The sequence below is a fragment of the Cyprinodon tularosa genome, unplaced genomic scaffold, assembly GCF_016077235.1.
Source record: "Cyprinodon tularosa strain WSP-4 unplaced genomic scaffold, ASM1607723v1 ctg701, whole genome shotgun sequence".
NCBI classification, from domain to species: Eukaryota; Metazoa; Chordata; class Actinopteri; order Cyprinodontiformes; family Cyprinodontidae; genus Cyprinodon; species Cyprinodon tularosa.
This window is the reverse complement of record NW_024039454.1, coordinates 6868-67815: the sequence shown is the minus strand read 5'-3', so window position 1 is coordinate 67815 and position 60948 is coordinate 6868. Positions and strand designations below refer to the sequence as shown.

The 60948-nt window shown below is 42.2% G+C and overlaps 5 protein-coding genes, 1 long non-coding RNA gene and 1 pseudogene across 8 annotated transcripts; 4 read left to right on the top strand and 3 right to left on the bottom strand.

Moving 5' to 3' along the window:
- Positions 1-1959: 1959 nt before the first annotated feature.
- LOC119772211 lies at positions 1960-2628 on the bottom strand (annotated as a pseudogene).
- A 1129-nt stretch (positions 2629-3757) lies between these two features.
- On the top strand, positions 3758-14766 carry cdk1 (cyclin-dependent kinase 1). Its single transcript, XM_038268531.1, has 8 exons — positions 3758-3870; positions 4192-4234; positions 6914-7070; positions 9839-9962; positions 12210-12380; positions 12449-12612; positions 12695-12836; positions 14532-14766. The coding sequence occupies exons 2-8, from the start codon at positions 4198-4200 to the stop codon at positions 14640-14642; spliced, it is 906 nt and encodes a 301-aa protein (XP_038124459.1). The 5' UTR covers positions 3758-3870; positions 4192-4197; the 3' UTR covers positions 14643-14766.
- Positions 14767-15795: 1029 nt separating this feature from the next.
- On the bottom strand, positions 15796-28008 carry ctu2 (cytosolic thiouridylase subunit 2 homolog (S. pombe)). Its single transcript, XM_038268551.1, has 16 exons — positions 27799-28008; positions 25826-25900; positions 25625-25703; positions 23900-23959; positions 23526-23586; positions 23321-23430; positions 22978-23225; positions 22772-22907; positions 22573-22704; positions 22404-22495; positions 21270-21367; positions 19260-19331; positions 19090-19186; positions 16969-17035; positions 16831-16889; positions 15796-16755 (listed from the first exon to the last, which is right to left on the bottom strand). The coding sequence occupies exons 1-16, from the start codon at positions 27852-27854 to the stop codon at positions 16695-16697; spliced, it is 1503 nt and encodes a 500-aa protein (XP_038124479.1). The 5' UTR covers positions 27855-28008; the 3' UTR covers positions 15796-16694.
- A 629-nt stretch (positions 28009-28637) lies between these two features.
- LOC119772205 lies at positions 28638-29692 on the bottom strand. Its single transcript, XR_005279230.1, has 2 exons — positions 29604-29692; positions 28638-29437 (listed from the first exon to the last, which is right to left on the bottom strand). It is a non-coding gene; the product is annotated as an uncharacterized LOC119772205 (long non-coding RNA).
- Positions 28954-37391, top strand: LOC119772204 (E3 ubiquitin-protein ligase RNF166). Its single transcript, XM_038268545.1, has 6 exons — positions 28954-29449; positions 32590-32746; positions 32834-32946; positions 33039-33153; positions 33238-33345; positions 35276-37391. The coding sequence occupies exons 1-6, from the start codon at positions 29268-29270 to the stop codon at positions 35339-35341; spliced, it is 741 nt and encodes a 246-aa protein (XP_038124473.1). The 5' UTR covers positions 28954-29267; the 3' UTR covers positions 35342-37391.
- A 1887-nt stretch (positions 37392-39278) lies between these two features.
- On the top strand, positions 39279-53538 carry cep68 (centrosomal protein 68). Of its 3 annotated transcripts, none has more exons than XM_038268550.1 (8): positions 39279-39388; positions 45429-45653; positions 50064-50963; positions 51914-52100; positions 52173-52297; positions 52364-52486; positions 52838-52934; positions 53011-53538. In XM_038268550.1, exons 2-8 carry the CDS (start codon positions 45447-45449, stop codon positions 53172-53174), a joined length of 1803 nt encoding a protein of 600 aa, XP_038124478.1. In that variant the 5' UTR covers positions 39279-39388; positions 45429-45446; the 3' UTR covers positions 53175-53538. The 3 variants fall into 3 exon arrangements, with proteins under 3 accessions (XP_038124478.1, XP_038124477.1, XP_038124476.1); XM_038268549.1 differs by having other exon boundaries at positions 50058-50963; positions 52176-52297; XM_038268548.1 differs by having other exon boundaries at positions 50058-50963.
- A 2871-nt stretch (positions 53539-56409) lies between these two features.
- On the top strand, positions 56410-60138 carry LOC119772199 (heme-binding protein 2-like). The gene is made up of 4 exons (XM_038268539.1): positions 56410-56568; positions 56644-56770; positions 59419-59578; positions 59698-60138. The coding sequence occupies exons 1-4, from the start codon at positions 56452-56454 to the stop codon at positions 59867-59869; spliced, it is 576 nt and encodes a 191-aa protein (XP_038124467.1). The 5' UTR covers positions 56410-56451; the 3' UTR covers positions 59870-60138.
- The last annotated feature ends 810 nt before the right edge of the window (positions 60139-60948 follow it).

Below are 60948 nucleotides of genomic sequence, written 5' to 3'. Positions count from 1 at the left end.
TATCTCTGTTTTTCCAGGAAAACCCGTGCCTCCCCTGTGAAAGCTCAGGAAGAGCTAACCAGCCGAGCCGACCCTCAGAGCCAAACCCTGAGGATTCTCTGAGAACCTCCAAGCAGCTCTGGACTAGAGCTGGGAAACCTAAGCCAAGGTCTGTTCAAGCTAGACGTGAGACGCTGAAGCAGCAAACGGACTCTGCTGTTAAACTCTTCTCCAGAACCAACAGTGACTCTCCCAAAGAAAACCTCAACGACCCACGAGACTCCGGTGAAACCAGAATCCAGGCCCGAACCAGAATCTATACATTCTGTGTGTTTGTGCTAAGTAAACTGTCAAACTTTCCATCCCTGTGTCCGTCAGAGGTGTTCTGCATAATTGGGTTACCTCCGAGTTCCAATCATGACAGGTTGCTGTTTGCATCGCTCATACAAACTTACTTTCCAAAAGAAGATTTCCAATTTTTCCACTATGTCAGACTCTCCACATAAGCAAAAATGGGAAAGAGCACATAGGACAGCTTAGGTTAACATATCACCAGAATGACTTACAATTAGGAGGACCACTTATTTTGATGATCCACTCAGAAAAAGAAAATCTTCCACTAAACATTTAAGTGCTTTTGAAAGTAAACTAATGATGGGAGAACTATTTTTGTGCAATTATTTTTATTGTTGAAATTTAAATTACTTAACATTTAAAATGCTAAAAACACAAGCAAAAAAAAAGAAAATAAAAGTTCCTCCCTTCTTTATAGAAACAACAGTTGTTGTATGGCGATTAGAATCTAAGTACCAGGGTCCTGGCTGTGGCGTTGAGAAATCTGATGGCAGAGGGTAGGGTGGCCAACTCCTTGAAAAATAAATAAGAGACACCTCTTGGCCCGGCATTGTCCTCCACTCAAGTTTGGGGGAGTTTTTGTTTTTGACCTTTATGCAGGACAGTTCCTTTTCTCAAGGGACATTCATTTGGCCAAAATATCCCAGGTTAGCATCTTTGGGCGCATACCAAAGCTGCAACTTTGACTGTGATCAGGCCGACACTGAGCCGTCAAAGCTCTACTGATTATATCATACATGACATACCTGACATCCTGTTGTTTCTCTGCATGGGACAAAAAAAAAAAAAAAAAACATCTCATCAAATTGCTTAAACATTGTTTTCAACCAGAATGAAGTGTACACTGCAAAAGATAGAAATCTAAATAAGTCATTATTTTTATTTTCTTATTTCTTGAGTTGAGGATGTAAGTGAGACACTTTGCCAATGAAGCAAGGCAATTTACATTTCAAATGAGAAAAAAACAATTGTATTGTTTTATTTCAAGTGCATATTAAATCATCATCTCATTTTAAGAGTATAAATACTCAATCCATTGGCAAATCATCTTACCTACTCTACCTACCTACTTCACCTACCGGTACTCAAATTAAGAGTAAATACACTTAATTCAAGAAATTTTTACTTATTTCTAGATCATTTTTGCAGTCCAATACCCCCAGAATTATGTTTCTGAAGATTTTTGAAACCAAAACAAAGAAAAAAAAACGTATTTATAAGGTCAGTACATCTCTACAAGTGTATAAACCAAAGTCAACTACTGTGCAGTCTTCCCTCAGCTCTCTACTGTGCAGATATTTTATATCTAAGGGAAACATATTCCAGGACATTACAACTTTTTTAAAATACATTTTTGGTACTATATACACCCTTTTTATATTGTCTGTTATATTTCTATCCTTTATGGCTCTTGCTTTAACTCTCTGTACTCTATATAAGCTACTGGAAGCAGAATTTCCCTGAAGGAGTAAATCCAAGGGATAAAGTTGAGTCTAAGTCTAAACTAGTACAATAATATCACATATTAGTCTTAAAACAGGTACTAATTGATTCATCATATTAAACTTTTTCTGAAATGTGGTAGTAAGGATACAGTCGCATTGATATGTCTCCTTGTGCTTATTTTCAAAATGCCCATTTATGACCAAATGGTGACTCTGCTTTGGGATGCCCTGACATCATCCTGTAGGCGAGGTGCACCGCTTCAGTTAGATTGGCCTTAAAGGTGTAGATATGCGTCTTCCCAAAGGAGGAGCTAATGTTGTAGAAGCTCAGCCGGTGGGTTTTAAAGCTAAGCTTGACCTCAAGTCTGCGAGACACTGTGGTTTTCTTCAGCGGCACAGGGTGACCCTGCTCAAAAGCAGTCAGCAGGTTGTCGAATCACATCAGGCACCAGGAGCTTCGGCTGCTTTCCAGAGCGGACGGCACCCCGACGCGTGCCAGCTTTGCACTGTTGCACATACCGACGATCCACGGTGAACCTTCCAGCTCCACCTCCCAGCTGTGTTCCCCTTCTGAGAAGCTTTGAGTGCTGAGCACCTGGTAGAAGCTGGTAAACCTCTGCGGTGAGGACGGGTAGGACTTCATCACAGTGCTGAAAGTCACTGTCTTCAGGTCCTCTGAGAGGATGAGATTAGGATGAGCCGTCTCAGGGTCAAAGGTCAGCTCTGATGGGTTGAGGGTGTTCCGAAGGGAGCGCTGAATCTCTCCAAGTTGTTCCCTCAGCTCAGAGCTCATGTTCTCCAGCTGGGGACAGGCTCGGGCAGTGGTGGCCTTGGTTTCCACAATCTTGGTCTATATACAGTATATATATATATATATATATATATATATATATATGTATATATATATATATATATATATATATATATATATATATATATATAGATATAAATAAGCGAAAGCGGAAACGGCAACAAAAAAAAAACTTTTTAGAGAGAGAGAGAAAAAAAAAGAGTTTCATTCGGCCATTGCGCATCAATTTTAACCGGTCTTGCGCGCACCTCTCCTCTGATGTCACGCTCGCTACTTTGGTCCAGCTTTTGTCCAGTTAGGCGCTTCATAGGCACGTTTTCGGTGACAGCTACTTGCTGTTAATCTTAATACAACCAAGCATGTAGCAGGGGTCCCTATATCCTCCAGCAGTCTAAGCCTATAGCAGCATAACTATAGAGATAGCTCAGGATAACTTGAACCACTCTAACTATCAGCTTTGTATATATTTAACCATTATACTTTATTTTATTCTGTACTTTAGGTTTGGATTGACTTTTGAGAATATTTCCACTGGATTTAATTCTAAACCACAAACTCTACATAAATGCTTAAAAATAAAAAAGTTTAAAATCTTACTCATAACATAATTTGAACTTTTAAATCTTATATCCATAAACGTATATAGGGCAGCTCTGTTTATGTTTTAAAAAAAATAAAACTTTTATTTAACCTAATTTGATAATTTAAGCAGTTTTTCTTTTAGGAGTAATGCTTGTTTTCTTCTTCTTCTTGTAAGGTTTTATGACTAGTTAAAGTGCATTACTGCCGACAACTGATAAGGAGTTAAACACGGAATCAGGAAACAAGACTCACTCCCATAAAAAGAAAAAAAAAAAATAATAATGATAAACTAAATAAAAAAAAATTATATTTTCCCGAACTGTTTAATTTAATCCAACATAATAAACACCTAGTCAAATTCGTGCTCATAATTTCAAACCTTAATCTTTAAGTTAAATCTTGGTTTAATTGGTTAATTCGGGGAGTTTTTTGTTGTGTTTTTTTTTGCTGCTTGTCACTTTTCTTTTTGTCAATAAAGTTCTTTAGAAAAACGTTGTTACGTCGGCGGGTTGTTTCCCGCTCAAGCAGAAGGGAAGTGTCCGCCTCTGTGATTGGCTGTTTTCAAATGTATGGCGGCAGCTGATTGGAGCGTTTTGAACCTCTGCTGTGTTGCGGTTTGTTCAAAATCAGCCTCTCTCCTCCAGAAGCGACAGAAAGTCGGTTAATGAAGATAACTTTGCTCTAGATCATCAAAACAAGGTATTTCTCTTTGTTTTCCACCTCTTTGAGTGGCTGAGGGCACCGTTAGTCAGTCTGAGGTTTGACCTGAAGCTGTTGAGGCAGTTAAAAGTCCCTGATATTAAAGTAGGATTTGACTCTGCTTGTCCCGGCTTAGCATTGGCTAAGCTAACGGCTGAGTCCAGGTCAGTGTCCAGATGTTCTGATCAGATCAGTCTGCTGCTCCGGCTCATATCTGGGACGCCTCATGTCCGGAGGATTTGAAATATCTGTGCTGATGGAGTTAAAGTTTTAAAACTGTCTGGTCTTTTGTTAAGTGAGTCGTTTCATCTTTTCTTTCAGGCCGTGATGGAAGATTATGTCAAAATAGAGAAGATCGGAGAAGGTTTGTCTTATTTTCCTTTCAATCAAAAGTTAAAATTTGGCAGAGTTGAACTGCTGTGGATTAAAGCAGCATCAGCTGACAGACTGACTGACTGGAGGAACCGCAGGAGATCCAGGTCCTGTAGGACCAGAGGACCTTCCTGACAGGGACTGTCTTTATTCCCACCAGGTTTCCTTCCTCCAAAAAATCTATTATCTAATCCCATAGTTCAGATTAATTGTTCAGCTGATTGTATCTGACAGAAATGCTTCCTTCTGACTGGCTTCTTCAGCAAAGCACCAAAAATCTGATCAGATAAAAGACGAGCTTTTAATCTGACTTTTGCTCAAGAACTAATGCATTAAAAACACATTTATACACCGCACCATCTCCATGTGGAGTATGATGCCACAGAATATGAGAATTATAAAAAAAATCACGTCTCTTTTTAATTAAATCGTACACTGGGGGAAAAAATCAAAATGTAGATAAGTCCTTTTCCTCTTAAAATAGGTGCATTTGTTCTTGGATTGAGAATGTAAAAAAGACATTTGCCAATGGAATGAGACAATTTACACTTGAAATAAGAAAAAACAATTTCATTGTTTTGTTTCAAGTGCATATTATCTAATTTTAAGAGTAGAAATCCTCATTCCATTAGCAAACTGTCTCATTTACCTTCATAAATTAAGGGTAAATACACTTAATCCAAGACATTTTTTACTTATTTGTAGATTATTTTTCATGTGTAAGAAATCTCTAATAAGGAATTTCTGTTGTGTGATTTAATAATGTTGTTATGTTGTTTCTACTGTACTGATTGAGGTTTTTTAGTTGAAAACGGAGCCTAATGGGGGCCCTTAAGTAAATAAATGAATACATCTGTGATCAGATCTTATGCTGCTATTAGCAGCAATAGGTAGTGATTGGTCCATTAACACCGATGCTTGGGTGCAGGCGTGGAGCCCAACACTGTATTTGTGCGCGTGTTGATTCAAGAAAGTCATGTGACCGATACATGAGCTGTTTCTAACTGACTCACTAAACTGGGTTTAAAAGCATATCTGTCAACATGATGCATCTGCTAAAAAAAAAAATGTCTTGTCTCATTAAAAATATGACAAATGTTGGAGCAGCCTAAAAGGAACAAGAACGTTTCAGCCGTTCTCATTGCGTCATCCTTTTCCTCTCAGTTATCACTCAACTTATCTGAATTAAAGTTAATTTCAAACTGACACTTAGTTTATTTACTGTTTTTACTGTACTTATTGTTTTAAAATTATGATTTAAAATCCACAATCATCCTCGTTCACATTTCCCCCTAAATTTTAACGTCATGATATATGTTAACATTGTCTGTTGGCTGCACATAAAAATATCACTTTTATTTAATTATAAATATGAAATATTACAATATAACCTAAATTATATCATTGTACTAGGTCATCAGATCAATTCAGTTCAGTTTGTCCAATCAGCTCACTGTAGTGTCTAAAATTTTCTAAATTTCCATGTTATGATAAATGTTTACATTATTTATTGGCTGTATCTAGAAATATCAAATTTATTTTAAATTTAAGTATAGATGTGAAATAATAAAATATAACCTACAATAACTTAAATTATATCATTATTCTAGGTCATCAAATTAATTCGGTAGTGTCTTTAAACGTCCAGCAGATGTCAGTATTCTGTGAGACGGTATCAACGCAGCATTAATACAGTTTAGCTTCAAGATGCCTGATTGATCATCACTAGCAATTGGCTAACTGTCCTTAAAGGTATTGTGGATGATTTTTTTTTTTTTTTAAGATCCGCCCTCTCCGCTTAAAAAAAACAAAACAAAAACGTGTGAGAGCGTGCAAGAGTGAGCATGAGGAGAAATGGGCTCAGTTTAAAAGTTCTGTTCTCATAGCTCATACCAGCTTACTGTGTCCAAACGTCCGCCCTAACCTTTAAATTCCTCAAAAACTACATAGAGCGGGGACTATATAGTGAACTTTATAGTGAACTCAGTTTACTGACCGTTCAGACAGGTGATCACTACTTTTTGCTCCGTTGGTCATGTAAATCCTCCTCCACCGAGTGGTGCCTGCGGCATCTTTATTAGTCACCGCTGTCAGGTAGCAACAGCCTCTTTCGACAGCGAGCTGCTGTGACAGCAAATCCCATAATGCTTTGCGAGGAAAGCCCTCTGCACAAAGCATTCTGGGATATATCCGCCTCTTCTGAGGCCTTTCTTTTCATCTCTTCGTACACACTTTTTGTCTTACGACCCTCGGCCATTTTCAAAGAATCGCGGTGAGAAAGGTGAGCTTCAATGACTGTCTGAAACCGTAGCTCACCACAGATATACGCCTGAAAGAGCGCATGCGCAGAAAAAGATAGCTAACGGGACGAGCACGTTATACCAGAATGATTGACAGTTAGGAGGACCACTTATTTAGATGATCCAACCAGAAATAACAGATCACTCTCTATACCTTTAAGAAACAAGAATCGTTTTATAAAACCCAGGATAGTATTTTTCTTGTTTTGCAGTTTTAAACAGAGTGGTGTGATGGGAATGTTAAGCATCAGTTGCTGCAGATGAACCAACCCTTTTACTCCCATGAGGTCTGAGAGCCTGTGGGTCTCTGCTGCTCCCCGGGGCTCGGTTTGCTGTGAGTGTGACGTCATCCTCTGGCCTTGTTTTTCCAGGTACCTATGGGGTGGTGTATAAGGGCAGACACAAGGCTACGGGGCAGGTGGTGGCCATGAAGAAGATCCGCCTGGAGAGCGAGGAGGAGGGGGTTCCAAGCACCGCCGTCAGAGAGGTGTCTCTGCTCCAGGAGCTCAAACATCCCAACGTAGTACGGTACGCTGCTTTTTGGGCTCGGTAATCAGCCTGGACAGGCGCTCTGCTGGTGGACTGGTTTTCATGGTTTCCATGGTACCGAGCTCCAAACGGGTCCGCTGCTCAGTCACTGAGGACCCGTTGGTCTCAGGTCTGCATGGCGTCCTGCTCAAAGGGGCTTTAGTCTAAACCGCTACATCTCAGTGGGTTAAACATACAGGCATCTGGGAATCCGTGACAGGAAATAATCCGTGTATCATTCGTTCTTTCTATTTTCAATTGTCAATCAAAAAACAAAAAATAAAAAATTGACTGGTTATTTTGTTTTTTGTTCTTTATGGTTAAACCAAAAACGAAAAAAGGATTTGTTTTTCATATATCAATTCTAAGCTCAGATCAAGAATACGAAATGGAAAAACGGACAGCAACGCATAATTTGATTTTAATATTTAATCGGTACAGTTTACGTGACCCGGAAGTTTGGTGGAGCGTTAGCTAAAAAAACAATTGGCTTACCCCCACCACGTTCGATCAAGCTGCACCAGATAAGGCAGTCGGACCTATCAGCCATGGACAGTTACGTGTTATTTCGAGGATCCAAGCGTGTGACTCTTAAGGAGGAGGACATGACAACGGAGAAAATCAACAGGATTTTCCAGGTATAACTTTTTTCTTGAAACTTTTCTGTGCACTGTACTTTTAACTAGCAACAACAAACAGCTTCTCGATCAACATAGTGTATGGTTCTAGCGTCGCCATGGTAACCACTTCATTACCCCAACTGCTGCGCAAAGAGCTATTTCCGGGTCACGTAAACTGTACCGATTAAATATTAAAATCAAATTATGCGTCGCTGTCCGTTTTTTCCATTTCGTATTATTGATCTGAGCTTAGAATTGATATATGAAAAACAAATCCTTTTTTCGTTTTTGGTTTAACCATAAAAAACAAAATAACCAGTCAATTTTTTGTTTTTTGATTGGCAATTGAAAATAGAAAGAACGAATGATACACGGATTGGAAATCAATCTCTAAAGTAATTATTGATTAATCAATGGAATAATTATATTTGGCAATATGAGGGGGAAAAAAGTCATGTATTTGGCAGTCATGACTAAAAATTTATTTTTTTATTAGTTAACAAGACACAATGAGAAAAACATCTACTGAAAACTCCCTTGTCGGAAAAAAAGGATAAAAAAAAAAAATAATATAACTTCCCTCCAGTTCATGTCGCCTCACTGAATAAGAAGAGAAAAACGTTTACAGATTCGGTAGAAAAGACTAAATTAATCCCCAGATCCGTCTGATTTCTGGCTGAGGTGATGAGTAAGCTGCTCTAAGGGAAAACTAGTCGATAACAGAGCGATCAACCTGTCAGCTGCAGGAGCACATGGAGAGATCTATGGTAACAAGAACAACTTTTCCTGTAAACAAAGATTTAAAAGGAGCGTCCAACGATGACAACGAAATATTTACGAAATAATAAAAAATTAGTTTGAGTCAGCTGAGTGGACCAAGTCACAATTAAACAGGTAGAAAAAAAAGTCTAAACAGAGAAACCAGAATAAAATGATTAATCTTAAAACTCATCTACACAATGAAAGAGTCTGCAAAATAAACAATGTGATACCAGATAACTCAAGAAATTACTTTAAAGAAAAACAAACAAAGCATTACTCCAAAGGAAACCTTCTAAATGGTAGAACCCAGCAAGGATCAATGACATCATCTGGCCAATTTAGCAGAAAATACTGGGACGAACAATGGTGAGTGAAAAGGAAAAATAATACCATGACTATACTTTGAAACAAAATACACAAGTTCAACCAATAATCCTGTAGTAGTAGCTTTAACATAAACATATAAATAGATGGAAACTGAAACATAATGCAAACACAAACCGGGGGATAGTAAGGGAAGCAAAGTTGCAAACTAATGTTTAAATTTAAGCATTATGAATCAGAAATAAGAATAAGGGTCAAGTGGTGAACACAAACTAAACCAATTTGTCACAGCGTGCACAAACTCATTTCTGCTCGTGCACGCTGTTTAAAAGTTGCTGTTTGCATCGCTCAAACAAGCTTACTTTCCAAGAAATTAAAATTTTTCCACTGTCAGACTTGCCACTGGTAAGTGTATATGGGAACGAGTACATAGATGAGCGTACCCGTCAGACCAGCATACCCATAGTCAATACGCATCCGCACAACGTCAGATTTGCGTTTATCCCTTTAGCTTATCCCTTTAGTTTAGTATGGAAAATAGACTTTAAACTACCTCATGTACAAAAAAAAAAGATTTAAATACTTACTTTTTTTTGTGTTTTTTCAAGCTTATTGCAATCTGACCGTAAATCATATTTTTGTACATGACTAAAGGGATACACGCCCATTAAAGTAGTTTAGTCTATTTTTCTTCCAAAATTAAAGAGATAAAGGCAAATTTCACATTTTGCACATGCGTATTGACCATGGGTATGCTGGTCTGACAGAACACCGGGACTCTGGACCTCAAAGGTCTCCTGGTTGCTCTAATGTTTCATCACTCTGCTCCGTTTCTCACCGTATCTCATCTTAACCCGACCATCTCTTAGCAGCGGTTCAGGTACCTGAAGCGAGTTCACGGTGAGACCAATCAGTCTCCAGAAGCTCATGTCCCTTCATACGGGGTCGGCCTGGTTTTTTGATGAAGCTCTTAGGCAAAACTCATTGGATAATGTATTTAATCTATCAGCCTCTTATTGTGATGTCACTGATGATGTCACTGATGTCCCCCGTGTGTACCAGGCTCCTGGACGTCCTGATGCAGGAGTCTCGTCTCTACCTCATCTTTGAGTTCCTCTCCATGGACCTGAAGAAGTACCTGGACTCCATCCCGTCGGGCCAGTACATGGACCCCATGCTGGTCAAGGTAGCGACCCAAACATTTCCAGTCTGACCCTCCCTGATCTGTGCTGCTCATTTCTTTGTCTACTGATAAAACTGATTTTTCATAATTTTAACCTAAAAACAAATCAAAGCAAACTTAAACAGCAGCTGAGTTTCTGTCAAAGCTATGTTGATGTTCTGCAGAATTTAAAGTTTTACTGTTGTGATGTTTAAATAACTACAACTTAAAAAAGCAACAAAAAAATAAGTAAACCTTTGTTAGCATACCTCAGAACATGGCGGTGGTGGAATGTAGACACTTGAAACAGATCCATATTTCAGCCGTAGCTGTAGAGGGCGCCATCATGAGGTGTCAAAAGTATCGATATTATTACTTAACCCTTTATAGGGAAAGTTAGCGTTTTTGATCTCTTGCATACCCCTTACAAATGGAGTCCCCCAGTCCCTCAGTGAGGTCTAGAAGCACAAGATCTATATCCAGCCATTCAGCAAAGATGCTGCTACATGGCTGTAAATCATATTTTGGCATTTGACCAATTAGATGGGCCCTTGAAAAATAACTACTGGAAATTAAGTTGGAAGAAAAATTATAAGTTAAGAAAAAAAGGTAAAGAACAAACTGAAAAGTTTCTAATAGTTAAATACCCTAATTAACAATTATATTGAGGTTTATAAACTAAAAAATGCAAGTGCCAGTATCAGCGTTAATGCCTAAGGTTATGTTGGACAACTTTTACTCTGAGTGTTTTTCATGAATTTCTTATAGAAGCACTATTGTTATTTTGCTTAATATATTTGGGCAAGTTGGCGTTTCTTGTTATTACATGGACATTAATTTGTGCCATCCAAGTATCCATATATTTTGAATGTTACAAAGGCAATAAGGTCTTGTCCTGGATTCCAATAACACTACTGGCTTGAAATTTGGATTTTCAAAGGACTTCACTGAGTGCCCTAAAGGGTTTGAGGTATTGTGGAGGATTTTTGAGAATTTCTTTAAAAGACCTTCCTATGAAGACCCTCCCAGAGAGGGAACGCCTATTGAATGCGTGTGTGAGAGCGTGCATGAGCCCATTTTTTCCCCTACATGCTCTGTTTAAAAGTTGCTGTTCTCATAGATCATACCAGCCTACTATGTCTGAAGGTCCACCCTAACCCCTTAATTCCTCAATCACTACATAGAGCAGGGACTATATGGTGGATTTTATAGTGAACTCAGCTCACTGACCGTTCAGACATAATCACTTCTTTTTGCTCCGTTGGTCACGCAACTCCTCCTCCACCGGGTGGCGCCTACGCCATCTTTGTTATGGGCCGCTGTGACAGCAAATCCCATAATGCTTTGCGAGGAGAGCTCTCCGCACAAAGCATTCTGGGATATATCTGCCTCGGTCATTTTGAAAGAACCGCGGTGAGAAATGTGACCTGAAACCGTAGCTCACCACAGATATACGCCTGAAAGAGCGCATGCGCAGAAAATGATAGCTAACAGGATGAGCATGTAGGACGGCCTCACGTAAACATATCACTAGAATGATTGACAGTTATAAGGACCACCTTTTTAGATGATCCACCCAGAAATAAAAGATCATCCTCTATACTTAAGTAGAAGTATAAATCCTTCTGTTTAAAAACACTTTTGTAGAGGTAAGAGGATCAACTTTAGCTGTTTACTCCAGCAAAGTGTAAAAGTACCATTTTAAAACTACTAAAAGTAAAAGTAATGCAGGAAAAAATGTCAAAGACAGAAGCTTTACTGCATTACCCTGTTAAACATTTTTCTACAATTCTTGATGATAACTTCATAGATTTCCTTTTCTCAGTTTTATAACTAATTATAACAGTTTCAAATTTAACATTTGCATCATCTTGAAAAACGATTTATTTTGGTATGTGGGGAACAATAAGTTGGGGCAGCACCAACTCCAACCACAAATAAATGAATTATCTGGATTAAACTAATTATAATTTTTATTTTATTTTTTTAATACCAACAGGCATTCCAATGCATTCCTACTCTTCACCAATCTGAGGAGTAGAAGTAAAAAGTTTTAGTCCAATGTGATTTATTATATTTTCTCCAAATGTCTCCATTTAGTGAACTGATTTGGGTGGTTATAATTTGCACTGATGTGTAATGGAAACGCAGCTCCTGGTAAAACACAGGCGTTGTCCTGATGATGCGGGGAACACCGCCCTGGTTCGGCCGGCCCATTGGGCGCTCAGGAGAACCTGGGTCCTGATGGCTGCCTCTCTCTCCTCCTGACAGAGCTACCTCTACCAGATCTTGGAGGGGATTTACTTCTGCCACTGTCGCCGGGTCCTCCACCGGGACCTGAAGCCTCAGAACCTCCTCATAGACAACAAGGGAGTCATCAAGCTGGCGGACTTCGGCCTGGCCCGGGCGTTTGGCGTTCCGGTCAGAGTGTACACCCATGAGGTGAGCAGCAGACGTCTCCGACCGGACCTTCTCTGGTGCCGCTCTAACCCTGACCTTTGCGCTCTCAGGTTGTGACTCTGTGGTACCGGGCTCCTGAGGTCCTGCTGGGTTCCCCCAGATATTCTACCCCTGTGGACGTCTGGAGCACCGGAACCATCTTTGCCGAGCTGGCTACCAAGAAGCCTCTCTTCCACGGAGACTCTGAGATCGACCAGCTCTTCAGGATCTTCAGGTGGGGGTCCGGTTGCAGGTTCTGACCCTGCAGGCCAAACAAGAGGCAGCTGGTTCTGTTGCTGACAGAGGTTCTTTTGCAGAACGCTGGGCACTCCAAACAATGACGTGTGGCCCGACGTGGAGAACCTGCCTGACTACAAAAGCACCTTCCCTAAATGGAAGCCCGGCAACCTGCCGTCCATGGTGAAGAACCTGGATACTGACGGTCTGGACCTGTTGGCGGTAAGAAGCAGGACCGCTGCTGGTTTGGTGTCAGAATAAGAGTCTGATGATCGACCTCAGCGTGAAGCTTATCTGTCTGATACGCATTCATTAGATCTTTGACCTCAGACCCTTTAGATTACTGACAGCAGATGATCAAACCTTCAGGTTTCCCTGAGGTTTAGAACCGCCTTAGAAGCGCTCCATTGAAAGTTAAAAGTTCTCCTTCTGTTGCTGTTGTTCAATAAAAGTACGTTTTAAGATCATTTAAGGCGAGAATATTATACTTTAAAGCGTCACTATATGGTCCATTTACCGGTTTAATGCGGAATAAAAAAAAAAAAAAAGATTTCCAAAGTTGAGAGGACCTCGGCAACCAGCGGAGCTCCGAGGCTAACCGCAGTCCGTCTGCAGCGGCCCTCTCCCTGCATAGCCGTGTGTGAAGGACCGCTGGGTCTCATGACAATTTATTATTTTTTTTGGCAAAATTTTCATTTGATTTGTTTATCTGACTGTGCTCATTATTATTCCCCCACTAAATGAAAAAAGTAATAATTTATTATTATCTAGACTATTTATAACAGGAGGTGAAATGCAGCTCTAGAAGAGCCGAGCGTGTGAGGACATCACGAGTACGCTTCTGTTCCAATTGACCCATGTCTATGCTGCGTGCTGGCGTTCTTACCAAGACCGGACTTGATGAGAACGTGAGTCCGTACTCTCGTTCTCGTGAATTGAAAAACGGCCAGAATAAATCTGGGTCAGTTGGAACAGTAGCGTCCTGATGACATCACCAAATTCAAAGCTAGCCTGGAGCTTCACCTTATGTTATTAATAGACTGTAGATAATAATAAATTATGACTTCTTTCATTTATCGGGGGAATAATGATTAACTCAGTTAATAAACACAAATCAAATGAACATTTTGCCAACATGTGCCACACACGGCTATGCAGAGAGAAGGCTGCTCATTCGGGCTAACGTTAGCCCTGGCTGCCGTTACCCTCGGAGCTCAGCTGGTTGCCGTGGTCCTCTCAACATCGGAACTTTTTATAAATTAAGCATTAAATCAGTTAATGGACCATATAGTGATGCTTAAAGTATAATGTTCTCACCTAGAATGATCTTAAAACGTATTTGTATAGATCGTCCACAGAAAAGCAAACTTTTAACTTGATACTTTGAGCTCTGTGAGCGCTAACCTAGACGCTGCCGCAGTGCATGCTGGGACAGCTGTCAGTCTGGAGAACAGACAAGTCTGCTCTGATGCATGCTGGGTAAAGAGGGAGGGGCAAGAACAACATCCGGGGACTTTGTCCGTTCTCTGTCTGCTGTTATTATGAATTGGAACAGTACTAGGGCTGAGGCTGATGATGTTTCACGAGTACATGAGAACGCACAAGTACACAGATTGAGAAATGGCCTTAGACTCAGTGAACCTTCAGAAGAAATTTCTAGAAACCTCACTGTCAGTAGAGGTGGTGTTAAACCAGAGATTTGATCCTGTCAGACCAGAGGACCTTCATGCTGGCAGGTTTCTTAGCAACAGACAAGTTATGGTGAAATGCAAGGACATGGGGGCGGGGTTAAGCTCAAACACTCTATCCTGCGGTTGTTCACAAACATTTCTGGACACCACGCAGAACTTCATGAAGGCCTGAAGCGGTTACAGAGTCCTCTTCTAACTCTGCTCTGTCCGTTCCTCCTCCTCACAGAAAATGCTGACCTACAACCCGCCGAAGAGGATCTCTGCCCGTGAGGCCATGACACATCCATACTTCGATGACCTGGACAAATCCACCCTGCCGACTGCCGCCAGCATCTAGAGCCTCCGTAGAAACGGCCTCTGTAAACTATTCACCTGTAAATACTTGTTTGTTTGCGTGGAATTTATTGTTCACCTAAAGTTTCTACAATCTTTTCATTAAAGTTAATCTGTCTGATTCTGAATTTTTCTTTTTGTCTTGGGGCTAAAAATGTTCTTTAAATATGTCCTGATGTCAAAAAGGAAGAAATTGAGCTTTTTACTCCCAGTTTAACCAAAATGTCAATCTGGACAACCAAGCTGGTTATCAATTCAATAACTCCAGCTTGAACTGATCGTAAATCTGTGAATTTGTACGTATAGAGGGGCGGGTTCAAGGTCGCAGACCAATCAGAACCAGGAGTGCAGGGGAGAGTGCGGTCTCTGTCCTTTAGAGGAACGGAAATATTTCAGCAATAAAAGGCCAAACATGGTGGCGGCATGAGTTAGACATTAAATGACGTAGACAAGTATTGCTGAGTGCGTTAATGAGAGTCACGAAGCATGCATCCCAGTCGCTGCAGATTAATCTCCATCCCCTCTGGAGGGAAGATGACTTAAAGCAGAATTAAACATTTATCTGGTTAGTTGGACGTTTTCATTCCTGAATGTTTGGGCTCCAATAAAGCTGGAAGCTGATGCAACCATTGGATCATTAATACAGGAAGTGATCAGTCTGAGTCAGCTGCTTTTAAAACAATGATGCCTAAATGACCAGAAATACCTGAAAGTCTTCTCTACTGGAACCAGAAACACGGAACCACTGAATAAACCTGAAGCTACTTTAAACCCAGCAGGAAGCAGCCGGTATCTGAGCTGTTTTTAGAGATGGCTCGGAGCTAAATGTTTGGAATGCGTTGCAGAATGCGGGAAACCAAGGCTATGTTTAAATTCCACATTGTTCACTTAATAAAAAGGAAAGCTGTCCGATTTAGAATCATGTGATGCAAACAGCTTTTATGTTAGTAAAACGGAGCAGGGGGGGTCCAGGACGACCCACCAATGCTCCACTGGGATAAGCTCCGGGACACTGGCTGCTCTTTAATGGTCTGACTGGCTGTGTTTGGACTTATGAAGGAGCAAGCAGTAAGAACATAACCTGACAGCCAGATGCATGTCTCCGCTGTTGTCAGGTTAGTAAGAACAGTCACGCACAAGTGATTTTCAAAACACAGGGTTCTTTTATTTAAGCAAAAAAAAATGCAACAAGTAAACAATCCAGAAAAGAGGTCAAAGGAACAAAAACTACTCAAAATAACTAGACTATAGAAACAAAGAGGAACTTAAATAGTGGCTGATCAGTCAACAGAAACACATGGGGCAAAACGTACATAAACCTAAGACAAATTGAGAAAAACCACATTTTCTCCCACAGCACTGATGTGGTATAGTCCAAATCAGCTCAGGCCTCCTGCTGGTTCCTTAAGTTAAAAAAAAAAAAACAAACCACTGGACTTTTCCTCCCTCAGTTTTAAGGCGTTTCACTTCCCATCCAGGAAGATTTTTCAATTCAAAATGTCAGAAATATATGAAGAAAAAATTAAAAGTCTCACTGGAATCTGCATTTTTTTATTATGCACCGAATTTTAACCACTGAACTTTTATCAGCTGCAAAAAACATTGCCTGCAAAGAATTCTATCCGAAATGTGTTGACCTTTTGGTGAACTCAAGCTAAAGCAATCTACACTTAATGCAGTCAAGCAGCTTCTAGCTATTTTTGCAGAGGATTTTTTTTTTTTGCAGCTGAAATTTCACTAGATAAAAATTCAGTGTAAGGAATTCAATGTGTAAAAATTTTCATTGTTTAATTTTTTTTTAATTCGGTGTACAAAAAAAGGCAGATCCAATGGGTCTGTTTTCCATGAGCATCTTCCTCCTCCATGACTTCATCCACATCTTCACATCAGAATCAAACCTGTGAGGAAAACCATGGAGCTCTTTCTGATCCTGGCGTTTCACTGAGCTACATTCTCCGCTGAAACATTGAAGCTCCACAGAGGCTGCTTTCTGGAAACATCCACTTTATTGATCAAATTAATGAAGGATAAAACAATCATCCCATCTTCGTCATCTCTAGTCGTGTTCCTCAGCACCGTCCAGCAGGAACTGGCTGATCTGCTCCCTCATCGCAGACCTGCAGCAGATAAAAGGTCAGACCAACGGATTCAAATCTGTTAACATCTCTTCACTGGGAACCTCAGAATCTCACCGCTTCTGCCTTCTGTGAGCCTCTGACAGGATGTAAGGAGGAAGATGATGAACGGAGGACTGGAGGGGATGAAGAACACAGACCAAAAATAAGAAAATCCAACTTTACAGACAGGTCCAGGCTGCGGTTTCCACTCACCATGTCTCTGACAGTCCGCTGGCAGCTGTAGCACAGTAGGCTCCTCATCCCGGCCACCTGGGGGCCCCTGGAAGACAAAGGGCCCAGATGATGCAAGAAGAGGGTAGCATGGGGTCCGCTTTATCCCCCCTAAACTCCAGTGACCATCCTCCGACCCAGAACCCGCCGCTCCTTCTGATCCTTTTCACGTTGAAGTCATTAGTGAACAAAGGTGATGAATAGAGTTTGAACCACTCACATCAAAGCATTGTTGTTATCTGAGCGCTGCTAGCAGTATCAGCTAAAAACAACAGATCGGTGCATCTCCAGAGGAAACCTAACCCTTTATGTCTGGAGGATTTGGTTCCTCAGGAAGGATGCAGAAAAGAGGAGGCGGCGTCACTTTGTTAGAAAAGTAAAGGTCTCTGAAAAAGATCCATTCATCCATTTTCTTACGCTTTATCGGGTCGCGAACGCAGCAGTCCAAGAAGATAGGCCCGGACCTTAGGCTGATTTATAGTCTGACTTAAACCAGGTTGTCTGCATGTGTCCCAGTAAATGCAAATGTGCCCCCCCTCCTTCTGCAGACACTCCGCTGCACCTCTCAAAAATTGTAGGTGACCGCAGACAGGAGGCCTCTGATTGGTCAAATCTACATCCCCTCTACACTATGCTTATTTCCTGTTTGGTACCTTACCAGCTTGTTTTTCTTTCTATGACCGCCATTGAGGAAAAAGACCCATGCAGCTAGAAGAGCAAGGTGCACGAGAACACTGGGACCCTTTTTCCACCTGGATCCCTGCTTTTTTTTTTTTCGCCCTCATGTCCCTCCGTTGTCGCACAAACTTGTCCCCACTTCCTCACCGCCTCAGCCACATCTAGACCCACAGCTAGTTCCTGATTGGCCCTCTTGCATTGTGGCGTGGAAAAACATAGAGCAGACCACGCTTCAATATTGGACATAGATCAAAAATATCTGCGACAAGTTCACTGCGACACACTGCTGCGGGAGGATAACCAGCCCTTTCCCGGCCCACATACCTCCTCCAGCTGCTCTGGGGGGACCCGGAGGCGACACCAGGATAGCTCAGAGACATAGTCCTTCCAGTGTGTCCTGGGCCTTCCACGAGGCCTTCTCCCAATGGGACATGCCTGGAACACCTCCTGAGGGAGGCGACCAGGAGGCATCCTGAACAGATGCCTGAGCCACCTCAGCTGGCTCCTTTTGACGTGGAGGAGCAACGACTCTACTCTGAGCCCCTTCCAGGTAACTGATCTCCACATCCGATCTGAAAGGGTGCGCCCAGCCACCCTGCGACGGAAATTTATTTCGGCTACTTATATTCACGACCTCCTCCTTTCGTTCATTCCCCAGATCTCATGACCACAGGTGAGGGTGGGACAGGGTTTATACAGGAATGAGTAACTGATTTAATGCTCTTAGAAATAATTTTAATGCCATCAACAAATGTCCATGACTCACATATATAGATGCACGTGTAAAACACAGAAAAATCCTTCATCTTTACCGTCGACAGGCTGCAGCCATGTCCCAAATTCCTCGTTTTCCAGCCACTTTTGTTGAAGTTAGCATTTTTCCCCCATTCTCTAGCTTTTCCTCCGCCTTGAGTTTCTTTTCCAAACATACGGCTTTACGATCAACCAGAAGCAGTTCCGTGCAAACACAAAATTGTTTTTAGATTTTTTTTTTAATATAAAGTATTTTAAATGCCATGATAATCACATTAAATTAATTATCATGCTAATTAAGGCCTTCATTTAAAAAAATAATAATTTAATGACAATGATTTTTAATGACACGCGGAAACCCTGTGGGAATGTAATCGATCGGTAAATCGAGAGCTTTGCCCCCCGACTCAGCTCCCTCTTCACGACAGTCTGATACAGCGACCGCATCACTGCAGACGCCGCATCGATCCGTCTCTCGGCCTCACACTCCATCCGTCACTCACTCGTGAACAAGACCCTGAGATACTTGAACTCTTCCACAGACAAGGACTCTCTACCGACGATCTTTTTAAGACACAAATCGGTCGGTTTCTGAAAAAGATCTAAATACCTCAAAATGAAAAACGGTAGATATAAAACATGAATGCCAGGGGAAATAAATCGATTGCTTACGTTGGAGAAGAACAGCAGCCAGCATTACCGTCTGCCCCCCCACAGTGTCCAGAGGAGCAGCACCGTCCCACTGGAGCTGGTTCTGGTTCCACTGGGACTGTGGCGGGAAAAGACACTGTTAGAGGAACAATCAGCAGGAACCAGGAGGCCATGCTGGCGAGACACTGCACCTGAGCTCAGAGGACCTCTGGTCTGAGAGAGGCGCTCCGACAGCAGGGTGGCCTGGAGCGCCGAGGCCTCCTCTGGAAGACAGGACAGAACACGCTTCAGTCATCTGCAGCAGGAGGAAGGAGATACGCTCAGATGTCTGCTCAGACACCATCACTGGTTCTCCACACTTCATCTGGAAACCTGACAGACCAGTCTGGGTCTGACCCCCCCACCCCCTCCTTCATACACTTAGACAGGTATGGAGCATTGCACACTAACAAAAGAAGCAAACCCACCCTCATTCCAAAGGGGTGGACCAGTTAATCAGTTTCCATTTGCATATTTTCTAAACAAAAACAAGGCTTTGTTGGGCCACTCTATAAAACCTCAAACTCCAAGCTATTTCTGACATTTTGAATTGAAAAAGCTTCATGGATGGAAAGCAAAACTTCTTAAAACTTGGACACAAAGTAATTTTCCTTTTTGGAGGGAATGTGTGGTGTTATGGCGCTCTCCAGTGGATTTCTATGATACTACAGGCCATTTTCCTCATGCGTCTATGTGGAGCCGTTTTGCCTGCAGGGCTATAGATATATAGCCTGGGTGCCATTCCGAACTTAGTCCCGCCCACAAAGTTTGAGGTCGGGAAGTTCGGTCTGGCTCTGCTCCATAGTAGCGCGAGTATTATCGCCCACTCTGTGGCGATCAAATCAAATTGTCAGGGCGGGCTTTATACGATGATGGACAGATGATCAAGAGTAACGTAATCAACCACGTGACCAAAGCGCGCTTGGGTGACAACAATAATGGCTGCCGCTGGAGAGTTGAGGTGAGTAGATTCCGCTATTAGGTCTGTTCTAGAAGATATCGACAGCAAATTAATTTTAAAAGAGGAACAGAGAAACGCGATCAAGTCTCATCTTATTATTCTAGGCGTGCAACTGCACGCTTTGATTTTTGTGGACAACAACTATGCGTCGCTTAACATACGTCACGCACTCCGTTGCTCTTATTGGTTGTAGGTGTATCCAATTGAGTACAGAGGCATTTTTTTTCCTGGTTCGTTCAAAACACGCCCCATAATCACAGCTCTATGGAGCAGCATCAGACTCATATTCTGACTAGAATTGAGTCGGACTACGTCAGGCTAATAGATATACACCTATATAGTTTCTTCTGTTTCAGATAACCACACACCCACATAGATATACCCTAAGAAACCAAATATAAGCGCCTCATCGTCATCTGTACCATTACCTCCAATGTACCTGCCTCTATTCCATCAATAAACCTTCTAAGCTGCATCGATGGAGTCGACATATTCCTTCTGACCGAGGAAGATTCAATTGATGACAAATCTGAAATTAGCGCATATAAAATGTACACAGTCTTCTACAATATTTTTGTTACAATATGCTGATTTGATGGGCGAGCAGGTGAAGCAGTGGTTAGCGTGCATGATCCATGTACAGAGGCCTTTGTCCTTGACGCGGCTGACCCGGGTTCGAATCCGATCTGTGTTCCTTTCCTGCATGTCCATATCTCTCCCCCTCTCATACCCCCTTTCCTCTTAGCCTACTGTCGAAAAAATGAGCCACTAGTGCCATAAAAACTTTTTAAAAATCTATATGCCGATTTGAAAATCATTATTATTGTTCCAGTTTAGAAATTGAAATGTTTACTCAACATAAGTTATCTTTCTTAAAATAGTCTATTAGTTAATTTGTTGGTAATGAGTCGATGCAATAAGCTTGTTTTCCTTAAATAGAAAACGTTAAACCAATTTGACTGGATGATCTGGATCTATAGTGACCTGAGATGACATGATGTGAATTGGTGCTATATAAATAAAGTTAACTGAAATTGAATTAACACCACACTGCGTTTCATCCGTTTCCTCAATGGAGGCAGCTACTCAGCAGAGCCAGGCGAGAACAGAGGTCGCTGCTCTGGAACCTCTGGAACAAGCACTGGAAAACACGCTCTGGAACGGGACTCTGGGTCGCGTTGGTGAAAAACCTGTGACTCACCAGCACCAGGTTCCAGGCTGCTCAGACAGAGCAGGCACCGGTCCGAGTCCTCAGATGCAGAGGAGAACCTGCAGGCCGTCTGGAGCTTCTCCCCGGTTCTGTTTCCACACAATCATCAGTTTTAGACAGCAGTGAGACAGAACTGGAGAAACACCGCCTTCACGGGTCCAGGGAACCAGATCTTTAAAGTCGTAGGGAAATCAAATCATTCTGGCTTAAACATGTATATAAATGTACTCTTTATCAGACCATATGGTCCCAAAACTTAGGGTTTGTTTTTTTCTTAAAATCTGTGTTTTTTTTCGCTATTTTATGCAGGCCAGTTAGTTATACGTCAGCTTTAACACCTAAATTCGGCCAATCATATATCAACGGTCATCTGTCCATCAGATTTTTTCGGTCATAGCATCTTGATTCTTAGGTCGCAGCAAATATACGCAACAGTTGAAATCAGAATCCTTTCCTTTCCCATCGAGTTCCGTCCCAGTGTTCACAGGGATGGACGTCTGTGTCTTCAGCAGGCGTAGAGCTAACAGAACTGGCAGCGTTGCGAGGCAAGGGCTCAAACATGTACGGCTGGAAGCCTTCTACACCAAACCAAGCTTCTGCCGCCCTGGCGTCCTCTTCCACAACAGCTTTGTTGTTGTGGATGAATGCGACCTGGCCGTTCAGACACAGGTCGCATTCGAAAAGATCAGATTCATATCGGATTCAGGAACACATAGCCAAGCGGCCTGGGTCGCATTGGAAATAATCGGATCCGAGTTTCTCCGACTGTCATGAAAAGATCAGATCGAGGTCGCATATGGGCAAAAAAATAAAAAATAAAAAAATCGGTTTTGGGTCACTTGAGGCTGCAGTGTGAACGGAGCCTTAGTCACAAATTTAGTTCTACTTGGTCCCAATGGAATTTCCCATTGGGAACCTACTAGCACCAAGTTGCTAACTGGTTAGCAACGATGCTTCTGAGAAACTGGCCACAATCAATATTACTTGTGAACCTTCCGCCACAACAATCCCACTCCCTTGATAAACGACCAATCACATTCCCTGTATTCACTCATGTAAATTCGGGAGAAATGTTTGGAAAGGCCGTTTCCCTACGACTTTAAAGCTGAGCGGGTTCTGACTGACCGGTAGATGGTGCTGACGGTGGAGGGGAAGTCTGTCTGCAGCTTGGTGACGAAGCTCTCCGTCAGACGCTGGATGCTGGACTTATCGGACGTCTGTGGAACAGATGGACAGATAGGAGCTCAGGAAACGGGTCTGCCTTGGTTCTGATGGTAAAGTGGGATGATCGGACCTTGGTTTCCAGGTTGGGGACGGCCACGGTGGGAACCTTGAACAGGTGGTTGTAGAAAGCGATTTCTTTGGCAGAGTATTCCCTCATGGGCCGGACCGCCACCACATCTCCGTACCTGCAGTCAGAGAAACCCTGCAGAACCGACACGGTCAGAGTTCTACCGGACCGCCCTGCGACCCATCAGCGTGGCAGTACCCACCGTGTCCTGAGCCAGCTGAGCCCCCCTGCCCAGTGAGATGCTGGTCAGCAGCCTCACAGCAAGTCTGGTGCAGCTGTCTCCCAGCATCAGTTTGCTGTAGCCGTGGTTCCGCGCCGTATGGACCAGCAGGTGCTGCCTTAGAGGAGGAAACAGTCAGTCAGCTCAGCCTGGGTGGACCTCAGCAGAACAGAGGACTGCCGTCTGACCTGAGTGTGTTCAGGAGGTCCAGTTTAGCCGTCTGGGTTTGAACTGAGTCCATCAGCTGCTCCAGCAAACGGGTCCGAGACTCATGGACATCAAGCAGGGACTCCTGACCATTCTCCTGTCGAGGGCCCGCTGGGTCCGACCCGCCGCCGCTCTGCAGGAACAGGTCCACAGCCGCCTTGTAGGCAGAATCCGGTCGGTCTGAAGGCGCTGAGGGAGCCACCAGAACAGAACCAGGAAGGTCCAGAACCTGGAGCAACAGCAGGCAGAGCAGAGCGGTCAGACAGGATACCAGAACCCCAACCGAGGTTCTGTTCTGAAGGAGAACCGGGGCTGAGCACAGACCTGCTCCAGAGGGACAATGTAGAACGGGAAGCCAGTAGATCTGAACATCTGCTGGAGATCTGAGGTCTTCTTCCGTCTTATCTCTATAGACTGACCCAGAGCGCCCCCTTCTGTAGACACAGAGAGATAGAGAAGGAGGATCACTAAGGAGGAGGGAGGGAGGGAGGGAGGGAGGGAGGGAGGAGGAGGAGTAGCTGATAGATACCGTCTATGTGAACGATCCCAGGCAGGAACCTCAGCTTCTTATGGGCGTTGTGACCCACACCCTGAGGAGGACAGAGGGATGACAGAGAAGAACCATGAGGACAGAGAGACAACTGGGACGTCCTACACAGGAAGTCCACACCTCCATCCTGTGGCCTCCTCTTTCCATCACCTCCTGATCCTCTGAGGTGAGGAGAAGAAAAAGCTGCACCATGAGCAGCGGAGGAACCTCTAACTGGAACTGAATGTTATAACCCCTTCACAACCAGGTTATAAACCAGTTCATCAATGAGTTTGTGTTGATGCCAAATTGGGAGGAGGTGGGGAGTTCTACTGGAAAGAACCAACTGCTATCAGAAGGAAATGCTGCATCACCTCCTGGACCTGACGGAGCATGGAGCAGGAGGAGGGACCTCCAGATACGGCCAGCAGGACCTGCAGAAGAAGGAGACGTTCAGGGTTAGAGCGCCATCATCAGAACCGACAAAACACCTTGGTTCAATCCTAATGACACCAAACGGGTCAGAACCTGCAGATCCGTTTAAGATGGACCTCTACCTTCATTGGAAGGACCTCTACCTTCTTTAGCGATCGGACGTACCTCTACCTTCATCAGTGATCGGACGGCGCACCTCTACCTCCATCAGAACTCTACCTGATCGGACGGACCTCTACCTCCATCAGCGATCGGACGGCGGACCTCTACCTCCATCAGCGATCGGACGGCGGACCTCTACCTCCATCAGCACTCTACCTGATCGGACGGACCTCTACCTTCATCAGCGACCGGACAGACCTCTACCTTCATCAGCGATCGGACGGCGGACCTCTACCTCCATCAGAACTCTACCTGATCGGACGGACCTCTACCTCCATCAGAACTCTACCTGATCGGACGGACCTCTACCTTCATCAGCGACCGGACAGACCTCTACCTTCATCAGCGATCGGACGGCGGACCTCTACCTCCATCAGAACTCTACCTGATCGGACGGACCTCTACCTTCATCAGCGACCGGACAGACCTCTACCTTCATCAGCGATCGGACGGCGGACCTCTACCGCCATCAGAACTCTACCTGATCGGACGGACCTCTATCTACATCAGCGATCGGACGGACTTCTACCTGCATCAGAACTCTACCTGATCGGACGGACCTCTACCTTCATCAGCGATCGGACGGCGGACCTCTACCTACATCAGAACTCTACCTGATCGGACGGACCTCTACTTTCATCAGCGATCGGACGGCGGACCTCTACCTACATCAGAACTCTACCTGATCGGAAGGACCTCTACCTTCTTTAGCGATCGGACGTACCTCTACCTCCATCAGCGATCGGACGGCGGACCTCTACCTCCATCAGAACTCTACCTGATCGGAAGGACCTCTAAATTCTTTAGCGATCGGACGTAACTCTACCTCCATCAGCGATCGGACGGCGGACCTCTACCTCCATCAGAACTCTACCTGATCGGACGGACCTCTATCTACATCAGCGATCGGACGGACTTCTACCTGCATCAGAACTCTACCTGATCGGAAGGACCTCTACCTTCTTTAGCGATCGGACGTACCTCTACCTCCATCAGCGATCGGACGGCGGACCTCTACCTCCATCAGAACTCTACCTGATCGGACGGACCTCTATCTACATCAGCGATCGGACGGACTTCTACCTGCATCAGAACTCTACCTGATCGGAAGGACCTCTACCTTCTTTAGCGATCGGACGTACCTCTACCTCCATCAGCGATCGGACGGCGGACCTCTACCTCCATCAGAACTCTACCTGATCGGACGGACCTCTATCTACATCAGCGATCGGACGGACTTCTACCTGCATCAGAACTCTACCTGATCGGACGGACCTCTACCTTCATCAGCGATAGGACGGCGGACCTCTACCTTCATCAGTGATCGAAGGGACCTCTACCTGCATCAGAACTCTACCTGATCAGACGGACCTCTACCTGAAGCCTGTTTGCTGCATCTCACTAATTTTCTGTTACATTTATTCATTGGTTTAATAAAACCATGTTGGTGAAAAGCAGGAGCTTCAGGGCATAGACCAGGTTGGTAAAGATGTCCTCCTCACCTTCTCTCCTGGGAAGATGACTCTGGTCTTCCCCAGCATGGCTCTGAACTTATGAATGAAGCTCTCCCTGAAGCAGCTCCTGAGACAGAAACAGGATCAGGACCTTCTGCAGAGCTTCCAGGAGCTCTTGCTCATAGCGACCAGCTGCTGTCCTCTGGGGCTCTTCTCCACCAAGCTAGCTGGTTAGCATGGCTGCCTTACCTGCAGTAGGCATCTCCGGCTCTGACCACCACCACTGCTGGCTCCTCCTTGCATTTCATACATTTCTGAGAAAGGCTGAGAACAGAGAGAAGGAGCGTTTGATCCAACCATGAAATGAGCTGAATATCAACTGCTAATGACGCTTCAACACTGTGCAGCATATTTGCATTGTACTGAGGACTATTCATGTCAGAGCTGGGGGATAACTTTCCATAAGTTAGAAGGACTAATACTTTTTATATATTCTAATATTATTTTTTACTTTATGTTCATCAATTAAATTCCAGCTAATATAATGTTTGCTGCCTGTGGTCAGTCCTAACACAGATTTATATAGTCGCAGTTAAATAGTCTCAGTCTAACTTGACTTGCGCCGCTTCTCCTGTTAATATGGTAAAGCCCTCCAGTGCGTCTGGCTCCAGGCTACACGTGATCCAAACTAACCAATGAGCTGACTGCTGTCAGTCAGTCTGGGTTGCTGGCATGAACAGAATCAATAATCAATAAATATGGATCCAGGCTCAAAATGAGCTCCTTGATATGTGCTTTAGAATGGCTTAGTCTCCATTCAAACCCAGGTTTAAAGCCTTGCAGGGCAGCCTAAAGCCCACTGCCCTCATTAAGACAGAAAAAAGAAGAAAAAAAACGATTGTTTTTCTATACTTCAAAAAAACCACTATAGATTTTAAAATGGAAAATTTTTCTATTTTTTTCTTGTTTTTTTTATTCAAAAAGTCAATGTATAACATGGATGCATAAAAACATAATTTTATTTCAGTGTTAAAATTCTGTTTAAAGTAACAGATCATAATTGAAAATGTCTCCAGACCTTTACTGATTGTTGATTTTCTTTATTCCGACCCCGCTGATTTTTAACTGGTTACCCCTGATATCCTGAGGGTCTGAGTTTGAGCCCAACTCCCACCGACTGCCACTCTGGGTCCTTGAGCAAAGACTAGTGATGGGTCCATTAACAGCAATACATGGCTGCATGCGTGGAGCCCATTGAGCAAAACACTATCACTGCATGTGTCGTTTCCAGAAAGTCATGTGACCGATACAGGAGTCGCTTCTAACCGACTGACTCACTAAACTTTGTTTAAAAATGTATCTGTCAACATAATGCATCTGCTAAAAAATGGCTCATCTTTTGAACTTTATCATTAAAATGTTTAAGAATTTTGGAGCAGCCTAAAAGGAACAGAAACGTTTCAGCCGTGTTTTTACTTTAATTTTCTCGTTTCATCCTTTTCCTCCCAGTTATCACTCAACTTATCTGAATTAAAGTCAATTTCAAATTGACTCTTAGTTTATTTGCTGTTTTTACTGTACTTATTGTTTTAAACATATGATTTAAAATCCTAGTCCACAAGTATCCTCATTCACATTTTCCCCTAAATTTTACACTGCTGCCTGTAGTGTCTTTAAATGTCCAGCAGGTGTCAGTGTTCTGCGAGACAGAATCAACGCAGCATCAATACAGTTTAGCTTCAAGATGCCTCATTAAGCATCACTAGCATAAACTCTTACCCCAACACTGCTCCCTAAGGGGATGGGTTAAATGCAGAGGTAAATGTTTCTAATGTTAGGTCAAAAAAGTTTAATTATTAGTAGTAGTAGTAATACTAAATGATTAAAAACATTTCTGAACATGGCTTTGAGTTCTGTAAAATACATCAACCCCACATTTAACCCCACTAAAATACTGAATTCGTATTTATAAGGTTTGCAGCTCTGAAAGCTCAGCAACCATGTGTGTCACTGCCAGAACCTTCCGGCCTCCCTGGGGGGGAACTAAATGCCAGCAGCTTCGTTCCTACCTGCTAAAACCGTCCAAAACACCGAACCTTTAAACAAAAAAGTTCCGCTGCGGCACAGAGACCCAGAACCGTTCGGTAAACCCCGAGCTTTAACACCCACCCACCATTCATCCATCAGTATAGTATCGTGATTTTTCAGCGCGTGGGTTCTACCTGAGTCTGTCCACGCGCTCCAACTGCTCGTGGTACTCTTCCTCCACCTGACACATCGCAGTAGAGCAATAGCGGCCTAGCCGGACGGGCAGAACTCAGGAGGAACCGGGTGAGTCCAGGTGTGCCGTCCTGATGTTTAATAATCACCACAACTCACAGCTCCTCCGCTTCATTCTTCTTCAGCTTTCATTTCCGGTTAGCAACCGGTCCGAGGCTTACTACCGCCACCTTCTGGACACCCAGTGAAATTGTTGCCCTCTTACACCGTTATGTGCCTCTGTCTCTTAGTGCTGCTGCATCACCTCTGCTTTTCCAGCATTCCCAAAGCATGATTCTGCCAGCACCGTGCAAATTGGAAGTACAAACGTAGATTTGTTGTATGTCCATCCATTCATCCACTTTCCATCACACTTATCCTCTGCTCGGGTTGCGAGGGATGCCTATCTCCAGCAGGCGAGAGGCGGGCTACACCCTGGACAGGTCGCCAGTCCATCACAGGGCAACACAGAGATACACAAACAACCATTCACGCACACACTCACACCTAAGGACAATTTAGAGAAGCCAATCAACCTAACAGTCATGTTTTTGGACTGTGGGAGGAAGCCGGAGTACCTGGAGAGAACCCACACATGCTCAGGTAGAACATGCAAACTCAGTGCAGAAAGATCCCAGGCCGGGAATCGAACCCAGCACTGCTGCCTTGCAGCAAGAATAGGCCTATTAACAAATTTTGAGAATGCTTTATCAACTTTATCTGAACTAACAGGATATATATCCCTTCCAAGTAAATCTATCATAATCAGGACATTTTCTGGCTTAAAAAAAAAGTTAATGAATTATCATTGAATTTTTTAATCAAACAGAATGCACTGTGAAATCAACAAGTTGGGCAATATTGGTGGGTAATTATTGTATAACCTAGCATTTTTAATCAAGTGAATTAATGGCAGCTAATGTCTTTGATGAACCATTCCTTTTTGAGGATAGATTTACAATTAATTGTTATTACTCTTTTGTTCCATAGGGTAGATCTATGGGGAGAAAAGCTGTTCCAGGTTGTCAGCAGCGGGTCGGCGGTACCCCATTTCCCAGAATGCGATGCGCGCAGAGCGCCCGGTGAAACCTCGCGAGCCTCCGTTCGTCTCGCTCCTGAGCGCAGATCTCAAAGCCATCCGGATGCATCCTCTGCTGTTATCCTCGCGTTTGGAGCTCAGATGTTTTAATTGAGGTCAAGCATCGCAGCGTCGTGCCTTCAGTCGCTTCCAATGTTTACCTCTCTAGCATGTCTCCTCCAGCAGAGGGAAACAGCCAGACTTCTCAGGCCAGGAAGCATCTCTATCCTTCATCTTTAGTCAGCTGCTAGTTTAGGACATTCTCTCCCCTCAGCTGTCCGGATTATGCTCTAGTCGCTCTCCGGATTGAACTCTTCCTCGCTTTTGTCGACAGCTGGGCTCCTCTTCGGCTCCATGATGGCGATGTTTCGGAGCTTTGTGTCGGGGAGCACCCAGCTCCGCCAGCAGCAGCAGCAGTCCAACAGCGGCCCCGGGCCCCTGGCGGCCCCCCCTGAGGGCGTAGAGAGCCAGTTCTCCTGCCCCATCTGCCTGGAGGTTTACCACAAACCCGTCAGCATCGCCAGCTGCGGACACACGTAAAGTAGCCTGTTGTTACTGGGAGGGAGGCAGGTGTTCATGCTTATTCATGTGATTTCAACCAGTGCAGCTTCTAATAGAATAGCTCTGATCCAGGGGCGGAGATAGGACCATCAGGCCTAAATAAACAAACATCATTTTAATCAAACTCACCTTCTGCTGCCTTCAACCATCACTGCTAAGCAAACAGGAAGTCTGCTGCAAGGAAAGCTCTGCTCATTGGTCAGTCTGGCTGCTCCTGATGCTGGAAGTGTTGATTGAAAACATCAACCCTGCGGCTTCCTGGGTTTTCCTTTGATCTGCTTGATTGATCCTAACTGATTGATCCTAACTGATTCTAATTGATCCTAACTGATTCTGATTGATTGATCCTAACTGATTCTGATTGATCCTAACTGATTGATCCTAACTGATTCTGATTGATCCTAACTGATTCTGATTGATCGATCCTAACTGATTCTGATTGATCCTAACTGATTGATCCTAACTAATTCTGATTGATCCTAACTGATTGATCCTAACTGATTCTGATTGATCCTAACTGATTGATCCTAACTGATTCTGATTGATCCTAACTGATTCTGATTGATTGATCCTAACTGATTCTGATTGATCCTAACTGATTGATCCTAACTGATTCTGATTGATCCTAACTGATTCTGATTGATCGATCCTAACTGATTCTGATTGATCCTAACTGATTGATCCTAACTGATTCTGATTGATTGATCCTAACTGATTGATCCTAACTGATTCTGATTGATTGATCCTAACTGATTCTGATTGATTGATCCTAACTGATTCTGATTGATCCTAACTAATTGGTCCTAACTGATTCTGATTGATCACAACTGATTGATCCTAACTGATTCTGATTGATCCTAACTGATTCTGATTGATCCTAACTGATTCTGATTGATCCTAACTAATTGATCCTAACTGATTCTGATTGATCCTAACTGATTCTGATTGATCCTAACTAATTGGTCCTAACTGATTCTGATTGATCACAACTGATTGATCCTAACTGATTCTGATTGATCCTAACTGATTCTGATTGATCCTAAGTGATTCTGATTGATTGATCCTAACTGATTCTGATTGATTGATCCTAACTGATTCTGATTGATCCTAACTGATTGATCCTAACTGATTCTGATTGATCATAACTGATTCTGATTGATCGATCCTAACTGATTCTGACTGATCCTAACTGATTCTGATTGATTGATCCTAAGTGATTCTGATTGATCCTAAGTGATTCTGATTGATCCTAAGTGATTCTGATTGATTGATCCTAACTGATTCTGATTGATCCTAACTGATTCTGATTGATCCTAACTGATTCTGATTTATCATAACAGATTCTGATTGATTGATCCTAACTGATTCTGACTGATCCTAACTGATTCTGATTGATTGATCCTAAGTGATTCTGATTGATTGATCCTAAGTGATTCTGATTGATCCTAAGTGATTCTGATTGATTGATCCTAACTGATTCTGATTGATCCTAACTGATTCTGATTGATCCTAACTGATTCTGATTGATTGATTCTAACTGATTCTGATTGATCCTAACTGATTCTGATTGATCCTAACTGATTCTGATTTATCATAACAGATTCTGATTGATTGATCCTAACTGATTCTGACTGATCCTAACTGATTCTCATTGATTGATCCTAACTGATTCTGATTGATTGATCCTAACTGATTCTGACTGATCCTAACTGATTCTGATTGATTGATCCTAACTGATTCTGATTTATCCTTACTGATTGATCCTAACTGATCCTGGTTGATTGATCCTAACTGATTGATTGATCCTAACTGATTGATCCTAACTGATTCAGCAAATAGAAAAACCTCTGAGAGGCAGACAATATACGGGCGGGCTGATTTCTAGGGTTCCTTCTCTGTTCAGCCTTCAGATTCCATGAAGTTCATGCATTGCTGCTCCCTGTTATCTGCTGTGAATGTTTTCTTTGATCACAGATGTTTCCTTTCATTTATCATGTAAAGGAGGTAAATAAAAAATAAAACAAGCTCTAATAATCAGCGGCTCATATCAGGGATTGTTGCACTGATCTCAGAATAATCGGCATCGGCCTTAAAAGTTTCATCAGTCCGTCTCCAGCATCCTCCATGGGGACAGAAGTTTCAATTTATTTTCTCCTATCCACCATCTGCTGCTGATCCATCAGGGTCGCGGGGGGCTGGGGTTCCCAGCAGTATGAATTAGGGCCACAAAGTTTGTTTGAAATAAAACATAATAAATTTTAAAACTTAGTTATATTGACTGGCATTTCTAAATTTGCTCTTAGGTGTGTGTAAGTGGTTGTATTGTGTCCTGTGTTGGACTGGTGACCCTTCCAGGTGCTCATAGGCTCCTGGAGGCCCCAGCCCCCCATGACCCTCACGGATCAACATCCATCCATCCATCCATCCATCCATCCATCCATCCATCCATCCATCCATCCATCCATCCATCCATCCATCCATCCATCCATCCATCCATCCATCCATCCATCCATCCATCCATCCATCCATCCATCCATCCATCCATCCATCCATCTTCTTGCATGCTTAATCCCAAGTGGGGTCGCGAGGGGTGCTGGTGCCTATTTCCAGCTGTCAATGGGCTAGAGGCAGCAGCAGAAGGAGGATAGGAGAAAATAGATTGAAACTTGAACATTTTTCATTTAAAATCTTTTTGTTTTTCAGTTCCAGATGTGTTTCAATGTAAAAATTTTTTTCTTATTTTGAGTTATTATTATTATTTTATTTTTTTTGTAGCTCCATAGTGGGGTCCCAGAACTAAACCTGAATAGGACACACATTTGAAAAGCTGAGCTATTCAGCGGGTGAGATTATAGCGATTATAGTCAACAAAGGGCGTCTCTAAACCGGCTCTGATCAGGAACCGGCTTGTTTTTCTGTAATAAACAAAGAAATATTAAAATTATATTTAATATCCAAAAGAACCAATCTGAACAACAAAAATCCACATGGTTCTGACATCAGGACAAAGGTCCACCTGGTTCCGGTGTAACAGGACCTCCAGAACCCTGCCTGGCCGGCAGCGTGTAGCCTCTGTGAGGTGTGGATGTTCTGATGGTTTTGGTTCTGTCTGCAGGTTCTGCGGGGAATGTCTGCAGCCTTGTCTCCAGGTGTCCTCTCCGCTCTGCCCGCTCTGCCGGGTTCCCTTTGAGCCCAAGAAGGTGGAGCGGTCCTCCAGCGTGGAGAAGCAGCTGGCCTCCCTCAAAGCCCCCTGCAGGGGCTGCAACAAAAAGGTCCGGCAGCGCCCACCTGGTATTGTTCTGTGGTTCTGGTCCCACGCCGATTCTGATCAGGGTTCTCTCACATGTGGTTCTGTTCAGGTGTCCCTGGGGAAGATGAGGTCCCACATCTCGTCCTGTTCCAAAGTGCAGGAGCAGATCGCCAACTGTCCCAAGTTCGTCCCGGTGGTCCCCACCTCTCAGCCCATCCCCAGGTACCTCCTCCATCCAGACCCGGACCTCTGCGTCTTCTTTAACAGTCCTGAAAGCAGCCGTTCCATCATTCTTCCTGTCTTTTGTTCTGAAGCAACATTCCCAACCGGTCCACGTTCGTCTGTCCGTTCTGTGGAGCCAGGAACCTGGACCAGCAGGAGCTGCTGAAGCACTGCATGGAGAACCACCGCAATGACCCCAACAAAGTGGTGAGGAGGTTCTCTGGAGGGAAACCAACCCGCTTCCAGCCGACGCTTCCCTGACCGCATCTGCTTCCTGCCTCTGTCCTGCAGGTGTGCCCGGTGTGCTCCGCCATGCCGTGGGGAGACCCCACCTACAAGAGCTCCAACTTCCTGCAGCATCTCCTCCACAGACACAAGTTCTCCTACGACACCTTTGTGGTACGTCCAGAACCCGGTTCTTCTTTTTTCGTTCTGATGCACCATTGCCCCCCCTGCCCAAGCTCTGCCCATCGTCACTAACCGCCTCCTCATTTATGTTGTTAACTTAAACTAAAACAAATTACAAAAAGGACAATTTTTAAGTTTCCAAACTCTACAGGAGGTCGATTAGGAATATCAAGGTTTTTACATTTACCTTCAGGTACGAGGTGATTATTTTAAGTTGTAGGGAAACGGCTGTTCCAAACGTTGCATTTCTAAATTCTCCTGAATGTGATTGGTTGATTATCAAGAGGGCGGGATTATTGTGGCGAAAGGTTCACAAGTTTTTGGTTGTGACCAGTTTCTCTGGTTTCTGCTAACCAGTTAGCAACTTAGTGCTAGTAGGTTCCCTTCCATTGGGACCAAGAAGCACTAAATTGGTGATTTATATATACAGTATATATATATATATATATATATATATATAAGAGTCATGGGTACTTGTTGATGGCATTAAAGTTATTTTTAAGAGCATTAAAAGGCCAGTAAAAAGCATTAAATTAGAGTTACTCACTCCTGTATAAACCCTGTGAATTTTTTGCAGGCAATTTATTTTTTTTTTAGCAGGGGAATTTTTTGCAGCTTAATTTTTACCAGATAAAAATTTAGTGTAAGGAAATCAATGTGTAAAAAGGAAGGGGGTAAAGAACGAGATAGGTAAAGTTCTGCGAATTGCTATACTATTAACCCTAAGTTGGTTTCTTTTCGATCAAACTCCTAAAGGCATGTACACTAGAGACCAAAGGAACTTGCTACATACACTACCGTTCAAAAGTTTGGGGTCACCCAAACAATTTTGTGTTTTCCTGAAAAGTAACACTTATTCACCACCATACATTGTGAAATGAATAGAAAATAGAGTCAAGACATTGACAAGGTTAGAAATAATGATTTTTATTTGAAATAAGATTTTTTTTACATCAAACTTTGCTTTCGTCAAAGAATCCTCCATTTGCAGCAATTACAGCATTGCAGACCTTTGGCATTCTAGCTGCTAATTTGTTGAGGTAATCTAGAGAAATTGCACCCCACGCTTCCAGAAGCAGCTCCCACAAGTTGGATTGGTTGGATTGGCACTTCTTGCGTACCATACGGTCAAGCTGCTCCCACAACAGCTCAATGGGGTTCAGATCTGGCCACTCCATTACCGATAGAATACCAGCTGCCTGCTTCTGCTCTAAATAGTTCTTGCACAATTTGGAGGTGTGTTTCGGTATTGGCCAATACTAAACAGCCAGGTATCGGGGCCAAAAAATGGCATCGGCACAACACTACCCATAACAAGATACCTCTTTAACTGAGGGGATTCTGACAGTAATGTCTTAAATGTCCACTTATTTATTTACTATTTACACTGCAAAAACTATCTAGCAATAAGGCAAAATTGATTAAATAAAGTCTATTTACCCTTAATTTGAGCAGGTAAATAAGATGATTTTCCAATGGCATTAGTTTATTAATCCTAGAATAAGATAATTAGATGATATGCACTTGAAGTTGTTTTTCTCATTTTAAAAGTAAATTGTCTTGTTCCATTGGCAAAAATTCTCACTTACCTCCTCAATAAAAAAAAATGCACTTTAAGAGAAAATTTGTTATTTAGATTTCTTTTCTTTGCAGTGTATTATTTTCAGTCATATCCTGTTACTAAGCTTTCAGGGCCCAAAGGGTTGTTTCTTTCCAAACCTTGTGCACTATCATTCATAGCCTGTGATGTTGTTAAGGAATGTTTGTATTATTTCTAATAAAAAATAAGGTTTAAAATAAAATGCACAAACCTGCTCTGAAGAAGCATCCAAGGCTAGCAGCTAAAACTAAAGCTGTCAGTTAATGCAAATAAAGCTAGCAGATAAGGCTAGGATCTAAAGCTCCGTCTCCTCTGTTTCAGGACTACAGCATCGATGAGGAGGCGGCGCTGCAGGCAGCTCTGGCTCTGTCTCTGGCTGAGAACTGACAGCAGGCCCTCCTCGCCCCGGCGGCTGTTCTTCCACGGGTCAGAACGTTTTAAGCCATCACGTGGACAAACCTGACCCGACTGTATCATAACATGGCAGCCACCTCCTTCTCCTGTCGTAGCAGTGCACTTTGACCTTTCAGTTTCAACGTCCTCCTTATGGACTTCATGTTTATGGACGGGCCGGCCCGCGGGTCAGGAGTGGATCCACCCATTACCTCCTCGTCTTCTCACAGAACCGTCTGCAGTTCATCCCAGCACCTTGGAGGTCCGCCTCCCTGGAAAGACGTCGGTCTATGACTCTTAAACCCGTCGGTGGTCCAGCCCTCTGTGATGTCACCGGGCGGACACTCTGACCCGGTTCTTCAGAGCAGCACTGCCAGGCTTTAGGGGATGGGAACCAAGAAGGGACCTTGTCTGTTCCTTCTCTGTAGCTGCCCACTGCGTTCTAGATGAAGATCAGTCAAGCTGGTTCAGCCCCTCAGTTCCGTTTCATTCCAACACCTCAGTTTAACGTTGGTCCAACCAGAATTCTGATCACTTCTGACTGGCAGCAGCTAGAGATTAGGGTGATGGTAAGGAGTCAGTCCATTACCAGCCAAACATGCAAAAGGAGGGCGGTTGCTGACTGACGATGATGATGATGGTTTGTCCTTGCGTTGAGGACGACTTCATCTTTTTTAATAACACGGGAAAACAACAGATATGTTTTGATAATATTTTCCGTTATTCTGTTTTCAGCTTTTATTTTAAATTTCCCGTCAGGAAGGAAGTTGTTGGCCGAATATGAATCCTCTAGAGTCCAGACTGATCTGGCATCGAGGCTGCAGACAAGCTTAGGCCTGCAGGATGGGAGACATGACAGGTGATAGCAGTTAGCATCCAGTGATAACACCTGACCTACGGGTGGTCCATGAAACCCAGAAGCATGCAGACACAGTAGAAAGGAACAACTCCATTCAACAGGAACAGAATCTGAGCAGAACTGGGCCCAGCGTTAGCGGCAGGTGGAGAGCAGAGCCACCATGTTTTCTGTTGGTGCGCGGCTGGAAGTCTGTTAATTTCTGGGCTGTTGAACAACGGGTCAGACTAGCTTCTGTTTGTCTTGCTGATGGTGGATGTTGGTCCGGTTCTGGTTGATTCTGACAGCTCCAAATTAGAGCAATGGTTCCTCTTTATTAACCCAGTACATGCAGGGGTCAGAGCTGCGGGTCATGTGACACAGTGCGGCATACAGGAAGGTGTCAGATGCTGAGCTTCATGGGTGATGGTTTGTGAAGCCCATCAAACCACCGCCTGACCCCCACCCACCCACCATGTGTCTCCATAGGAGCCCGGAACAGCTGAACAGAGACCATTCAGGAATGTTGAACGTTTGTTTGGGAGCCTTGGTTCAGTTCTACCCCTCCGATCGCCAAACAGAACATCCTGCTCCAGCGAAGCCACACCTGTTCCGGTTTCACCACTAGAGGGCAGTCTTTCTCTGTAAATTCTAACAGGTAGAAGAGGGTCAGGCAGGAAGGGGCCGATTTTATTCTGGATGATGTTGAAAATGATCAGGTTTTAGTTTGTTCTTCATCTTCTTGTTGAGTTTCTTCTCTTCTAAGTGTGAGTTGTGATTTTTTCACCATTTAAAGGTCCAGAGTCTCCTGTCAGAAATCTCCTAGTATTAGATCAAGAGTGGTCATTAAGTTTGATATTCTGAGCAATATTACGCTGCCGTCATTCAAAAGAGAAAAGGATAAAAACGAGCCTCAGAGGAATCCTTTTTTTCATTTGTTGGATGATCTGAAGAAAGAAAAAACGGGACTTCCACATGAGGAAAGACGCTGATCATTTGCATCCTCAGCTGATCTGAAGTCTTTGTTTTCTGCACTGTTACCGTGGAAACGGTTGTTACATCCGAGTTACCTTATGTTTACTGTCACATAGACTAGTCACACTGTCTGTTTCTTAGGGTTCTGTCTGGTTTACTAAGAACAAACAATGATGGTTTTGCAGAAGATTAATTTTGTCAACTTCTCTTAAATAAAACTATTTTACAATCCAAGCATTTCCTGTATATCTCATATGCTGCTGCTGATGGGACCCTTAATTTGTAGTTTCTAAATATATTTAGGTGCACATCAAACTCAAAGGAGGGGAGAGTTCCTCAGGTGTGATTATTACATCTGAAGAACTCCCCTCCCTTGAGGATAGCTACCGGTAATAGCTAAAACAAACTGTTTCAGAGAGACAGAGTCAGAATGCATTTTTCTGGTGAATGATTGAAGAAGAAGCAGCTAAAGAAACTGAAAAAAGTGGAAAAAAGCTAAAATTGGAATATATGAAAAATCTATAGGAAGTATCTGAAACCTAAAACTGCAGATAACAGTTGAATCATCTGAAGATTCTGTAGGGTTTCCAAAAAAAAATAAAAATTAAAAACAATCCACTGGACTTTGTTTCCTAGTTTGAAGACGTTTCTCTTCCCGTCCAGGAAGCTTTTTCAATTCCAAAATCTTTTTTTTTCATTATTTTTTATTTTTGGAATGACTATGACCTGGATGACTGAGTCTTCTGTAGGTAGAATCCTTTGGCAGTTTTCTAGCAGAAACAAGCTCACCTTGAAAGCAGAACAACTCATGAAATATAATGAACCAGAAGAAACGGTCCAAAAGCATCCGTTTACCTGGAAGCTTAGAGAAATATTTTTAAAAAGACATAGTCCTTTGAAAAAATGAGCAAAATTAGCAATGAATAATGGGTTTGAGTTGAACCAAGTGTTTAACTTTTCTCCAGCTACAGGACCCAACGGCTTCCATTAGGTTTTGATATTTTGCTAAAAATGAGTGCAAACATAAATGCAATGCCATATGTCTATTTAATGTTTTCCTATTGTTGAGAAGGAAAACGTTACAGAATATACTAATATTTATTGTTATGGATAGATAGACTAAATCATCAGCAACATTAATAAAAAAATCAAAATAGATTAAGAAAAACCAGTAACAACTGATACTGCATATATATAATTTCAAATAGGAAAAATATCCTCATTACATCCATCCATTGCTGTATTAAGAAAAATATGGAAAAACTGTAGGGTACTAAAAATAACTGACTGTAAATAATGATTCCCAGATAGATGGATGGTTTCCATTTCATCAGTATCATTCCAAAAAGAGGCAATTAAAAACAATCCACTGGACTTTGTTTCCAAGTTTGAAGACGTTTCGCTTCCAGGAAGCTTTTTCAGCTTCTTAGACATTATAGGATTAAAAAGAACTTTATTCAAAGTAGGTAAACATAACACCGGTTGGTGTGAATACTGTTAATTGAACATGTTACGGTACACTATGAAAGAAAAAGGAGGAAAATGGTTCAAAAATATAAAAAGGAAAGAATAAACTTTGATTTTATAGAAATCCTTAAACAAAACTCAAGAGATAAATCATATGAAATTGTTTTTTATTTTCTTACATTAAGAGGATTTGAACCTTATTTTGGTTTTGTTGATTTAGTTTGATTCAGTATAAGTAGGTAGTAGCCATTCAGATCCACACTCCATTCCAGTAGATGGCGGTAATGCACATCATCAGGCAGCTTGCCAACTGCCATAATAATAATAATTATAATAGGAAGAGGCCTGAGGAGAGAGTTATAATGTATTAAGGAATAGATTAATCTATTATATATTTTGAGGAAGAATTTGGAGAGTAAACATATACAAATAATTATTAGATTTTTAAAGAAAACTAAATAATTTCATAGAATGTGATTATAGAGGGGGTGAATGTGTTTATGATATAGATGGGTAGAATACAACGTATGTAGTCTTTTTTTTTGTTGTTGTTTGTTTTCTTTTTTTTCCCCCTTAGAAATTATATATATGTTATCACGAACCACACTCCATACCAGTAAGCGGCGGTAATGCTACTAAATGTTTGTTGCCAACCGCCAATAAAGAAGAAGAAGAGGCCCCGCCCCCTCCCAGAGTGGCGGAAGTAGTCCAGACAGAGGAACAAGGAGGCTGATAGCAGCGACTGCTCCTGGACACCACCGCAGGTAAAACCACCGGTTCTGGTTCTGGACATGAAGCCGTAGATTATTCAGGTTTCCGGGCTTATTTGAACCGATAAACGGGTCAGTTTTCGGGGTTTGTGCTGTGCTGGTACCGCCTTCAGAGGAGCAGAGGAACCGCTGGCTTTTCTGTTCAGTCCGCCAAATATGGGCATCAGTCCGGGCTTCCTGTGGGCCTGGGCTCTCCACAGGACCCGGAACCAGTCAGGGGTTCTGATCTGATCCATGATGGGAAACATCTCGAAGAAGCCATATTCTCCCTAGATGGTGGTTCTGGTGCCATGGAGTAAAGATCACCACTAACCAGTCCTCCCAGTCTGTCTCCAGTACCACCTTGTTCCAGCCAGTGGACCAGTTGGACTCTGGAGATGTTCAGCTGGTTCCTCCTGCTGGGGACCACTGAGGAGGAAGTCCTTCCTCAGCCCAAATGTCCAACCTCTGGTTCTGCAGAACTCCATGGTTTGGGTTCTTCTCAGAGTCTTAAGTGTCTTTGTCTGTTTTCAGAACTTAGGGTTCCCTTACTGGGACCAGACTGCCTGCTTAGAATAATAGAAAATAGAACCAATTGAGTTTATTGATCTCACAGTGGAGAAATTTACACTTTACATCAGCTCCATAGTCAACGGAGAAGAAGGTTCCAAAATAAGAAAAAGGTGCATGGTGCATCCACATATGACAGCTTTTTTCTTTATATATATATAGGATTATATCACAGAGTTATTGCACAGGGTGTTTACATGGGTATGTATATACATTTCAGACCAAAAGTTTGGACACACTTTCTCATTCGAACTGTTTTCTCTATTTTCGTGACTATGAAAATAATAGATTCGCACTGAAGGCATCAGAACTATTAATTAACACATGTGGAATTATATACTTAATAAAAAAGTGTAAAACAAGGGAATATCTGTCTCATATTCTAAATTCTTCAAAGCATTCTCTTGATGGGCTTCCAGAGATGGTCACCTGAAATGGTTTTCCCTTCACAGGTGTCCCCTGTCAGGTGTAATAAGTGGGATTTCTTGCCTTATAAATGGGATTGGGACCATCGGTGTGTTGTGAAGTCAGGTGGATACACAGCTGATTGTCCTATTGAATTCAAAATTGAAGGCATACTGAACCTGCATGGCTATCACAGCATCTTGCAGTGGCATGCTATTCACTTTACTTTAGTTGGACCATCATTTATTTTTCAACAGGACAATAACCCCAAACACACCTCCAGGCTGTGTAAGGGCTATTTGACCACGAAGGAGAGTGATAGGGTGCTGCTCCAGATGATCTGGTCTCAGCAATCAACGGACCTGAACCCAACCAAGATTGTTTGGGGTTAGCTGGACCGCAGAGTGAAGGGAAAAGGGCCAACAAGTGCTAAGCATCTGTGGGAACGTCTTCAAGAGTGTTGGAAGACCATTTCATGTGACTCTGGAAGCTTATCTAGAGAATGCCAAGAGTGAGCGAAGCAGTAATCAAAGCTAAAGGTGGCGACTTTGAAGAACCCAGAATATAAATCATATATTCAGTAGTTTCACACTACCAAAAACCAATCAGATATATAAGTTGTCACACTAGTTTATTATGCCAACAACAAAAAAACATAGTAAAAATACTTTATAAAAACAAAACATTTTTCCATGTACAGGTTAAGTTTTTGTACATAAATCTTGACTTCTGAGACTTTGTGAAGGTAAATCACTATTTTGCATCGTCCAATATGGCGTTACAAAAAAAAAAAATAATAATAATGTACCAGTTTAATAATGGAGAAGCTATTAGTCAGCTTTATATTTTTTAATTTGTAAAAACTATTTATTTTTGGAGAATGTGTTTATTTAAGAGCATCTATGCAAATTAACAAACGCCTAGAAAAAGTGCACTACATTCTATTATTTTCCATGTGAATCCCAGATTGTTCATTCTTTGCTTTTTCTACAAACTGCTTGTAGCCACATACTATTAAGTAAAACTCCTGAGCGCCCCCTAGGGGCCAGCCGCTGCTGAATAGTTCCCAGTGGGCAGGAGGCCAAACGGACTCATCACAGCCTCTGGCTCAGCAGTGTTTAACAGATCAATGACGCTGCAGGTCATTGATCTGTTAAAAGGTCACCTCTTACTTCCTGTCTCTGTTGAGAGTCTGGCTTCAGGACCCACAGAACTTTCTACATGTACAATGTGTGTGCTTGCTTGGTTTAGGGAGTTCAGAAGCAACATGTTTATGGAGAAACATGTAGGTCTCTGCTCTGCATGTTGGTCTGCCTCTCCCATCAAATCCTCCTCCTTCTCCTTCTCCTCCTCCTCCTCCTCCTTTCATAGAACTCTATCCAGGGTAGGAAAGGAGCTCTGGACCCGAACAGCCTTCTAGCCATCATTATGGGTTGGAAACGCACAGGGATGGTCCTATTTAGACTACAGTCATCAGAAAAATAATTCCAAAGACTGCCGTTCTCTAAATGTCTGAAGCTCCCTGCTCTAAAAATCTCTGAAGGCGAGAACATCAGCGTGAGTCACTCAGAGAACAAATGACTGATTGTTGTTGAACTCCATGAAGTGAGCTGTGTCTATGCATGTTGTGCAAAGGATTGTGGGAAATGGTGTTGCTCCTAGCTGCAGCTATGAACATCAGGAGGTTCCTATGCTAAAGTATCTATGAGAGGAGATGACCTGCTGATGGAGAACACTGATGACTTTAGCTGCGGCTGCAGAGTCCTCACCGACTGGACGCTGTGATCTCCATGTGGGTGTTAGCTTCCTGCGGCTGCTAGCAGGGGCTCTGGGCAGAGCAGGGCTGCAGCTAACCATTGTTTTGCAAATCGATTAATCTGTTGATTATTTTTTGGATTAATCAATTAATAATCGGATAGCAAAAGATCCTTTAAAGGAGACCTTTCATGAAATAAAAGCAGATGAATCTAAAATGTTCTGGATAGAGCATATTGACAGACCAATGCAAAATGTTATACGTTTTTTACAATCTTGGTATAATTCCTGCTCTCAGTGGGTCGCTCTGTCAGCTAAAGTCATGTTTTGCAGTCTCTATACTCCAGTTAACGATGCATCGATTACTGAATTACTTGATGATTTCAATAATCAATGAATCCGTTTAATTGTTTCAGCCTTAGGGCGAACCTCCTCCTCCTGGTTCCTGCAGTAAAACATGCAGTTTTAATGAGACCGGCCAGGTGAGGAGCAGCATATCATTACAGGCCCTATACCTATCAGGCCAGCAGGCCCACTGCCTGGTGACCCCACAGAAACAGATGCACACCAGGACTCACCGGGGCAACCAGAAACATCCGTCTGCACTGTGCGAAAGCTGGAGTTGCCTCACCATGACCTTCCCAGGATCTACTGCTGGTCCGCCAGCAGAGCCTGGGAGAGCTTTAGCAGTCCGCTGTCTAACGCCTCAGGACTCTTTGGCTCTGTTTGAATTTATGGGCTGCGATTCCAAGGAGATTACACTCAGAATCCAGAGTGGAATGAAGGTTCCATCCACCAGGAGCAGGAACAAATAAAATCAAATGTAATGATAGAAACCTTAGTCAGTTAAATAACATGCTGCTGTCATTCTGCACATCTCTGATGTTGCTGCTATTTTCAAATATCCATTACTGTAAAAATGTCCATAGCTGCATATTGGTTATTAATTCTCCAGGTTCACAGTTTTATAAATTATTAAAACACTTTACAGTATAGTATTTTATTGTTTATCTTTGAACTCTACACTATTATTTTATTCTTTTACATTTTTCTAAGGTCCACATTTGTTTGACCATTTTTTCTATAATCTTTTTGCTGCTGTAAATTTGCCCATTGTGGGACAATAAATGTATTTTTTATTCTATAAAAGTGATACAAAAATATAAGTAAAAAAGATATATCTGCAAAATTATTTTATTCAACAACAAAAATTTGCTTAGCAAATTGTGCAAAATAGCAATTAGAAAATAAAACTCCTATCAGATTTATAGTTCCCACTCTGCAGATCTATTAGAATCTGTCCTTTAATTACAGCCAAACCCATTTACACAATAACAGATAAAAACCTTTAGATAAATCAAACATTACCGCCACATATCTGACTCTATAACCATTAAAACAACTATTTTCATTAATCTCAGATGGAACTATTCACAGACTTGTATTATATTAAACTGCACTTCCAACGTTCACCACTGTTCAGAGTTAATTACCTTTTTCCTCTGATCACAGAGCAGCCGGCTTGCTTGGTCTCAATGAATCTGGGAAAACCAAGTACAGATAGGAGACACTGGACCTGTCCTCCAAATCAGGCCAAAAGGACGAGGCATTTTGTGGCCGCATAACGAGCAGCCTTGGAATCCGACCAGACCTCGGCGTCACGCTATGATGTAATCGGCCTTCAGATCTGGTCTTCGGAGGACGCATCCGAACACAGCCTATGTGTGTTAGGAGGGTTCTGTTTGGGCTGTCAGACACGTGATGGCTAATCATGGAGTGGTTCTGATGGGAAGACCTGCTCTAAAACGGACCGTTCAGTGTGGTCCGAACCAGGGCTGCACCTGACCATTATTTTGCAAATCGATTAAACTGTCAATTTTTTTTTTTTGATTCATCGATTATTAATTGGATAGCCAAAGATTCTTTAAAGGAGAGTTTTTACAAAATTAAACCAGGTGAAACTAAAACTTTCCCACTTGAGGAGTTCTGCATAGAGCAGATTGACAGATGAAAAATATTATTTTATGTTAAATGCAAAATGTTTGTTTATTTAAAACATTCCCTTAGCTGACAGAGAAAAACCACTAACAACAGGAATTAGACTAAGATTTTAAAGTATCTATACTCCATGTAACGATTAATTGATAACTAAATTAGTTGAGGATTTTTTCAATAATCGATTTACACATCCACCTCATTTTGGGAAATTCTCACCTATTTTTCATACCCAAATGATTTCAGGTTTGGTAGGAACACCGTTAGTCTGATGTCATTGGTCCTATGCAAAAATATGCATGCTTGTTGTTTTATTCTTGACATGAAAATCAGGGTTAATTTCATTTAAAGCGAAAAGCAGCATTTCTTGCTACATTTATACAAATTTTATAAGCACTACACACACTAGATGCTGTTTGTCAATGTTTGAAGTGTCACCGGCTCTAATGAATGTAGAATTATGACCATTTTCCATTTCAAAATGGTTTGTGTTTGAAATTACCAGCAAATAAGACAAATAATCTGTGCCTATTGAGCCAAACATAGTCTAAATGTGTCTGTTAGATGTGGATTTATCCTGTTTTTTTCTTTTAAAGATATAGAAATGTTCAGAGGTAAACAGAGGTAAAACCCATTCTTATCTTTTAAATGTTCTCTTTATATCATTAAAGCAAAATAATAGATTCAAGGGATGCCAAATAAGTTTATTGTATTTACATGAGCACTGGAACTAGAAGAGGAACTGACACTGAGCATTTAGAACATTAATATTCACTCTACAAGTTCCACATCTAGGTTGTAGTTACTCTTTTTAACTCATTTCATGTATTTAATTTAGTGCTGAAACAATTTATCAGATTAATCTATTATTGAAATAATTTTCAACAAATTTAGTAATCGATTAATTGGTAACTGGAGTATAGAGATTCTAAAACATGTTTTTAGTTCACAGAGCGACTGCAACAATGCTATGTTTTAAATTATAAACATGTTGTTCACCTAATTATTGGAAGGGACAAGTAGGTTGGTCCAGAATTTAGTTAGGGACATGTCCCTATGGTCCCTGTGCAAACCTACGCCATGGAGCTCGCTGCGTTCATAAAATGAACTTGGTGGTTGAATTGGGGAGAATCTTAGCTTTCCATCGATGTTAACATGTCTATATTGGAAAAATATTTTACCAGTGGAATTTTCATGCACTCTGAGTTATTAGTTGTAAACGCTTTAAACAAGCGGTGGGTTTTCAGAGGTTAATCTGATTAATTGTTTCAGCCTAAGTTCAAACCCACCTTCAGTCAGATTAACCACGTTCTGATTGTTCTGCCCACAGGAACTCCAGGAATGGAGGATGCATTCCTCAACATTTAAGCTCAGCAGCAGATTCTCAGCTCCACCAGCAGGGGGCGCTGAGAGAGTACGACCTGAGGCCAGAGGCAGGACCGTGAGCATCGGACCCACGGCCCGCCACCTGCCCAACCGACGCTATGTGGAGAGGAAGCCGCTGTTCACCCAGGAGCATCGGGCGTCCATCATGAAGAAGAGTCGTCCAGAGAAGGTTGGAGAAGATGTTTGCCTTGTGCCTCCACAACCCCCCACCCCTACTAGTTTTTGTTTTGATTAAAGCCTCCAGAGGTCACTAAAGGTCATTCTCCCCCCCTTTATTTTTAATTAAACCAACTTTTCCTCTATCAGTTTAGCTCCATCTGAGCAGCACAGATTTTAGTTGGTGCTGCTTCTGTTTTAAAGCTGTTAAGCAAAGGCCTTCAAACGTTGCTGTTTAAAGGCAAATATGTAATTGTATACCTGTAGAGCTGTTTCTGACAGCCATCTTAGATTTAGTCTTAGTTTTTGTCTTCTGGGAGACATGATATGGGATAGTTTTAGTAGGTTTAAGTTTATCATTAAGTTTAAGTATCATCAGCATAACAGTGGAAATGAATCCCATGCTGTATAATAATTCTACCGATAGGGAGCATATACAGTATATAGTAAAGAGAATTGGTCCTAGCATTGATCCCTGTAGTACTCCACAGGTAACCCTGGAGCATGAGGAAGATGTATTATTAATGTGAACAAACTGAAATCGGTCAGATAAGATTTAAACCAGTCTAGTGCTGTTCCTTTAATTCCTACAAAATAAGTCAAGTCTTTAAGAAACACGTTTTGTTTAATACAAGACTCAAATAAAATGTGTTGCAACTGGACCAAGATTAGCGCCTAGAACCAGAGCAATGCCCTGGAGCAGAGGTCAATAATTAAAAATCAGCTGGGTCCGAATAAAGAAAATCATCAACCAGTAAAAGTCCTGTGACATTTTTAATTATCTGTTACTTTAAACAGAATTTAACACTGAAATAAAACAAGGTTTTTATGCATCAATGTCATACATTGAATTTTTAAATAAAAAATAGAAGAAAAAAAAACGAGAAAATTTTTGCATCTTAAAATCAAGTGTTTTTTAAAGTGGAGAACAACAATTGTTTAGTTTGGTATATAGACAATTTCCTGTTCACATATTTTATCAAATCCCTGAACAGGCTGTTTGCTTTTTTCTTTTTTCTGTCTTAATGAGAGCAGTGGGCTTTATGCTGCCATGCAAGGCTTTAAACCTGGGTTTGAATGGAGACAAAGCCATTCCCAGCTCATCTGTGAGCTTATATATTCCCAGAAACTAAGACCATTTATTTAAATGATTGGATGCAAACTATTGGTACTTCAACAAACCAGGAAGCAGATTTCTTGTCTTGATCAAAATATTTATTTTATACTAAGAAGCTTAAAGGTTTCATCAAATCCCGTCAAAATGCCCAAGAGCGCCTCTCACAACTTCAAAAGAAACTACTTATCGAGGAATGGAAGAAGAGATGCTGAGTTTGGAAGCAGAGAACAAACATAGTTCATAAAAAAACAATTTTATATGATCCTAGTTATCCCTGTTACAAAAATCCACAACAAAGAAAAATATTTGGACAGAAACTATGCTGGATGGGATTTGTATTTTTTTTTATTTGTCATATTAAATTAAGTGTTAATTTCCGCATGTTTTGCTCCTTAACATAATACGCCTGGCAGTGCGGAGACGGTGACGGAGGATGTGGGATTTTGGAGTTAGATACTGTCGTCGGACAACATGCAGTAATTTATAAATATTTTAAATCCGGTTGGGTCTGGATCCGGCCCGCGGGCCGCTGATCCCGGACCTCTGCTCTTGGGCAGGGGTCACCAATTACCTGGCTGCTTCTTCGCTGCTCCATATGTACTGAACATAAGGTTGTCCTCAAACTCAAGCAAGGAAAGAATTGGATCCAATCTGATGTTGTAAACCTTGTTAGCAACGCCGCTATTGTTAGCGCTAACACTGGCTGTCGGCATCTCTTCTGGTTTGAGGCTGTCATTTGTCCTAAATATAACCTTTCTCTCATCAAATGGGCGTTAGTCCAGTATACATGTATATCGTATACATATGTATACAATATACACAAGCTAGTCCAACAACCCTAACATTAGCCAGCTGGGCGGCTAATGTTAGCCATGCTACCCACTGATCTCTGTTTATTCACTGGATTGCAGATAGCCTGTTGGTAGTTCAGATTGGAGTGAAGCCACCGGCCGCCATATTGGTACTCCGTAGTTAGACCAGTCGTATGTAAACAATCCGTGCGCTACAGCATCTAACAACGATTATTTTCTCATTTTCATTGGGGCTTAAAACTTTTAAAACAAAAATAGATTCATCACTTTAACACACACTGGCTGTTTCATAGCATCAGTAGATTACTGTCATTTATAATAAATAAATAGGCACAACACATTGCATAGTCAAGAAGTCAATGAAGTCTATAAATCATGCAATATAACATATACAAATCCATCACAACGAAATGAATTTGTTAATAGAGCATAATAATACAGATGTACATAAAGTGCTTAACTGATGATGTACATGTAATGTATTGATGACATTGTTATGGTAACTATATATATTACATGCAATATCAAGATTTTACATCAAGACTGAATTACCAGTCCAGTCTGTTAATACTGTAGTAATTTTCTACTTGCAGATTGTGCATAAATGATGCCATATATTTCTATGCTCTGTCTGTGCATTAGCCTTTAAATCTGATAGATTTACAATAGAGCTAAATTAATGAACCAATTTAATAACTCTACATGGCTTCATTTTCTACACTGGCAAAATAACATCAACTGGCAAAATAACAAGCAACAGCAAATTCACATTCTGCTTTTCGCTCATAGTTACAACAAGAATCTGATCATTTGCATATAATATACATACAAGTATGCACACACACACACACACACACACACACACACACACACACACACACACACACATACTAACGAGTGATTTAATATCTTTAATAATATAACAAACACTACAGAAACGGCATCATCCATTTCAACAAAAATTACTTAATTAACATTTGACAATGAATTACTTTATATTAACTCTGCTTTCTATTTTCTAACTTTAGACACAATGTTGATGGCTAACTCAGTCAATGTCTTTGACTCTGTCTAAGATAGCCAGACTAATGTTCCTCTACATACACAGGTTGGCATTATTATGACTCTGTGAGAGTAGGGAGTACCAAGATGTTGGCGGGTGATTTCTCTTTTTCCGGCTATCAGCAATCAAGGGAACAGAGATCCGTGATGCTACCCCATTACAGTTAAGCCTAATGTCGATTTCCACTCTGTCAGTGAAGAGGAAGGTGCCTCTTTATCCTTAAAGATGTCATTGCAGGGGCGTGCTTTGATGGTGAAGTGGTTGGCGTACACGACCCATGTACAGAGGCCTTAAGGCTAATTTATGCTTCTGATGAATAGCCTCTGCAACCGTCAAATCTGTCTCTGTGCGTAACCACGCCCCCCACGCAGAGGCTCTGCAACCGTCGTCGCGCACCTCAAAAAAATTCCTGATTATGTGGCGGAAGTGCACAGCTGTGATTGGTCCTTGGTATGCCTTTCCGGCTGTCTGTGTGGTCGTCCTTCTCGATTCGGTGCCGGGGCGCGCCATTTCTGAAAACCGGGAAACTTCCAAGGACAACTACGACGAAAGGTTAATCAGTCTTTTTGCCAACTCCATTAACAGAACCTGTACTCTTCAATGTCTAGAGTTGCTAGACATTGAAGAGTACAGATCCATCTCTGTGACCGTGATATCTTGCCGACGCGCCATTGTTGTTTTGGAAGATAAACACTTGCGCCGGTTGCGCCAAAGTTCTCATGACCATCCCCCGAAGTTCTTGCGGGTTCTCGAATAGGCGCCCCCTTGCACTTTAGCGGGAAACTGCCGTGTGTCCCTAGAAATTCCAGATCGACGGTGCAGAAGCATACCAGCAAAGCTGGTTTTCAACCAAACCCAAGTGACATTTGATGTGTGCGTTTCCAAAAGTATAATCTGCCTTTTAGTCCTCAACGCGGCCGACCCGGGTTCGAATCCGACCTGTGGTACTTTGCCGCATGTCTCTCCCTCTTTCTCATACCCCCTTTCCTGTCTGCCTACTGTCCAAAAAACGAGCCACTAGTGCCGTAAAACACCCCAAAAAAGATGTTGGTACAACTTTGGATGATGACATCAACTACTCTAGGTGGGCGTGGCCATATTTTATTGTTGGACTTCGTAAATGATGTTAATAATATGTCAGGAGTCGACAGTACTGGGTTAGGAGAATAAATCACTGTTGATGTCTCATAAACGCATTTTTATGTTAAATATTATGTTAAATATTGTTTTATTGAATAATTTGAATGATGAATTCCAATCATATGATATATGTATATATATCTAACGAGTTACACTAAAATAGTCTTTATTTAAATTTAAAGAGTTAATCAACTTTTCAGTTTATCTGATTGGTTTTGACTGAGGTTCAGGTTGTGGAATTATCTCAGGAACCGAGACTCATGGTCACTGCTTTTGTTTCCACTGGTTCAGGAGGAACCTTCAGGAGAACCCACCAGCATGAAGCTCCAGGTCCCACGGTCACAGAACCCGCCCACAGAGAGGCTTGACCTGTCTCTACCTTCAGCCTCCATAGGAGAACCCAGCTCAGACCTTCAGACCCAGCTGTTCTCTGGAGAACCAGCCTCAGGGTTATCCTTCCATGACGGCTCAGTTCTGGAGGGTCTGAACATCCCTCTGAGGCCACAGCTGAGCTCCACTTTTCTTCATCCAACCTCCACTCCACGCTCTCAGAACCACAGAGCGAGCCAGACCCGCCTCAGGCTGAGGGAGGAGAAGTGTACGAAGAACCAGGAGAGTTCCTACCAGAGGGACTACTGGGCCTGTGCGGTTCCCAAAGCTCCGCCTCCTTCTGCTGACAGAAGTTCCTCTACCTGGAACCCGAACCAGGAGTATGAGACCCTGCTGGACTACACCTACCCTCTGAGACCGGGACATGTGAGCAGCCAGCAGAAGGCTGACTCCCCACTGGGGACAGACGCCAACATGCAGGACTCTGGGATCGAACTGGACCAGTTCTGCAGCCTGTCAGGCTTGGATCTCTCTGACACAGGAGGGGGAGGAGGGAGTGGAGGCTGGAGTTCTCCACCGGCAGAGGACCAACAGAACCTCCACAGAACCTCAGCTGGTTCACCCTCCTCCCTGTCGGAAGCCTTCAGATCAGACCACAGTAAGGCCAGAACTGCAGCAGGCGGGGGCAGCAGTGATGGTCCTGGCTATCGGCATCATCCGGTATCCCCCCTGTCCCCCTCCTCCGCTTTGATTCAGTCCAGCTTGGTTCTGCCTCGGTCCGGCTGCTCATCTGCAGCCATAGATGAAGACTTCTGGCCTCTGCCGGAGCAGCTGGAGGAGCTGCAGCAGCTGTCTAGACAGGTCAGTGTGACGCTGAACACTGGAACCAAACCTGGTTCTGATTCCTGATGTATTCTAATCTATTCATTACCCAGCAGGGCGGTAAATATTATATTTAATAAAATATCTTTCAGACTGTCCTGCTGGCTGTGTGTTAGAACAACAAATGAATGTGTGACTTGAGCTCAAATCCTGATCAAACAGATAAATCTGTAGATATATGGAATAAATTCACCATAAATTCACACTTACAGTGGGACCAAAAGTATTTAGTCAGCCACTGATTGTGATAGTTCTCCTTTTTAGAATAATGAGAGAGGTCTGTAACTTTCATCATAGGTGCACTTCAGCTATGAGAGACAAAATGAAGGGGAAAAAAACAGGAAATCAAATTGTAGGATTTTTAAAGAATTTATTTGTAAATTATGGTGAAAAATAAGTATTTGGTAAATAACTAAAGTTCAACTCAGTACTTTGTAAGATAAGCTTTGTTGGCAATGACAGAGGTCAAAAGGTCAATGTTTTAATCAGTGAAGCAAAGATGGCCGTTTATTGTCCCATAGAAACAGACTGCAGGAGGGAGCTCACCGTGATGCCGTGTCTCTGTGGAAAAGGTTAAAGCCAGAATAAGGCTGGAGTTTCACTTCCACAGAGCCACACACAACATGGAGGATTTTATTCTGCTGTGGGGTTTTAATATTTTATGTGCTGTGTCAGATGAAGGACAAATACAATTTAACAACCTCCTCATTTAATGATTTTTAGCTGACACTTGTTTTTACATCAATGCGGATTTTTAACTGACTTTTTTTTACGTCAATAATTGTTTATATGTTTTAAATTTTGTAAATAAAGTGTTAAAAGAAAAAAAAATCCTTCCTGCGTCCGTCCCTCCCTCTCTCCCTCACTCACTCACTTCCTTCCTTCCTTCCATTCTCCCTCCCTTACTTACTTCCCTTCCATCCTTGCAGACGAGGGAGCTGACGGCCCATCTCAGTCCCCCTCTCCCAGCCAGCTATGGGTCTCTAGAGGACATCTCCTCTTCCATGGTTTCCTCCATCACCTCTCCTCAGAACCGGGTCACTGTAGAACAGAATCCAGAGGTTCTGAAGGACCAGCAGGATGGAGGAGAAGGATTTGAGACTTCTGCTCAGACAGGTATTTATTCTCTGATATCTAAAGCCAGGCATCCTTGACTTCATCCCACAGGTCTCCTTGTTTCCTTCTCAGCAGCGGGCGGTGCCATCAGGTTCGGTGCCGGGCCGGGTCCAACCGGTCTCAGGGAGTGTTTGGGGAAGCAGCAGCTGGGTCTCTGCAGCCAGGAGCATAAGGACTCTCTAATGAAGCTCATCCAGGTAGGAACCATCTAAGCTGAGCTTGTCCAGCCTCGGTCCTGTTGTCCACAGCTGTCTCTGTTCCAGGTGTTCTGCTCACAGCTGGAGCTGCTCATCCAGCAGCTGTACGGCCTATCAGAGAGCATGGAGAGGGCAGCTGCTCCTGCTGGGGACGTGGACAGCCTGAAGTCCGCTCTGGCTCACTATCAGGTAACAAACGTCCTCAGAAAACAACAACAGCTTTTAGTTGGTTCTGTATGGTTCTAATGGATCAGGGAGGAAGATGTTCCTGGTAGATGTTCCTACAGATTGAAACGGGTCCATCAATCCTATAGAAAACAAGAAGAGTTTCCTTTTTATGATGAATGAATCTTTGAGGAGAATAATAAGCTGGTAGAGCTCGTATTGGATGCCTACAGCCTGTATCTCTAAAAGTAGTAGATGGAAAAAAAGATCAAAATAATAATAATTGGTAAAGATTTATTATTCTCTAAGTGGACCCAATGTGAGCAGATCGGTGAGCAAAGAGTCTGAGCCTGATTTTGCTGCCTGATGTTTCAGAGCTTCCAGAAGGATGTGAGCAGCCACCAGCCTCTGACCTCCTGCGTTCTACAAGCTGGACAGCATCTTCTGAGCAGCATCACCGCCGTCGTTCCCTGTCAGTGCTCCAGGTCCAACATCTTGAACCGCCGCTTCCTGCAGAGTCTCACCGTTTCCTGTTTGTTTGTCTGCAGTTCTCAGAGACGCGCTGCTGATGATTGAGAGGCAGTCTGGAGCTCTGCAGACTCACTCAGACCTCTGGCTCTCCTCCATCCTGTCTGCTGTGGACACCCTGGCTCCGCTCACTCACCGCAGCTCTGCTCTGCTCAGAGAAGAGAGGAACTCTGCAGGAACCTGATCAGAGGCCTATAGTCCCCGTCTGCTGACTGATTCCTAACAGTTCTGACCGGACTGTAACCCTCAGCGCCTTGATCTCCTCTGTTTCTATGTGAGAACTCTGGGTCAGCTATTGGACCACCTATCAGCTGTCCTGCATAGGAAGCAGGTCTAGAAGGACTGCCCTCTCAGGTCCATTCCTCTATTTCAGAAGCTCCACATGGATGGATGTTCTAAGCCTTAATTTCTATTCATTCTGATGGATTTCTGCTTTAACCAATCAGATTTCAGAAGAACAGATGACATCAGACCAATGAAACCATGTGGATCAGAGCTCAGTGATGCTGGTTTAATTTATCTGACAGATTTCAGTTTGTTCACGTTAATGATAACCCCAGGCTCACACAGACTCCGGTCTTACCGTTGCGGTGCGGTGTGTGCGGCGCCGCAAGGATTCCAAGTCATTAAAAAGACGTAAACATCTCTCACCGGCTGCTGAGCTGTCCGGCTGCGGTTACCGAGACACTCCGGCGCTGCAGAAAATTCCGCAAGAAAGCTATCCTTGCGGCGTGCCGGAGCCCTCCGCAACAAGCTCTCGCAAAAATCCTTTATTTGGGCCGTGTTATCGCGTGAAGTTACGTGAACTCAAGTGAACTTCTGTTAAATCTCCGGACCTGTTGCCGGAGCCGCAGAGCCGCACCGCACCGTAGTCAAAAGGGCGGTGTGAGAGGGGGTGTGCGGGAGTTGCGGTCTCCGTCGGCTCGGTAACCGCACCGGAGCCAGTGTGAGCAAAGGGTAATAAATCTTCCTCATTCTCCAGGGTTACCTGTGGAGTTCCACAGGGATCAGTGCTAGGACTAATTCTCTTTACTACATATGTGGGACTCATTTCCACCATTATGGTGATGATGCTCATCATAGGTTGCTGATAATGATGAAGTATAAAATCTTGGTGTTATAATAAAAACTTTCCTTTTTTTTAATCTTTGACAATTGCAAAAATTAGAAATACCTTGTGCTTAAAGCTGCAGTTTGTAACAACCTTAAGCCCGGCGGGCCCGGTACAGGCCTCACATGGTGTTTCATCCACACGCCTTTTAAATGGAGGTTTAACATTTCTAAAACATGTTTCAAATTTATTTTTTCACAAATACTTTTTGTTTTATATCTGTGTACACAAATAAAATGAGATTTCAAATTCCGTCTGACATGTCTGACTCTGCGGGAGTAATGCAACAGCAGGTATTCATTTATAGTAACAGCCCCTCATGGCGGTATCATTGGAAACTAAAGGCTCAGACCTTTTCAAGGAGGGGTCAGAGATAATTATGCGACAATTTCAAGTGATGTAACCGGCGTGCGTTACATAAGCTTGCTCTGTTATTCTTATTTTCTATTCAGTTTGGTGACATTACTGGTAAATTTCAATGAAACAATAGCTAAATCTAAGGAGCAAAGGCTTTGTCGTATGCAAAAAGTCTCCAATAATGTAAATCAGCACGTTTGTCTGACCAGATTCCCTTTTCTGAGTGGAAAAATGCATTTTTGCACTTTTGGCATTGTGCCAAAATCACATTTCCGCCTAGCACACTGCCCACTAAAACCTTAATTAAAACATGCTTCAACTTATTCAGTCCAAATTTGCTGCTAAAACCAGATCATCTGGTTCATTTAATTACACAATAACACTCATGTGGCCCTCTGATGGACCTTTTATGGTTAAAAGTGGGCGTTAACCGAGTCGAACATGAGGAGAAGGAGCCTTGGATGGAATATCTGAGGAACAGTGGGTCATTCTCAGGAAGAGCGGTGAAAACTTTTCTACTCAGTTTCCTTACAAGCAACAGATGAAGAACCAGTTTCATTGTAAAATAATCTTAAAGCGATCCTGAATACTGGCCTTCCTCTCTGGATCAGAGAGGAACATCGAGTCTCAGAGCCAGATCATTCTTTCTATAAACTTTTCTCTGAATGCTAATCCATCAAAGAGGAATCATTGGATTACTACTATTCACAACCTTCTGGTTGCCTTCTGTAGTGCATAGAGGTGTTCAGAGAGAAAAATACTCAATGCCAATTTCAAGAAAACCTGCTAAATACTGGGCTGCAGGCAGGGGCGGATTTAGGAAATGTGGGGCCCTAGGTAAAGACAGGCAGGGGCCCCTCTGAATTAAGAAAACAACACATAAAACAGACCCATTATACAGATAGAGAAATGTTAATAGAATAGACATCCATTATCTGTTCTAGGTTTTGTCCCTCTCTTCTTGTCCCTTTTCTTCTTGTTTTCCTCTCTATGTTTTGTACTCAGCTGACTTTTCATGCTGTCTCTAAAGGAATGAAAGATTTTTTCCAAGCACTAAGCTCACTTAGCTGATTGCTCCTTCCTGTGTTTCCAAAAAGGCCAAAGTAAATAACCCAGTCCTTCTTTTCACTGTAGACAAGCCATGATCTGCTTCTCTGTTCTCCATTTTTCATTTGGATGAAATAATAGCTGCATGAATCATGACAGCAGACAAGATAGAGGAGAGCAGGAGGCGGGGTTACCAATCTACTGGCTCTGGAGAGCAGAGTTCTCCAGTAGCAGAAAAAAGTCTCTAGATTTGGCGCTAGGAGCTTTTTTTTTTTTATAAAAGAGCTAGAGGGGTCTGAAAAATTGCTAAATATAGCGACAAAAGCGCTAAGTTGGCTGCTGTCTGTTTGGACATTTCTGAACATGTGCAGCAAATGGACTGATCCAATATGGTGGACACTGAGGGGGGGATGCCGAGACACAATATTATAAGCGTTCTGATGGCATTTTAGCAAAAAGGATTTTTTTATCAAAAACATAATGTGCAAAAATAAGGTATAGTTGTATTAACTATACATGTAAACAGAGTTTTATGGGGCCCCCAGGAACTTGGGGCCCTAGGGATTTGCCTAGTATTGCCGAATGGTAAACCCCTCTTGGCTGCAGGGGCGGTTCTAGTCTGTTAAGGTCTAAAATTTGGTCTGAAATCACCACTGCTGCTTTAAGCCTCACTGCTGATGTCACTGGCTTTATGAAACCAATAAAATAAAACCATTTTATTTTCACAGATATTTTCAGGCTCTACCCTGTAACTCTCACTTTAAATTAGATGCAGGTGATTTAAAAGTTAAACCTGTAAAAAGAAAAGAAAGCATCCTGTTTGTCCTGTAGGCTGGAGAGCTATGCAGGAGGGGTGGTTTGACAGGATGATCTGGTTTTTAAAAATGATGAGTTTCATGTCCCAGAGCACTAAAGACAGTCTGTCTGAGGAGTCTGTGGAGAGAAGATGGAGAAGCTGTTGTTCTCGCTCATAACTCTAGTTCTGGTGTCGTACAGCAGTGGTCAAGCTCCATCCTGCAGAGATTATCCATGTCCAAAGTATGATGTCCAAGAGCAAAATAAGGTATGAATGACAGCAGGCTGTTTTAACGCTTCTTTTTCATGATAACTGCTAACGATTTTTATCTCCTGTGAGCAGGACTTCGAGGTGCGTCACTACGCTGACACTGACTGGATCACCACTAAGTTGAGCAAAAGAGACAGTGGCTCCCTAATGGCTGCAGCCAAGACACTGGGGGATTTCTGTGATGCCCAGAAAAAAGCAGGTAAATCAGGAGCTTAAACAATATGCTTCACTATAAGGGGGATTTGGTCAAGCAGCCTGTGGAAGGATTCACAACAATAAACCAATAGAAGTAGAACAGCCATCCGCTCAAAGAACTTCAGAGTAAACTAGTAAGAGGAATATTGTGTGCATACCACTAGTTCTGAAAACCTAAACACAAGCTTTTCCTTTGTAGTTTGGGGTCTGATGGTGGTTGATCACTATAACACATCCCACCCTAACACCAGACGTCATTTAGACGTGGGTTTTTAGGCTTCATCTGGTCGGTCCGTCATAATCTGGATTTAGTCCAGAAAAAATGGTTAAATATTGGGCTGTGATTGGTCGCTCTGATTTTATCCCACTTTGGTCCAAGTATTGAACATTATGTCACTTTTCTGCTGAATGTTAGATGTTGTTTGGATGTAAATCCTGTCATCTTTTCAACCAATTTGTTGTTTTTTTTTGGTCCCACAAGCAAATTTTTCAGATGGTTGAAAAGACGTAGAAAACTGAGTTTAAAACATCTATTATTGGACTAAAGTGGGATAAAATCAGAGGGACCAAACACAACCCAATGTTTAACAACAATTTCTGGAATAAATCCAGACTATGTTGAACCGTCCATTCTAACCGCTCTTAGCTGTAATGATTTTATGGGACCCTTTATAAATAAGATTCATCTTATTAAAAATAAGAACATTAGAACTTCACTAACTATGACTGGTTTATCTCTGGAATGTGAGGCAGCATCTGAGGTAGCCATAGAATCTGAACCTTTTATTCCAGTGTAGTCCTGTTTCTCTGACTGTGACTAACTGGATGTGCTCTCTTCATCCTCTGACATGGGAGCTGGCTCGGAGCTCGTCTGCCTGGCTGTGTGTTTCCTGAACGGGGCCGCCTTTTACTGTTTCCTTTTGTATCTCTGCTTCTGTCTCCATGAACCCCAGTCGGCCTAGGAAGATGGGCCAAGGTTCTGCTGGAGGTTTCTTCCTGATAAAAGGGAGTTTTTCCTCTCCACTGTCGCTACAAGCATGCTTAGTGTGAGGGATTACTGAAGAGTCCATGAGTTGATGCAATCAGCTGGTTTTCCTTAGATAGAAAACTTTGAATCAATTTGACTGGATGATCTGGTGAACTGGAAAGTGCCTCGAGATGACGTTTTGTGAATTGGCGCTATAGAAATAAACAGAATTTAATTGAACTATAACGACTGACTAGATGAAGCCTAAAAAACAACTTCCAAATGATGTCTGCTGTTTGGGTGGGATGTGTTATAGTGATCAACCACCATCAGAAAAGGAAAGCTTATGCACTGTTTTCAGAACTAGTGGTATGTACATAATATTCCTCATACTAGATTATGATTTACTTTGAGATGAACCTCTTGGCTGTGTTAATGTCCTGCTTTCTGAATATGATCTGAATATGATCTGTCCATACTAAGTGTGTAACCTAGTGATGAAAGTTGGTGGGGACACTCTTAGGGTGGTGGCTGATGGACCTACAGTTACTCGAACCGAACGCTTTCAAAAGGGTTTGTACTTTCCAAAAATGAGTACAATCATCTATTTATTGAATGCTTTCCCATTGTTGAGAACATAAAAGAACCATACTACACTGATATTTATAGGTAGTTAGACATTGATGTATAAAAAATAAAGGATGAATAACAGCCAATTCCGATGCCAACAGCATTATATCATGCCTCCCTAGTATGCACACAATTTCAGTTTAATTCATCCATCAATCCATCCAGTAAAATGTAGATTGAATGATGGATATTTTCCCTTTCAGCTACATAAGTGAATGTCCTCCTTCAAAAGCAGAAAAATCATATTTAGAAATTTGACCTACATATTGCCAAAGTGTGTTTTGAAATTATTGGTGGGGACATGTCCACACCAATCCTTCAGATAGTTATGCCTGTGGTCCATACAGCCTTCATTTAACCTTAGTGCAGGTTTTGCTAAATTTACATTTTAAGTAAGAGAAAACAGTCGCCTTTTCTTATTTCAAGTGCATTTTATCTAATTATCTTATTTTAAGATAAAAAAAAAATCATTCTGTTGGCAAATAATCTATTTACTTGCTCTAATTATATGAATTAATTAAATAGACTTAATTTAAGAAATGTTTATTTGTTTCTAGATTTCTAGATTCTAGAAACTGGAAAAACAATCTAAAAATAAGTAAAAATTTCTTTAAGTGATTTAATGTGAGTAGGTAAATGATATAGTTTGCCAATGGAATTAATATTTTTACTCTTAAAATAAGATTAGATAAAATCTACTTGAAATAAGACAATGCAATTGTGTTTTCTTATTTTATGTGCAAATTGTCTCATTCCACTGGCAAGATTTCTCTTTTACCTCCTCAATCCAAGAACAAATGCACCATATTTAAGAAAAATGACTTTCGAGAGAGAGATTGGACAGAAACGATGCTCACATGAACTCCCATCTAAAAGGACTCCATCATTTAACATAACCTGAATGGTTCTGGACAGGAAGAGAAAAGTTTAGTTCGTGAGAAAATTAGCAACAGGGAGAAAACGCAAAGCTGCAAACAGATGTTGTCAAACCGGCATTTCCACCACTGCGACTTCATCTACACATCAAACCACCTGACGGTTTTTCTGGTTTCCAGGTCATGACATCATCGATGGCTGGCCAGCACTCATAACCATAGAGGACGGGGAGGACTCTTCTACATCCCTGTCCTGGTTTCTTGCTCCTGGCTCTAAGCCTGAGGTCACTGATACATCGGTCACTCTGGAGCACAAAGCTGAGGCTACTGTCTACGTCAGGTAAGGAGAGGTCTCTCATTGATTGTTTTGGTTTCTGTGGATCCAGAAGGAAACGATGAAATGATTTAATCAAATGAAAAGATGTGAAACAGATGTAAAATGAACCGTTCTCTCCTCAGGAAGTACGATGGAACCCCGTCCCTCCAAACTGCTCTGGAAAACAAAAAGATTCTCCAAGAGGCTTTGGTTGCAGCAGGGAAAAAGTTCAAGGAGGACATTTCCGTTGGGGCAGTCTATGAACGTTACTTTTCTCTAACTCATCACAATGAAATCTGGCTCTACAGTGCCTGAAAACGGCATCCCGTCCACTTCCATCCTTTCTATGCTCATTTTAGGCTTTTACCCATTAGACTACAGTATAACATTAATGTGGTAAAACATTTTTTTTCCTCTGGCATGGGTTAAATTCTACCCTCAATAATTTCCACAAAGTTTTCCTTTCTAAGAAACATCTGTTTACCATTTAAACCAAGCTTTCACTAATTGTCTACTTTGAAATAAATGGTGTCCTGTGCTAAGTGTGTCAGACTGTGAATAAAATGCAGGTAGTATGAATGTAATGTGTTCATTTCAGTCTGAACTTCCTTAACAAACAGAAACCTTCAAACAATGGAAGGTGAGTCTCTTTTGCAGGAAATGTAATTATCATACCATAGAGAGACATTCAGCAAACAACTCTAAGGCTGGAGAAGCCATGTTGGTTTAGAAAGAGAGTATGAAGGGCAGCAATAGTTAGAGATCCATCCTTTAACCCCTAATAGGACAAGGTCAAGGTTTTTGATCATTTGCATCCCCCTAACAAATGGTGTCCTCCCTTCCCTCAGTGTTATTAATGTTGCTGATGTTTCTGAGTCATTACAAAAGAGCCACTTAAAGGAACCAGTCTATCTGTACATTATAATATTTTGTTACTGTTGCATTCTCAGCAATATGAAAGCACTGAATATTGTACGGCGTTCAAATTTGTGTTTGGGCTTATTTAGCTAAATACAAAAACCTAACAAAAGCCTTTAAATCCTGTAACCGCAGGTTCATCATCTTCAACCCTTATATCAGAGGTAACCAATTAAAAACCAGTGGGGATCCAATAAAGAAAATCATCAACCAGTAAAGGTCTGGACACATTTTAATGATCTGTTACTATAAACAGAATTTAACACTGAAATAAAATGAGGTGTTTATGCATTCATATTATACATTGAATTTTTTAATAAAAAATAAATAAATTAGGAAAGTTTTCTATTTTAAAATATAAAGTGTTTTTTGAAGTAGAGAACCACAATAGGTTGGTATATTGACAATTTCCTGATTCACATATTTTATAAAACACCTGAACTGACAATTTATTATTTTTCCTTCTTTTTTCTGTC

What these genes read in the sequence shown, in the direction of transcription:
- LOC119772199 (XM_038268539.1), top strand. Translation starts at nt 56,452, where the DNA reads ATGGAGAAGCTGTTGTTCTCGCTCATAACTCTAGTTCTGGTGTCGTAC. An exon ending in TGATGCCCAGAAAAAAGCAG is followed by an intron (nt 56,771 to 59,418) that starts GTAAATCAGGAG and finishes TCTGGTTTCCAG; the next exon opens with GTCATGACATCATCGATGGC. An exon ending in GAGGCTACTGTCTACGTCAG is followed by an intron (nt 59,579 to 59,697) that starts GTAAGGAGAGGT and finishes TTCTCTCCTCAG; the next exon opens with GAAGTACGATGGAACCCCGT.
- cep68 (XM_038268548.1), top strand. Translation starts at nt 45,447, where the DNA reads ATGCATTCCTCAACATTTAAGCTCAGCAGCAGATTCTCAGCTCCACCA. An exon ending in AGAAGAGTCGTCCAGAGAAG is followed by an intron (nt 45,654 to 50,057) that starts GTTGGAGAAGAT and finishes TTGTTTCCACTG; the next exon opens with GTTCAGGAGGAACCTTCAGG. An exon ending in CATCACCGCCGTCGTTCCCT is followed by an intron (nt 52,935 to 53,010) that starts GTCAGTGCTCCA and finishes GTTTGTCTGCAG; the next exon opens with TTCTCAGAGACGCGCTGCTG.
- LOC119772204 (XM_038268545.1), top strand. Translation starts at nt 29,268, where the DNA reads ATGATGGCGATGTTTCGGAGCTTTGTGTCGGGGAGCACCCAGCTCCGC. An exon ending in ATCGCCAGCTGCGGACACAC is followed by an intron (nt 29,450 to 32,589) that starts GTAAAGTAGCCT and finishes TTCTGTCTGCAG; the next exon opens with GTTCTGCGGGGAATGTCTGC. An exon ending in TCTCCTACGACACCTTTGTG is followed by an intron (nt 33,346 to 35,275) that starts GTACGTCCAGAA and finishes CCTCTGTTTCAG; the next exon opens with GACTACAGCATCGATGAGGA.
- ctu2 (XM_038268551.1), bottom strand. Translation starts at nt 27,854, where the DNA reads ATGTGTCAGGTGGAGGAAGAGTACCACGAGCAGTTGGAGCGCGTGGAC. An exon ending in TGGGATCGTTCACATAGACG is followed by an intron (nt 23,431 to 23,525) that starts GTATCTATCAGC and finishes CTGTGTCTACAG; the next exon opens with AAGGGGGCGCTCTGGGTCAG. An exon ending in GCTCACAGAAGGCAGAAGCG is followed by an intron (nt 16,756 to 16,830) that starts GTGAGATTCTGA and finishes TATCTGCTGCAG; the next exon opens with GTCTGCGATGAGGGAGCAGA.
- cdk1 (XM_038268531.1), top strand. Translation starts at nt 4,198, where the DNA reads ATGGAAGATTATGTCAAAATAGAGAAGATCGGAGAAG. An exon ending in AAACATCCCAACGTAGTACG is followed by an intron (nt 7,071 to 9,838) that starts GTACGCTGCTTT and finishes CGTGTGTACCAG; the next exon opens with GCTCCTGGACGTCCTGATGC. An exon ending in TGGACCCCATGCTGGTCAAG is followed by an intron (nt 9,963 to 12,209) that starts GTAGCGACCCAA and finishes TCCTCCTGACAG; the next exon opens with AGCTACCTCTACCAGATCTT.